This window comes from Sprattus sprattus, assembly GCF_963457725.1.
Source record: "Sprattus sprattus genome assembly, chromosome: 19".
Taxonomy (NCBI): domain Eukaryota; kingdom Metazoa; phylum Chordata; class Actinopteri; order Clupeiformes; family Clupeidae; genus Sprattus; species Sprattus sprattus.
The window spans coordinates 10,967,181-11,035,793 of record NC_137917.1 but is presented as its reverse complement, the minus strand read 5'-3'; the positions used below and the strand labels follow the sequence as shown (position 1 = coordinate 11,035,793).

The following is a 68,613-nucleotide window of genomic DNA, read 5'->3' as shown; positions in this document are numbered from 1 at the left end:
AAGTTTAAAAGCATGCATGTACACACCAAATATACACACACACGTTTTCCTCAATCCCTCTCTGCTCTCTGTCTTACCCACACACACATACACACAAATATAGGCACACAGCCATCCATATACAACCTCCCCAACACACATACACATACAGACCAAGAGAGAGAGAGAAAGAGAGAGAGAGAGAGAGAGAGAGAGAGAGAGAGAGAGAGAGAGAGAGAGAGAGAGAAAGACATACTGTATTTTGTCAGTACCATTCATTTTGACTGTAGTTGTAGTGAGGTCCTTTTCACAGCGTGAACACATCTCATGGTAGACAGGGTGAAATTTCTTGCATGTGTATCCAGCCTTGCAGCGACATCTGACGTTAGACTTGGGACTGCATGCTTCAACCACCTCCATGTTAAACTCTATCATTCACACACACACACACATACACACACACACACACACACACACACACACACACACACACACACACACACACACACACACACACACAGACAGACAGACACACACATATACACACACACACATACCCACATAGTCAACTTTTGCTGTGGCTGACAAAACATAAAAACATCAAAGGACTTTCATTTGACTCATTTCCTGTGGCACATGCTTTAACCTAAGATTCTTAGAATTATTATTCTGCAGAAATGTGGAGCCCAACCTCATGCTAAAGTAGAAAACACTATTTTTCAGATAGAAAGGAATGAATCACTAGTTTTTTTTCAATTCAGCAGAACTAATCCTCTGCTCTATATCCTCATTCTCTTTCCCCCCCATTTGCCTATACTATATCACATCATCATAACACAATAAGGCCAATACTAAAGAACAAATGTTAAGTGTAAGGTACCAGCATTGTAATGAACCATTGTAATGAATCATGTTGCTTATTATATATGTGAGATCGTCAGTGCATTCAGTGAGGTTTGATTGTTTTTTCGCCATGTAATATCAATTTGCACATGTTTAGCAAACATGGAAAGCACTAGTTAATCAGGCCAAATTCTTTCGATTCTCACTATTTCTGGGCAACATGCTGTTAAACAATTGGAAATTGTCATTATGGGAGGTCATGCTACCAGGTCTGCAGTCTCTTGAGCAGGAGTGGCATTGCTCTTCCATGTTTTTTTTCTTGGTGTAACTGTAAGGGGGACATGGGGCACAGATGCTGCAGGATTTCTGGAAAAATCCTGCCACACAGATTAAGAAAGGACAGTGTTAGAGGTGAGACGGACATGCCACAAAGCCTTTTGAATTTGAATTTGAGTTTGAGTAAAGAAAGATATAAGATGAAATTCAATGAGGAACGGTGATCAGAGAAGGATGTTACACTACGCCATTTCCTCATCAAAAAAGATTTTTTCTGTACAAGACTATTTCATTCATGTGCAGCGAGTCATTTTTTTTCCACTGAGGTGGTTTGTATGCTCACGCAGCTTGAGAACGGCTGGTGGAAACACAACTTCACACCTGTGCACAGTTACCTCTGGTGACCACAGCGCACACAAAGTGCTGACTGTATGGGCACGAACGAGAGCAAGAGCAAGAGCAAGAGCAGAGAGAGAGAGAGAGAGAAGGAGAGAAGGAGCGAGCGAGCGAGAGAGAGAGAGAGAGAGAGAAAACAACAGGAAACCTGGGGTCTGAGATAAAGAGAATATGACATACAAGCAGGTAGGTTCATGGAGGATGTGGTTATTCTTCTTGATTAGGGCACGCACTGACTTTTCCATCCAGAGAAAGACAGAAAAAAAATGAGAAAGAGAGCAAGACAGAGATGGTGAGATTGTGAGAGATCGATAGATGCACAGATATATAGATAGACAGATAGATAGACAGACAGATATACAGTGTAAATATATAACTATACTGCCCATATTGCCAACTGAGATTAGAAATCCAGAATCAAATAGCCACCATTCCATGCATGCCATTTATGTTCACATTTTTTTATTTTATATTATTTTTTTAAAACTATATATTATTATTATTTTGCACCAAATCACACCATTTTATGTTATTTGGTGTAAAAAAAAAAAGTACTCAAAATATGTGGCTATTTAATATAGACCTTGTCAATTCTCTGTTGACGATATGTAGAGACAAACAGTGACACGGAAGGAAATGGGGTACAGGTGAAAAGACACCAATAGATTTCCTGCGCACAATTTCTCAGAATCAAAAAGTAAAATGTCCGGTAAAAGGAATGCCCCCTGCACATACGGTATTTTCATGCAGCTGCATGAATATGACATACTTACATGCCTTTGTGCATCTAGAAAAGTAAAGTCTCTGTAAAGCACAGCACACTAGAAGCCAGAACCGCACAGCGTTGCCCACTTAACTTACCTGGATCACAAATCCTGCAATCTGTGTACTGGTAAAAGGAAGTAGAACCACAAGAAAGTCAAAATCTTACGCCAAGAGTCACACCATGAGCATTAACTGATACCTCACACAGAAAGTCTGCTTAGAAACGTGGGAAAAATTGTCTTTACCTCAGAAAGTACGGAAACCCCGCAAGCTATTATCATTAGCTGAATTGTCAAGAGTAGCCTTGCTCCCATGCTGTTAAGATTGACAGGTGATTAATCACTTATATATATTGTCTGTCTAGCACGCACTATGTGATTTTTTTTTTATTAACTAATGCAACGGACACCAGCAACAATGTACACAGCGACGTATCTTTGCAGGGCATGTCTGAACTGTTACTTAATTGCAATCTGAATGCAATAAAACGGAATTACAAAACGAACTTGAGGTGACTTGAGCTGAAGTATAACCATATAAAGACCTTACCTCCTCCACCGTCTGTTGTAGGCTCTGTCGTCAGTTTTTTGCCTGTCTTTTTGAGCGCTCCTAATGTGTCTGCTGTTGTGACCTTCACGGTGTCTCGTTCCTCTCTCTCTCTCTCTCTCCCTTCCTCCCCCTTATCGTTGATCTGTGTTTCTTTTTCATCACCTGTTGTTTATTTTTTCTTCTCTCCGTTTTCTTCTCTTTTTTCTTTTCTCCAATAGCCGCAAGTTCCCTGATGTACCTATTTACACTGATCCTGCTGTCTGCTATCATTATTACAGTGCATGAAATGCCCTGTATTGTTATTCCTAGGCTTCTTCTTCTTCTTCTTCTTATTCTTGTTACCTTTTTCTGCGATTAATTCAGCCCGAACCGCTTAACGTAGAAACTTCATTCAAACTTTGTCGCGTAGGTCTTGTAAACGACACTTATGCTATGTATTTTTCACTTTTCAAAACTTTATACTTTTTAAGATATTAAATAAAAACGAATCGAAATTTTCCCATTGACTTGCATTGGGCCATTATGACGTCATAATAGGGTCTTTAAACTGGCTTGCACCTGTGCTTTACTGACAGCTGCGCCAAATCAAAGGAACCTCTTTGTCCCTCTCAATTTAACTGTAACTACACTGTAAAAAAAGCAACTTGTATTTGTTGGCCTAAAACAGTACTTTATGTTGGTAAAACTTGAAAATATATAGCCCTCTTTGTTGTGACATGCGGGAAAAAGCCAACTGTCCGTTGGCACTTTACAATTGAAGTCTCATTCTGGCTGTGCTGCTGTCTCTTGCTGGAGTCCAAACAGGTACGTTTTAAATCAACCTTTAATTAAATTAAAATGATGCGCGAATTTTATTCTGAGTTGTGTTGTGCAGTAGGCCTATGTTGTACGTCGTTTAATGGAGAAAGCGACCAAGACATTTACCCAAAGCTTTTCAGTCATTAGAGAAAGCTAGCATCAGTCAGGCAACCTATTCAAACAGGACAGGCATGTTATCTTCTGACTGTTGGTATTGTGTTAAAGTAACACAATGCAACAATTATACTTCAGGATTATGGTTAGGATAATCAGTTTAACCTAAAAATAACAGCTTGAAAAAAATTGGGGCGCTACAATGACTTTTAATATAGAGAATTGCATCCGCGCCATTGCTATGCAGGGTCTATAGGCACATAACTTCGTTCTGTAGTTTTGCCGCCCAACTTTCCACTGTCTGCTGAACTAGTAAGCTTATTTGCCATCTTGCTTTGTCTTGTGTTGCACTTGCTTGACTGTGTAAGGACAGTTGTTGAGTAACTAGTTTGTAATAATGTCAAAGTCAGCACATTTCAAGAGATTTCGTCAGTTTTAGCTGATAGCATATAGCTAGCGTATAGCTATTGATCCGTTGTGCTGCTTTAATTCGTGTTTGCCAGCTTGTTACAGATACAAAAAAGACATTAGGGTATTAATGCTAACTCAAAATTGTGGTTGCAACATTAGCTGACATTTGATGCCATCTTTCAGAAGTGTAGTGTTCCTACACAGTGGTAGTCATGCTCCGTCTCTGCTCCAGGTAGCAGGTGAGCAGGCTGGTTTAGTAGGGACAGAGAGAGCGCGGGGCCAGCGACAGGTTGCTGCTCGGTTCTGCAATTAGTGTGCTGCCTGCCCCACCAGTGGCGGCTGCTGATCTTTCAAAGAGGGGGAGCTCATTTTTTGGGTACATCATACAAATATTAGCATTGTCTGCCATCGTGTGTAGTTTGTTACCTGGCTAGTTCACACTTACGACCAGTGGCGATTTCTTTAAAGCTTGGCTTCCCCTAATAGGTGGTGGGCCGAGGTGCGATTTCGTGCATTTTAACGTTCCCTGGATATGGAGAAGCCATGTTTTTGTAAATATGTTCTACGTTTGTATTCACGTTTAGACAAAAATTGTTGCCACTTGCAGTTATTGCTTATTAAGTTGTTATCGATAACTTTATTCCCGAGGCAAATGGAGAGGGCAGCTACACTTTGGGTCCGATAATCGTGACGTTTTGACGTTGTTATCCAATCGCGTTCTTGGAATTGCTCCAGTGAAGTTAATGAGCAGTCCAACAACACTGTTTACATCTTTGTCCATGTAGTGTGAATTGTGGAATATATAGGTCATTTTTAGACGTTTTTGATTCAGTTTTCAAATCGAGGTGATATAGCGGCTTTTTCTTGTTAAACAAAGGGTATTTTAATCTTAAAAACAAAAAGACATTGCTCTGTGGGGAGCCTTTTCATAATGTTGTCAGACACTGATAATGATATGAGCCTGTCAGTGACACAAAAAGCACCTCCAGTGGATATACCTTCACAGTGAGCAATCGTAATCGTAGCAATCATTTTGGATATTGAAAAGGACAGCTGCCTGCATGTTTACTCTACTTCTTATATGTCAATTACATCTTGTAATGTTTCATGCAACTCTTGTTTCAGACATCTGACATCTCTGCACATAGACAAACTGCAGCTTTAAAGGGCCTTCCCTTGTAAAAAAAATGTTTTTGGTTGGTTTTTCTGAAACATGTTACATGGTCTCGATAGTTTGCATTTACTTGCCCCTTTTGGAAGGGATTTGATACAGTATAAATAAAACAAATGTTTTGAATGTATATGTTGCGTCTGTAATTATCTATACATTTGATTAGAAGTTCCTGGTTATAAATTATAAAGTTGAGTTACATTATAAACTATTGCAGTGTGCGATTTTAAATTCCTCTTAAATTATTCTGCTAAACCCATTTAAAGTGAATTCTGTATAAGAACTCATTACAATGTAAAATTATAAATTACTACAATTTACAGGACAGTTAGCTGAAGTGAGGATTTAAAGTTATTACAACGTTAAATAATAAGTTAGTACAATTTAGGGGAGAGTTAGCAGAAGTAAGGATTAAAAGTTATTACAATGTTAAATAATAAGTAAGTACAACTTAGGGGAGAGTTAGCACAAGTAAGGATTAAATGTTATTACAATGTTAAATAATAAGTAAGTACAACTTAGGGGAGAGTTGGCACAAGTAAGGATTAAATGTTATTACAATGTAAAATTATGAGTTAGTAGAACTTACTCTTGAGTTGACCAAAATCAGAATTCAGAGTTGAGCAAACTCAAAAGCAAAACTAAAATATTGAGTTTAATTGCCCAACTTAAAATTTTACTGAAGTTTGTTGCCTTAAAATTTTACTGAAGTTTGTTGCCTTAAAATTTTGAGTTTACCCAACTTTTTTTTTTTTTTTTTTTTTTACAGTGTAGGAACATTAAGACACCTTCCATTCTCTACTTTTTTTCTCTCCATCTCTCCATCTTTCTCTCTATCCCTCTCAGTCTATTTTCTCTCACACTCAATCTCTCTTCTTCACTCCATTTTTATCTCCTTTTTTCAATATTTTCACTCTTTTTCTCTTTCACTCTTCTTTCCTTCTTTCACTTTTCTTTCCTTTCTTCACTCTCCTTTCTTCTTTCCTTCTTTCACTCTTCTTTCCTTTCTTCACTCTTCTTTCTTTTCTTCCACTCCTCTTTCCTTTCTTCACTCTTCTTTCTTTTCTTCTTTCCTTCTTTCACTCTTCTTTCCTTCATCCTCTCTTCTCTCCTTTCTTCACTCTTCTATCCTTTCTTCGTTCCTTCTTTCACTCTTCTTTCTTTTCTTCTTCCTTTCCTAACCTTTGCATTTCATGCACTGGTATTTCCTTCAGGAAATGCATTTTCTAGTTTATTATAAAATGTGGCGTGAAGAAAAGCCGGGTACGTACGTAAGGGTGTGTGTGTGTATGACTGCATTGGTGCATGCATGATATGCAAAAACAGATTTTTTTTTTTTAATGGTCAAATCATATAGAGCTCTGAATGTCAGTGTCAGTCTTTCTTGTTTGCCCGCATTCTGATAGGTCTCAACCCTGTTTAAAAAGTTTTCTGTGAATACCAGAAACAGAAACTTAAAGGGTCGATCCAGATAGCAGTATCTGAACTCGCTGGTGCAATATTATCAGCTACTGTATCGTATGGGCACTTCACACACCTGCCACTGTATGGGCCGAATGAGAACTCAAAACACACAAGACAGCAGCACCCAATGTCATTGCTCAGCGGTGTCTTTATTCTCAGGTATGTTAAATGTCGTTCAGTGCTCTTGCATTTAAAAGCTAGCGAGTCATTTTGCTTCATCTTTGTGTTACTTACACGTTGATTTAAGCCCAGCCCCATGCCAAGTGCACCTGTCCTCACACATAGTCACTTATTCACATCCACCACTGAGCTCCACTCATGCCAGCTTTTTCCTTAAGCCTGAACAGGGGTGGGGTGGGGCATCATTAAGAATGGAGAAGAACACTGGCCAAAGGTAATCACATTCACAGTCCAGCAGAGGTGTGCAGGCCCTAGGTCAGACACCAGTAGAATGCACATACTGTACAGTGAAACTGCACATTACAGGGATCCACTTTGATTTAAATGTTTAATGTGACGCATTAAGCAGTAGGTACTTAAGAACTAGGCACCAAATACACAATTTAGTGATCAGCACCATGTACTTCTTATTCAAACATGTCAATACAATTCAATATCGGCTGGAGTAGTCAAGGTCAGAATGGCTAGGGTTTAGTGTCAGGGTCAGCATTAGCCACACGTAATAATATGAGTTTATGTGAATCTTACTTATTACATTCTTTACTACATTGCAATAATGATACTTCATGAAACAGTGGACTGATATCTCTGGCTGTAGTTGCTGGCTAGTTGAATTATTGGGTTTATTACCTCATTCAGAAAACTGAAATGGAATGCTCTGGAACACTATTCCTGGCTGATCGAGGAGTGCACACCTCTGTTGACAGTGTATGTTTACAACTGATGAATGCTCACTCTACAGGGGACCAATGGCAGTCTTTCACTCATATGCTGTTCAGCTCACACATGCTGAAGGTGTAAAGCCACACAACACCATCTGAAATCCCACACTAGACAGCCAGTGCATTTGACAGAGACGGCAAACTTTCTTGCATAGCCAGCATTTTGATATATCCATAACAATTTCCTTTGAGTATAGTATCATGACAATCATATCGTAACATCATGTGTAAAGCATTCAATTTTCTTCTTGTCTATTTTTTTATGTGATTTCCTATACACACTTTGGTGATTTTTCAAAAGAATTCACTTATTGTTCTGAGATCTTTATGAAGATGTGATATGATGAGTAGTCCTGTCTTAAATTTATTAAGCAGGTTTTTCTAAGCTGGTTTTATCTGCTGTGCGCTTACTGCATGTTTATATCTTTTCTAAGACTTTGTGCAAAGTTGAAAATTTACAGTGACGGATTGAGAAGACATTTGATTCTATGCACTGAGAAGCTTATTTGAGAAGTTCAGCATTCTTCATGTTGCAGTCAAACAATAAGTAAACTCCTTTTACATATTTATATATATAAAAGAAAAATTTCAAGCGCACCAAAATTAACAAACACACACCAACATGCTTACAGTATATGGTCACACAAACACACGCGTCCAGTCACACGCATATTAAATACAGCAAAAAAGAGAAAACCTTCAAACCTTTCTTGAATGTTTTCCTTTGCTATCATAGGAAGGATGTTTTCAAACCCACCAATGCTGTCAGGAGCCACAACCATTTCCTTGGGCTGTAGGAATATTTCATTTATGAAAACCATGGGAATAGTGAAGGTAAACATTTACTACATTTCAATATATGACCCTAGTCTTCTGATTATTATCCAATTATCAATTATTAAATACATTTTGGGACCAGATTAAACCGAACATTAAGAAGCCACAGCTTCTGCTCCACTGAATCAACAGTATTGGGCTCCTGACAGCATTGCTGTTTACATCTCTCAATATTAAGCTGACATCACACATTTCAGCCGCATCTCCCCATAAATAAAAAAATCCTCATTCGCAATATACACACAGGAGGAAATGTAGCTATTTTACAAAAGTAACAGTAACAACATAAGTAAAAATCAACAAAAAAAGCAACAAAGAAAAAAAAACATCAGATGGTTGAATCAGTTTTTTCATAACGTATAAAACAAAAACATTTTACACAACCTCAAATTAAAACCTACACGATATAAACAACCTTGAGGATCTCATCGGCTTTGGCTGTTGAAGAATTGCCCATCATTGTAATAGCTTCACTCTGTGTTCCATTAAAAGCTGCTGTACTCGGTTCATCTTTGCTTTGTTCTCACTGCTGTTTCTGAAGCTCAAAAATAGATAAAGACATAGGAATTGAGCACCAATGAAAGTCTGGCTGTCATAGCAGATAATAGTTTGACATCATTTGTGACCTTCATGACCTCTAGATTTTGGCACGCAAGAAACAATCCATTCCTGTGGGTTGAAGTACGGACATCTCCCAGACATCAGCCATCCATCAAGGTGAGATGAAAATAAAACTTTATTCTTTATCAAACATTTTGATAATTTATTGAATAGTTTTTGTTTAGTTTTTGTCTTTCCTGAGAGATTATTACCCCTCTCTTATATGGCATATATTCCTATTAAGCTTTGTTTTGTCCGGTATCAAGTTGATTAAAGCAACTGTATGTATCAGCTTTCACTGATGGTCACGTAACTGTCCGTAACTGTGCCTGCCAGTGTAGACTAAGATTAAAGGTCAAAGACCACAAAGAGTGAGTGTGGCAGGACTCAACACAATTTGTGTTATCCCTAAACCGAATTGTAAATCAAATAAACTACAACCAGCGCTAAGAGTAACCCTCCAACTTCAAGGTTCCTAAAATAAACGTGGAGCGTGGACCTCTTTCTGTCCCTTTTATTTTGGGGTTTACTCTTTATATAAGTGCACATTCATGTTTTTTTTTTTAGTTTTAATCCCTTGCCATAACTATAATCTCATACCTCCACATAGTGTAAGTACCCCTAAAAGCTCGAAGGTAGGGAAAGAACAAGTGCACAAACTAACCACTAGCTCACACAATTCACAATTCCAGGCCTTACGAGTAAAGTTTCAGGAAGTTACAAGCCCTGGATTTTTTTTTTCTCAACATAAAGTACATCCCTACATATCTGACATGTGGGAGCCGTCCCAATGTCCATCAACAGACTCTCAGAAGTGTGACAATAAGCACATGGCCAATTACCTCAGAGCGCACGGGTATATGCCAAGCCACAGATCAGTCAGAAATAACATCCAACCCCAATGCAGCTAAGACTTTGGTGTCCATGCCCTTATGCACACGTCACTCTCTGTGTCATCTCCAGCCTTTTCATAAAGCATTTGTACATGTTCTATACAGCGTTATAACATACGGTATCATACACAGCGACACAGGGAGTGAGAAAAAGGCCCCAGCACTGACCCAACCAAAGGTCAGCACAGCTTTTACAGGTAGTAGCTGTGTATATTTTGCATTATATATAGCATATACACATCCCTATACACATTATATACATACAAAGGTGTGATCCAGTGACACATGCTGAGATGGTTTATGCACTGGACGCCTTCATGTGATTATTGTATGATGAGGTGCTTGTTAATTGATTCGTAAGTTAATGCAAAAGCTTGTTTTAACTTTTTGTTCGTTGTATCAGATGACTAGGGGGAGTGAGATGTATAATGCCATTGATATTTAATGAAACCTACATGTGCTTTTAGTGAAGTGGGATGCTTTAGTCCTCATGGTTAAGGGCTTGGATTGTTTTCAACTATATAGTCTGTCATAGCTTATAAATGACAAGCTTTGTACAGCATTTCAAAATTCAACCTTTGTGCTGAGGTGGATAATGCATGCTTTTCAACAAGGTCTCCAATCTCTCAGTGATGCATTTTCAAAAAAAATAAGTTATTTGTGGTTTTGACCTATTTCAAAATATGAGCTGTCCACTATTAGAGATACAACATATAACCATTTTGTTTTATGCTGGGCACCACTATTCTGAGCCATTGTAGTCCCTTGTATGTAAGATGTAGGCACCCCGTGACAAAGCCAACCAGCAGGGTCAATCTCCACATGAGATGCCAGGTGAATACCACATAGGCAAACAAGTACAAGTACAGACAATTCCATTGTCACAAAGTGAAAATACGAACTGCATTATTTTCACAGTTGAGATTTTACTGTCCATACTTAAGTTTAAGCACCACAAAAAATAAACAAAGTTACCTTTCCTTCAAAAGCTCAGTGTAAGCAAACCCCTGCTGTGCATATGGGATATATGCTACCCACTGGAAGACAAGTCAGAGTGACATGTGAATGATCCTGAAGAGGGGGCATGAAGAGGGAATGGCTGGAATCTTGTCTCTTTTTCTCTTTTTTTCTTTGCCATGCTGGACGACCTCGTTGACTTTCAGTATTATCTGCCAGAGGGCTCGCCAGGAGGAGCCAGGGCCACACCCCTCTCTGCAGCCTCACTGCTCTCCTCCGCATGGCCTCCAGGGACAGGAGAGGGAGATTTACTGAGACAGCAGAGAAGAAGAGAGAGGGGGGGAGAGAGAGAATGAGGGAGTGAGAGAGGGAGTGAGGGAGTGAGTGAGCAAGTGAGCGAATGAGTGAGTGAGGCAGCGAGTGAGTAAGTGAGTGAGTGAGAGAGCAAGTGAATGAGTGAGCGATTGAGCGAGTGAATGAGTGAGTGAGCGATTGAGCGAGTGAGTGAGTGAATGAGTCAGAGGATGGGGACAGAGAGCAGGAGAGGAGGGAGAGAGAGGGCAAAAGGGAATGAAGGAGAGAGAGAGGAGTGAGGCCAGGAGGGAGGGGGGAAGGGGAGGGGAGGAGAGTGGGGATAGAGGACGAAAGAGGCAGAAAGAAAGGTACAGAGAGGGTTGAGGAGGGAGGTTGGGTGTTGGAGAGAGAAAACAGAGATAGTCAGCACCAGCAGACATTAATCTAAAATATTGTTGGCAGGACACATAATAGAGAAAGACATCAAATTCACTTTGAGAAGTTCCCTGGCCAAAGAACAAAAAAATAGATAGGGTGTGTATGTATGTTAGAGAAGCAAAGACTCAAAGAAATTGAGAGAGTGTTGGATAGCAAAGACAGAGTACAGATTAAATATATTAAAAGAGAACCAGACTAAAATGAGGTAAAGGGCAATGAAACCACAGAAGAAGAATGCTGAGACAGTGACCAAGGGTTAGAGAAAGGGGAGAGCAATAATCACAAGATAAAGTTGCAGAGAAAGTGAGTGAGTGAATGAGCGAGGGAGAGAGGGGATGGGGGGCAGAGGCCGACAGGGAGAAAGAGACAGAGACAAATGGGAGCACAGAGAAACAGAGAGAGAGAGAAACAGAAAACTACTGGGGGACTTAGAGGAGACACCAAAACAAAGAGACAGGGAAACAAAGAGAGAGCCTTAGAGACGAAGAGAGAGGGGGAGAAGAGAGAGAAGGAGAGAGAGAGAGAGAGAGAGGAGAGGTATGCAGACAAATGAGGAGAGAAAGAGAGTGAAACAGCAAGACAAACAGATAGACTGGAAGAGAGAGACAGGAAGACAGAGAAAGACAGTAAGACAGAGAGAGAGCGAGAGAGAGACAGCTAGATACCTGTCTCCGGTCTGGGTGATGAGTCTCCTGCAGGTCTCCATCTGCACGTCCAGGCCTCGCTTCATGCTGCACATCTCCATATACTCGTGCAGGTGTCTGTTCATGTCCGACTTGGCCGTCGCCAACTCCAGCTGGAGAAAGGAGAGGGGGGATCAGACAACTCACACTGAGAACACACCCAAACAGACACACACACACACACACTGTACCAAGGTTACCAAGTAAGCCATGGACAGGGCTGGTGGTCCACTTGGAACAAGTGGGACACATGTGATCATACACTCAAAAGTGTACAAATGAGAGTTTTGGGCACCTAACTCGGTTAACTACAGCAACAAAGGGGACCAGGCATGCCTAATCAAAAAAGTAAACCAAAAGACACACACAGACAGAGCAGTCTCCACTGTGTCTCACCTCAATTTGGTCTATGGTCTCCTGATACTCCTTCTCTCTGGTTTTGAAGAGGCATTCAGTGTCATTAATCACCTTCTCCAAACACTCCTCTGGCTGTGAGAGAAAGAGAGAAGAGTCAAAAACATCTTTATTGCCAGCCACGAGCACACACAAATTCACAACAAACTACCAAAAGGACTGATGTAGACCATCACTCACAAACAGCAGTTCTAGTAGTTAGCTTTGGACTGTATGGAAACGCGTGCGTTCATAGGTGCGTGCGTGTGTGTGCGTGCGTGTGTGAGTGCATGCGTGCGTGTGAGTGCTGGTATAACAGTCGTGTCTCTGCACGGTATCAAATTTACACAGACGGCCTGAGGCCATATAGTACACTGTAGTAATTGATAACCCTAAACCTAACCCAAGATGATACATTTGCATTCGTTTGTGGCTGTGTTGCAGGAGACAAAATATGCCTGTACTTTCCCCCTTGTTAGATTTGAGGGCAGGAATAAAAAATCTCAAACTGTGGGAGACAAGATTACACTTTGTAAACATTACATCTGTCTCAGAATTTTAAACAGGGAGGCATGCAATGTGCTTCTGAATGACCCTTTTATATCAACCCTGATCCTGTTTTTGTCAGTAAGTGTGTGTCAGACCAAGAGCCAACTTATTTTCCTGAGACTCTCAAGGGCATTTGTTAATCTACCATTTAGGCCTGTGTTGTGTATGCTATCAACAGACAATTGAAGAGAGTGTACTCTTCTGCTGAGATGCGAGACCTGCCATGGGTCAGATTAAGCAGAAGATAGTGTGAGATGGAGGGATGCAGAAGAAAGAGAGAGAGAGATAAAGAATAGAGAGAGATCAAGAGAGAGAGAGAGAGATAAAGAATAGAGAGAGATGACGAATAAAAAGATTGTGCGCTGCTGCCGTGAGCACTAGAGAATATAGAGAGGCTTTTGACAGGAATTTGTTTGTCTTTCTGTCAATCACTATCTTAACAACCATTTAATGGCTTTCCTTAATCTCGGCAGGACTTCAGCAAAGCAACATTAAAGCCCAGATCAATCAGGAGGGCCATGAGGCCATGAGACCTGGCTTTCTGCTTTCTGCTGCTCAATAAGTCGGCGATAAAGAGCCAGGGAGAGGGCTGTACATGGTTTCAAACTTGCAATCAACATGCATGCAAAACATTGTTAATGTATTTCAATGGCTGTTTCAAATGACCGATACAATACAACAACAGTATGTGTTGCAATATTACATGGCCTATGAATTTAAAGCTATATTTAACAGCAATGGCAATAAAAACAAGGCCTGACAACACACCATTACTGAGTGATATTATCTCTTAATGCAGTCACATGACCTTCACTTGGTCACATGACCTTCACCCTGCCAACTGTATTGGGGGTGTACCTGTCCGCCCTGTGTGTGTGTTTCGGCTGGCTGGCCCCCTGGGAAATCATCCCACAGCAGCAGGGTCTCTTCTGTCTCCTCCCAGGCCAGGCTGTCACAGTCGTCTTCAAACTCACACTCCCTCCTGGCGAACAAACACCAACACACACTGCTGTCACACTCTGTGGTTCATACACATGCAACCTACAGACCACGACAACCGTGGTCAACATGCTGCAATCCTCAGACAGGAAACCACATCGGCTCATAATTAAAAACAGGGAACTGTATGGTCAATTGCCTGATCAAGCCACTTACAGTTGACACAACATCCTCTGCATTTCCTCATTTATCTGATTGGCTGAAGCACTGCACATGTCATCGTCCTTTGCTCCACCTCCATCGCTATCTGAGGTGCTCATTGGCTCATCTGTCTCACTGCCACTGACTGGCTGAGGGGCTTGTTTCCGAGCACGACAGTTGATGGCAGATTGAGTGCTGGGCACCTGATACATTTTTGGAATCAAGGAAAAAACACACAACTGTTCAAAACAGCCAGCTAGATACAGTATCTGATACGATATTCCAAAAAAATAAACAGCAAAATAAGGGCACACCATGTGAGAAGACACTTGCATCATAATAAACCCCAACCCAGCACAGACAGACAGACAGACAGACCAGCGATGTGTGCAGAGAGCAGACTCAGTACCTGAAACATGCCGGTCATGTCCTCACAGTTCCTCTGCTGGGCCACATCACACAGACGAGCCGTGATATCAATGCGTCGGCAGATGTCCATGTCCACCTTCATCGCTTTTTCCTGGATCTTGCTCTCCAAGTCAGACAGGTTCTAAAACAGAGAATGTTCGCGCTCAAAATAAATCTGGTGTTTGTACACTGATCTGGCTCTGTAAATGAGAGAAAAAATAGGCCCTCTGACCAAGCCATAAACATTTCCAAATACGCTTGCTTCGGGAACATGGAAGGGAAGAGTGTCATTTTATTGGCTTTTGCACTCAAACATAACAATTGTTCGCCAGAATTACGGAATTTAACAGAATTACGGAAATTAACTTTAATTAAAATGCACTATTTGTTTATTCACACAATACAGACTATATAATAACATGAAATGTTTAAATACAGGCCCCAAATCATATCTCAATCCAAAAAGAGAAGAAAAAGCACAATTTGGTGCGCAAGGAGAGAAGGAGAAAGTACAACTTGCCAATTTTAGTTCTCCCACAATTTCACATATAGAAGATTAAATCCAAAAGAATCAAGCCAAAAAGGAGATCAAATATTAATAATACTGTAAACAAACATATTACATCCTCTGAAAAATCACAGAGATAAAACTATAAGTCTATGGGGAGAAATCCCATGTTTGTCCGACTAGTGCCAGTATTTTCAACACAGATTAGAACACTAAGCACAAACAATTCTGGGAATTTCAGCATGACCATTTGGGAAATGAGTTCTACGGACACATAAAATAAAGAGAGAGTGTATCCACCAGGGAGGGAGAAGAAGAGCAAAAGATAAAGGGAGACCAATGTCTGAAAGCTCAACAAAGAACACGCACACACATACACACACATACACACACACACACACACACACACACACACACACACACACACACACACACACACACACACACATTTTCTCAAACATTTATAAGCCATGCGTTTTGATGGAGGTATACGCCTACTGGTTGACAATAATGGCAGCAATCACATGGTAAATTGAAGTTAGATGAGTATTACATTTTTCTATGTTTAAGGGGGAGCTAACCCCGGTCAAATATGTAAGGGATAATGTATTGTCCGGAGGTACAAAAATAATTCCCGAAGGGGGCGAACAACACCCCGACGCGCAGCGGAGGGTGTTGTTTTGTACCGAAGGGAATTATTTTTGTAGAATGACCGACGGACAATACATTATCCCGCTTATTATACGGGTACTTGCCAAAAACGATAGAAGACATTCCTCCAACATATCTCTTTTTAATGATTTAGGTGCCGTTTCATGTGTCCCGTTTAGAAATAAATAGTTCTTCAAGCAAATAGAACTTTGAAGTTTCAGGTGTTGCATAGCAACCCATTACTTGCTTACTTCAAATTACTCTCTACTGTTGCGTTAAAATGACTGGACTTCTGGCGGAATGATATGAAAGATGTGAATTAGAAGTACAAAACCCGTTGCCAATGACAGCGGTGATTATCTTTCGCAGAGGTCTGTTAGCAGGAATTAATGTATGGGTATGACGTAGGGATGGCCCATTCAAATCAACGGTACTTTTTGGAACATTCTGAAGAGCCGTATAATAATCTGCATTAAACCGCACGATTCCACAGGCAGTCCTATGTAAACGGCTTGAGTTGCAGTAGCATGAGGGTGACAGCTGATAATGTTTTCTCCTTGTTAGACAGTGTACTGTCATGATAACTACATATGTGGCTGTTTGGATCAATCTGCACCTATATTTATATGTAAGTCAACACTCACGCCACAGACAGAACAAATTACGCTATCAGCAAACAAATGTAGTGGTAATGTTGGCCTACTCATTCAACCACAAACATTAAAACAGGCAGATGCACATATTGTCCCACAGAGGGAAACCTCCTGGATGCAATGAAAGACTCACGTTGCTCATGAGGCCCTTGAAGAGGACGAGCTCGGCCTTAAGCTGCTGGACCCTGAGGGACAGTTCATCCTGGCACACCTCGCTCTCCTGCAGGTCCTGTAGTCAGGAGAAAAGACTGGGATCAGCATGATGGAACATTGCAGAAAGTATGTGGTGCCATGATATACAGATAACCAAAAACGTTTCGAGAATTGTGACGAATGGTGTTATTCAGAGGGCATGACAAGAAAGACAGTTCCCTTGCAAATTTCCTGTGCATTGTTTGTCTTTTAAAGGATTTTTTAATCGATTAAAGTTGCGATATAACATAAACAAATCCATAAAAACATTGAGGCAAAGAATAAGAATGTAGGAATTAAAGGAACATAGGACATTTTTGTATGGTGCTACAATCGTGAGTGGCGTGCATCTTAGATCTAGTAGGGAAAACTCATGTATGTATGATAACAGATGATGTAAACAGTTCTGTTTCCACAGGCTGATAGCATTTGACTCATCTGTGCTACATTAGAGGCACAGGCGCCGGCTCCACCGCCCTCTCTCATCTGAGTAGCTGTTTAGATTCTCAGTGTATTGGTCATAGGTTTAAATTTAAGAACGTATGTCAACGTAAACAAAAATGGAAAGTATTCTCAAAGTTAGAGAAGGGCATTGATCCATTTTTTTCTGGGAAAATGACTGGTATACAGAGTTTCACTCAAAACAACCACATTCCCAGTTACAACAGTAACACTTCCTGCTTCCTTCCATCAAACCATTCATTTTGCATTACCTCCAGTACTTAACTAAATCCTCATATCTTTTCCATAAACAGTTTCCTAACGTTCAAACTGATTCCAAAGCTAACCTGAGCAAGGGTTGTTGTCACCTAAGCATGTTCATGACAACAGACTAATTCGGGATCAAGGTATCTTATCCCCTTCGACTGAAGTTCCAAACCAGAGTCTAGAAAAGCCTCCCCCACCTTCTGATTCTGTGGTGTTACATTAGGAGTGACCGTTCCTAAGCTGTTAACACATGGGGGCATTGGAGTTAATTCGATTCTAAGAAGGCATGGCAGAGGAAACTGTGCCAAGACTTTTAGTAAGGACACTGCAGAGTATCTAACAGGGTGAAGGCCACTGCACCAAACATCTTAATTACAGATGAATTAAAAAAAAGTGTCTTATGTGTGTGTGCATGTGTGTGTGTGTGTGTGTGCGTGTGTGTGCGCGTTTGTGTGGTGTATCTGAGCTTGTTTGAGAGAGAATCGCTTTTTACCTCTTCCAGATCACCCATTTTTTGTTGGAGGTCCACCCTCACAGTGTATTCTTCTTCCCATCTAAACACAAAAACAAAACATTCCTGACCCTCATAATAACAACTGATGAACAGAGTATTTTCAGATGCATTGTATATGTCAGGTAAACAGGCTGTCATGGTGAATGTACAATGTACAGTCAGAATAATGGAGCCATCATGGTTTAGTCAACCCATCAAGAAAAAGTGTGTATGTACTGCATTTGTTTGTGTCTGGGAGAGAGGGCAAGTGAAAGGGAGGAAGAGATAGAGAGAGAGAGAGAGAGAGAGAGAGAGAGAGAGAGAGAGAGAGAGAGAGAGAGAGCTTGACCGTGGCACATATTAACAGAGCCAGCCAGCTAAAACCATTCTGTCCTGCTGAACACGACTTTCGAATGCTCTCCAATCTCGAGTACAGTAGCTGCATTCAGAGCTGAGCCTACAGAAACAGCACCATCTCTTCACAGCACAGTGCACTCTTACGTAAGGCCTGTTTAACATTCAGGCCGCTGCAGCATTTCCTAAGCTCATTAGAAAAGAGTTCACTGGACAGAGGGAGGTCAAGGCAATGCATTAACAACACAGCTGAGATGCCAACTCACAAGTTCAGTGAAAGAGATGAATGAGTAAGGTGAAGAAAAAAACACAAAACAGAAATGGCAGAACAACAGGAATGAGGGGAGGGTGGAAGGGAAAAAAGAGAAAGACAGAGAGAGAGGGAGAGAGAGCGAGAGACAGACAGAGAGAAAGGGAGTGGGCTGGAGCCACCCAGCAGGTAGAGAGGGCCAGTGAATGTGCTGCAATGCAGATACAGTGTGGTGGCGACACGCTGATGCGCACAGAAGAGGGCAGCACAGGGAGAGATGGTCAGCAGAGAGGGGAGGGGGGAGGGGGGAGGAACAAACACAGGACTGGTGGAATAGGAGGGGTAGGTAAGCTGCACGTGAAGACGGAAAAAAAGGCAGGCTATAAGAATCAAAGGGTCGACCATTGACAGGAAAATAACAGTGTGATATGCAACACAGGGAAATCAGAGAGAGAGGGCACAGAAAAGAGCTCAGAAAGAAAACAGACAGACAGAGAAGAGAACAGAGAGAGCGAAGGAAACAGACTGGCAGAGAGGAACACACAGAGAGAGATTGAGACACTGTGAAGACCTAAACATAAAGAACAAATTTCATTTAGAAAAGAGCAGGTCCACACAGCACTGTTGTTCTGGCTCACAAGTAACCTGCTAACCTCAGCAGGAATGCGGCTATAAATAAAGCACCTATAGATGTGTCCTGCGGGCAAACTATCTGGTTAAACTCTTATTGTAAGGCAGGCCTAGACTCATCACACAGAGATGCTGTCTATTCAACCAACATCTAAAGCTCATCAATCATTTCTGAGGTATTTCAAAGTGGTTCCACCTACTTTCAAGCAGAAACTCCGATTCCTCTCTTTCCCCTCATGTGCTTCATCTCTCTCTTCACCTACTGTACACTATAGCTTTTACAATGTATTCAACTGACTGGACTCCTGATTTGAATTACAATAGAGCTTTAAAAAAAGTGGTTTCGTTTGTATTTGATTGAGGCCGACGATAGCCTATATGAACTGTCTTATAAAATGTCTTTCCCCTCGGTGTTCAGTCATAAAGAAGAAGAATCTATAAGAGTGATGGCATTACAAAGCCTATTCTCAATTCATTCACACGTCTAGAATAGTTTAAGGGTTAAAAAAACGCTTACACATGCAGTACGTGACACAGATCAGAAGCACTGCTGGCCATTTGTGATGCAACTGTGTGCAAGAGTAGGTTTCACAGAGCAGCTGTTGATTTCTAATGATAGCATAGAAATGTCAGCTGCCTGCATCCTTGTGCCTCCCTAACATTATCACCACCTTATGGTGTGAGGTACTGTAACCATGGCAACTTTATAGTTGTGATAAAGAGAGACATTTTTTCAGAAATTTGACTAGGCAATCACACAGAATCTAAAAACTGAAAGATAACTTTTGCGCAACAATCTGCCTGTCCAGCAACTTTTTCGTTAGTTTACCGATCCCAACAGTGCAGTTCAGAGTGTGACCAGAAAATGCGAGATGCTTTATCTGGTCAATTCAAAACCCTATATTTAGCTCGGCCTAGCTTGCCTCGTGCTCTCCAAATCAAACCCTAACTAACCACAAGACCCATTGGGTCTATAAATGAGAGCAGATAAACGTTAGCTAATTCGAGTGTCTGGAACAGCCTGTCTTAACTTTATGGAGCTGCTTCATTCCAGCACTGCGAGAGCGGACAGCGCTCTGGAGCTCGCGGTGAGAGCTGGCTTTGCTGCTGGTGCGGTGACGGAGACAGATGGGTAAAGTTTCTGCTGACTTAGCTGCCGCAGCGCTTTGACTGGTCTGCAAATACAAGGTGTTCACAGCAAGACCTAGCCTATCGATCATTTGATAGGGCCTGCACAACTGCATGTTTCTGACAGATCAATGAAATTCTTGACTGGTAGGCTACTGTAACCGAGTTTTAATAAATACATAACACATTTACCTGCGTTTGTACTCATCTCTCTCACGCTTCACCTTGCCCAGAACATTGTAGAGTGCCCTTATCTCTGGTGTAATTGTGTCTATCTGGACACCGACCCCATCAGGATGGGTCCAAGACACACCAGGACTGGTCACCCTGGTTTCCACACCCGATCCAAGTTTGCGGGTATGGTTATATGACCAAATGGTGCCTGGTAGAAATCTTGGTGGAGGATTTGGCGATGTCCCTGTGCTGGTACTGATGCTGCTGAAATGTGGCCCGTTATTAGAGTTGTTGGTGTTGGCGGAGGCCTCCGTCGGAGTTGACAGACTGATAGTGATGGTCGGATTCGCGTTCGAATTGGTATATCCCGTGTTTGGACTTGATGCTTCATCGTCATATTTATTAGTTTCCAGTTTAAGCATGGACGTGAGAGGCGGTGTAAACAAACTGGTCGGGCGTTTGACAGGGTTGTTTGTGTTTAGAAAAGGGAGGGACCCGGGTCTGACCGGGATAGTCCCAACAAACCCGGTCTGTACACCAACCTCCCTGGTATGTCCCCTTCTATCGTCGCCGCATCCGCTCTCACAGCTGTTATTTTCAAGTGCTTGTTGTAATTGCTTCTCCAAAGTCTTGTTTCGCCTCTCTAGTTCATGAACCTTAGCTAGAAAGCACCGGAAGCGCAAATTGAGGGTCTTCAGGACACTGATGTTGGATCCCAGGTCGTTTCTTAAGGCCATAGCTGCAGGAGGTTGCGCTGAGCGGTAAAGAGAACTACCGAGATGCAGGTATGGCAAACCAGACGGAGAGGATGGAGAGGATGGTCCGGAAAATGAGATGTTCTCTAGACCCAGGAAGGACTGATCTGGCCCACCCAGATAAGCTTCGGGCAAAAGGCCCGATGGTGAATCCGGATGACTGGGCCCCTCTTGATAATGTTGCTGTTGTTGAAGAAGCCCGTTCGCTCCCAACAGAGGATTCATGCTATTGTACAACGTAAAGCGCTGCAGATCTGGCATGAACACTGGCTATGAGGAACACACGACTAAATAAATAAATATGCAATAACAATGTACCTAACGTGATACCGTCCAGATACAACACACCGCTAACGAGTTCGTTTTCTTTTACATTTAAGTACTTACATAAGCAGCCTTAGTAATAGCCTTACTGGTTTGTCGTGTGAAGGAGTCCGTAACCGTTCGGTAGCCTTATCGCTTACCGTGGCTTTATTAATAACAGAACGCAAAAACTGTCCTTCACACTGAAAGAATGAACAAGAAACATAAATCCAGGCAGTGGTTTCGCAAAGCGTTCAAGCACAGCTGATGAGGGGAGTCAAACCGCACTATTCTTGAGCATCGACTTAATGAAATTAAAATAGATTGCTTTGCTGTGCGCCTGCCTTGTCTGAAACGAAGGAAGAGCTGTGCACACGCGAATGCAGCATGAGCGGATTTCCCGTAAAGACCAAAGTAGAAGGCGCATGTTTATTTTTATTAGAGAATTTTAGTTAGTTTTCTCTCTTATGTGTATACGACAAATGTCTTAATTTCCATACAATGATCAAAAAATGGGAGGATAAAAGAGTGGATAGAAATAGTAGAAATAGCCGACAATGACATGCGTGGTAACTAATGTTTTAAAACTTACGGTAGCCCAAGTGTGATGGTTACGTCATAGTCCTCAAAAGTCTTGAAGCCATCCACAAATCCAGACATTCTGAGGTGACCACCAACTTTACCCGATTCTCATATGAATTTGCACAATACACTGAAACACTGGACAGCATAGCCACTACCAAAAGTAATAGAACTATCAAAATGTACAGACAAATCTTCAATGGCGAATAATGTCATCCTTTTTCCTTGTTGTTTGTGTTCATTGATCAAGAGAATATTGCATGTACTACTCACCTAAATTGTCGCCATGAGTTTTGTATACTGTTTGCAATAAATGTGAATACAAAAATGTATTAAAAAAACTGAAGTGTTCATCGTCAGTGATTAACATGTGTGTGTTCTCTTTTTATTTGTTTCTTCAGAGAGATGCCATTCTATTTGTAGACCAAGGTTTCAATTGTTGGTTAGGTCTCTTAACATTATGAACAAAATCGCTGGTCTTTTCTTTTGTTGAACCATTTATTGTTTTTGATCAACTTTTCCGCTGCTGGTAAATATTGTATGTTGTCAAATACATTTGCTTACTGAACACTGCATTAGGAACAATATTTAAAAACAGCACTATGATTGCACTGACACATTCACTGACTTTTAACAAGAAGACACAAAGGATCACATTTAAAATGACTGCCTATTCTAAATCAGGGGTGTTGACACCATTCTATAAATCAAACCATGGAAGTTGGCAACAACAGGGCCTACAATGAGATGTCCAATTCTAACGTTAACACAAAACAACATGCTTTTGTCATTTGTCACCAACAGGGGATTTCCAGGAGGTCCAGATTGGGTTACTTTGTGACGATTCAGAGCTGTCATGGTCTGTGTTCAAATGAAATACAGTACATCATTCACCTAAATAGCCATCGAGTCAAATGTGAATGTGTACATTACAAAGATAGCTATTAATCTATTGCCTATTTTAAGAAGTCTTATGGGGACAGTGTTAAGGACATGCATTCTAAATCAATGACATACAAACACGATTCATAAAATATACACTTTTTCATAAAGCTCTTCATATAAGAATAAATATACTTAACAGCCATTTTTTCCACCACCACCACAATCATCCCCTCAGTCTTCACAAGTCAACAGACTGCTGGAGGTGGACCCGCCCTGCTCCTTCTCCTTTCCTCTGTCCCCCTCACTACCCTTCCCTCTTTCCATGTTGATCTGGGTGTCCAACATTGCTGCATCCAGGGAGGCCCAGTCGCTGCATCCACTGCCTTGCCAGGAGCAACGGGGTCCCTTCTCGCTCCCCGAACGCTGTTGCTGCTTCTTCTTCCCGGTGTTTCCATGACTGAGGATGTGTGAGCCGCTCTTCCTCTTCCAGCTGTGGCAGTAAGATAAGCTGATGCTGCTTTGATTGCCTGCAAAGAGACATGACACAAAAACACAAGACAGATGTGGGTGGGTGTTAAGCAGTCATGAGATTTGTGTTTGTCTATTTCTATTGCAGTTGTGTATCGGAGGTCTCTGTATGTTTGCATTTGTAAACAAGAGCAATCCGAGTTTTTTGACCTCCAGCAAGGGTTGACGTTGATAGTAAAGCAAGATCTAAAACGTTCATCTGAACAATAGGCCAAAGTCTACATTCATTGTAAATTTCATAAAAATCGGGTCATTGGTTTTTTGAGAAATGTCACTTTAGGTGTGAAAACAAAGATCCAGATCCGGATCATCCTGAAATTGTAATGGGGATGTCCCAGGACCAAGATCCACCTCTTGTGAAAATTTCAGAAAGATCCGCCCAGTAGTTTCTGAGAAATCTTGTCCACAGACAGACAAACAGACGGACAAATAAATAAATTAACGGACCCGATCGCATAACCTCCTTGCTGGAGGTAACAAGTGTGAAAATGAAGCTCCTTATTCTGTATGCTGATATTATATTGATGAATGCTTTCTCCAAAAAGGAGAGAGATGTGCAGAGGCTGATGGCACTTAACATTTCAAATAAATTGTTGTAGGAGGACTAAAAAATGAAAAGGGAGGTAGAATTATCGCGTGGAGAATATTTTGAGGAGCCCCTATAATTAATGCATATTCTGACACCTTAGTATTTCAGTGTTAACACACAAAATGAATATGCATTTGCACCAATAGATATGGATATCAGAAAACTGCAGAGGGATGTTTATGTCTAAAGGCCCCGTCACACCATAACGTTCTGGTCAAACTTCTCTGAATGTTCTAATCGTTCAATTTCGAGCGTTCTAGGGCGAGTTGGACACATCTGGCGTGTGACTAACGCATGACTTACGTGGGACTGACGCATGACTAGCGTGGGACTGACGCATGAGGAGCGTGTAACAGCGACCAAGTGAAGTGCCACTGGCGCGCAACAAACGATAAGTCAGACGAGCGTGTTGATCGTGTGAATAACGACAGAATAGCGTTTTGCTGGCGTGTGGATTTAATGGGAAAACGGGTATGAAACGCTGGAAAATCATAGCGGATTCAGTTGATCTAAACAGTGAACATCATGCCGCCAAGACGATGAAAAGGTGTGAGGGGGGCTTCTGCTACTAGCGCTGCTGCAACTAAAGATGATAAATGCTGCTCCATGTAAGAGGAATACAAAGCCTATTTCACTATGTCTTTGGACGAAATTTACTGTTAATATTACTGTGATTTATGAAATAACAGGTGTTATTTCTGGGGTTTTATGTTATTACAATAAATGATTTAAATTTGACACTGAATTTGTGTTTCTTAGTGTTCATTATTAGAAAACATCAACACATCCACACACATGGTCCTTGTCACAAGAGTCTTCATATTATATCCATCTGCCATGGAACAGCACCAGCTATAACAGTGCTCAGCTATGTTCAAGTTAAGTACATGTACTTCATGCTTGGCTCAAACAAGCATATATACCCTCCTTGGTCTTTCTGGATCCTCCATAGTGGGGGTTCCCTACGGTAGCCCAAAATCAACTGAATCCTGCTAAAAAATCATTGGTTTATATAGGGTAGACTGAGTACAGTTAAGGTGCCCATTTATTTCTAAAACATTGATGGTGACTGACCAAGGATTGAAAATACAGGCTATATCACAATCAAGCATTGTGTCTCAACAGTACCCTGCTGACCACCTCACACTTTTCGCTAGATTATGCAATGACCTTGCATGACATGATAGCATGGAATATGTAGATTTATAGTGCACAGAATAACGTTTGCAATGATGTTAGTTGAGTTTGTTGAGCACATATGATAATAACATATTAATTGTAGAAGGGACATGATAAAATCAAGATCTTCCCTTGATGAAAAAACTTTTGGCTAAATATCTTCGTACGAGAGATGGGTAAGGTGCTCAAATGCAAAGTGCTTCCACGAACGTTCTCCAGCATTTAAATTAAACGTTGAAGAACGCTGGTCTCCATGTAATGAGAACTTTTGTGCATGTTCAAAACTTTTTTTTAACCAGCGTTCTCCGACGATTACCGACGATTAGAAGCGTCATCAGCGTCCACAAAACGCTCTTCTGCCACTATACCAGTGACCATGGATGATACTGGCGACCATGGACGAACCAACGTTTCCTCTAAATTCATAGAACGTTGACCAGAACGTTATGGTGTGACTGGGCCTTAACACTCCTGCTGAGATAAAAAGACTTTAAAGATTCAGCAATGAAAAGTCTGGGCCTCGTTTCCCGATAACAACGTATCTTAACGCTCTACGTGGATTTTGGCGACATAGTAGACTCAGTAACACTTTCTATTTACGAGCGTTTCCCGAACATCATCTTAAAGTCAGGTGCACGAGCGCCACGTGCACGAGTTCTTAAGTATCTCTTAGGGTGGAGGTGTAAAAGGAATTAAGTGTTAAAGGAATTAATCATTAATAACCCTGTCTGTTTATAAGCTTAAAGCTTTGTATTAAACATTAGACACTCATGTGAAGAAACACTGAGTGGAAAACTACTGATACATGGGAATAGAAAAGTGCTGTGAATGTTTTCGTCCACGACCTTGGCGTTATCAGAGTGGCTTCATTCCATTGCTAACATGTGAGCAATAAAACGACTAAGCCAGCCAAGGGAGATCAGAGCTCTTCTAGGGACTTCCCCAAACAAGACCTCTCCTTTGACTGTCAAGGTTCATTTAAACGTTTGTTCTGCCTCACAGTGTGGTTTGTAATCTAAACTTAAATGTCTAGAAGAGGGATTTTTCCCTGACATAACTTGGTCCTTCGAGCCGGATCCCAACATATCGACGAACCGGGAGCGGGAATTCCAACGCATCGAAGACTGTGCACAGCCTCCTCACTAGGTGGTGGAGAAAAACCTGTAGAGTGAATTCTCTGCAGGTCGGTGTGGGGACGCCCGCCTCCCGGGACGAAGATTGACGGGATCCGACAAAAGAGAGCAACACACTGAGGGGTGAGTATAAGAAAGTAGTGTGCAGATAGGCTGCCGTAGGGGATCATTACAAGAGAATGCTAGCAAAGTACAAATAGTAAATATGGCCAGTTTCCTGTAGAGAAAGTCTAAGGAAAAGAGGCTTCGACTCCCCACTATTTGTGACTAAGAATTGTGTGTGTGTGTGTGTGTAGTAAAACAGTACAAATAGTAAATATGGCCAGTTTCCTGTAGAGAAAGTCTAAGGAAAAGAGGGTTCGACTCCCCACTATTTGTGACTAAGAATTGTGTGTGTGTGTGTGTGTGTGTGAAGAGGTTGACTGTGAGTTAAAACAAATGAAAAGCCTGTGAGGCCGGACCTCGGTCTAGAAGCTCGCTTCCCAGGCTCTTATTTGCCCTAAGAGGACGTCACAGTACAACCCCTTATTTGCAACAAAAGTAAAATGGGCAATTCGTGCACTAAACAGACTCCTATTTTGGAGCACGTAGGCGATGTAAAATGGATGAAAGGACATCACCCAAACCACTGTAAGTGGTTAGAGCGATGGGCAAAGAAACATGGGTTTACAGGAAAATTAACCATGGCGGATTGTGATAATAAAAACAATACTGCTTAAATAAAATAATACAAGTGCATAACGATTTGAGGATGAGGAGTTTGGCCTGATCAACCAAAAGTCTCTATCCAATGATTGAAATTGCCTAATAAAGCCGCAGGGGAGAGGTTGCAGGGATAAAAATGTATGTTTTCCAACACTGGATGCATACAGAAACTGTGATGATAACGGGAGTTCGTTACATGCACTGGGGAATTTCGTTTTTAAATGTAAAGTTGTTATAAAAAAATCGTGTGATTACACTAAAATACATGCTACGCAACAAAAAGAAGACGAAGACGTGTGGGAGTTTAGAGACCGTTTTGAGAAAACTTTCAAAGCTTACAGCGGACTGAAAGACAGCACACCAGATGAAAAAGCGATCTATGACCAACAACTAAAACAGGATTTACTGCAAAGTTTTAGACCAGAGATAAAGGGTTGGATCGAAAAACATTTCGTGACGTTTAGAAGTTCTGCAATGCCTGAATTCATGGAACAGGCTAAACACGCTGAGAAAACGGCTAAAAACAAAAAGCAAGACAAAGAAAAGAAAGATTCCAAACAATTAGTGGAAGCGTTTGTACACGCAGTAAGCGCCCCTGGTCGTGGTCGAGGCAGAGGCCGAGGCCGTGGCAGAGGAAGGGGCAGAGGAGGGAGTAGAGGACGCGGGCGAGCAGGCAGCAGTGGAGGAAAAGCGCATGACCAAAGTTACCACTCTAACAAAGAGGAGAACGATCGCAACAAATGTTACAAGTGTCAAGGCTACGGCCATTGGGCTAGAGATTGCCCAACCAAAGACGATACAAGTGGGCATTACGCAGACGACGAGTACACAGAGGAATGACCTCAAATAGGCCCTGGGGAAATGAGCGACGAGAATGAGGGTCTAGATGTGTGTGAGGAATTTTTAGACTTGGCTGAAATTTGTTTAAGCGAAAAACCAGAAAAAATGGTGTTCATAAATGGAGCACCGGTGCTGTTTTTATGCGACACAGGAGCGTGTAGAACAGTAATGAAAGATGTGGAAGGCTTAACAAAGTCAACTCAAGCTATTTTTGTAAAATCTGCAAATGGCCAAACTCAAAGACAGTATTTCAGCGAACCTGTTACCGTGTCACTCGACGAAACAGGGGACACAGTGCATGCACAAGTAATCATAGCTCCAAAATGTCCGTACAACTTATTAGGCAGAGACCTAATGACCAAGCTAAAAGTGGCTATTTTCCCGAACCTACAGGGAGGTATGGAAGCTCGACAATGCGACGAAGCTGACATACATCTCCTGGAAGGGCATAACACTCCAATTTACTCCTGGGTCCTAAAACCGTCGTGTCAGGACCCTGGAAAAACGTTAGAAACAATTCTAAGAAAAACCACAGACAGAATAAAACCTCTAGCAAAAGTTTTTGACAAAAACGAGTTGAAAATAACTCTGAGAACGAACTTAGGGCCCGATCACAAGTATGACGAATATGTACAGAAATTAGGGCCCACCAGAGTGACAGTAACTTATCTGTGCTGGAAAGATAAAAACTCGCATTGTCAAGTAACATTGCCGCCCCAAGTACAGAAACTGACAGCTTGGGAGCCTCCTCCGTACATGCAGCTGTCCGCCATACCAAACGAAAAGAGGAACAACTTAGACAAAGAAGCAAAGCGAGTGAAACAAATACGAGACTGGAATCCTGAAAAGGAAGGCGTGGAGAAAAGCACCACCACAGGGTGGAGACGAGTCAATCTAAATTACGTAATAACATGCACGCCAACCGTAAATGTTTAGAAATTTTACAAACAAGACAACAACAAGCATCACAAGCAGAAAAGAAACTATGGAAAAAACACGGCTATACAATGCAAGACAGAATCTATGTTAGTATGGAGGGAAAACCAATTCTACCAAAGTCTATGTATAAATGGGCTGCAATATTGAGCCATGGGTTGACACATGTCTCAACAGGAGGGATGTGTGGCCTGGTGCACCAATATTATACCACATATGGCTTTCACTCATACTCAAAAAAATTTGTTTGCAATGTGAAACATGCATACGGCATAACCCGAAGGGTGGGGCACGCCCTGACAAGGGACAGTTCCCCACCCCGCCTCATCCGTTTCATACTATCCACATGGATTTTATACAACTAACAAAACAACAGGGGCTAGAAAACGTTTTAGTCATAATTGATGCTTTCTCAAAGTGGGTTGAACTATTGCCTTGTTCAAGCCCAGATTCAGCAACCGTTGCGAAAGCACTTTGTAGGCGAATAATACCGACGTTTGGCATACCCCGAGTAATACGAAGTGATAATGGATCGCATTTTGTAAACCAAACAATTGACAAAATAGCTCAACACCTACACAATGACCTAAAACACCACACTGCGTACCACCCCCAGTCAGCAGGGCTGGTGGAAAGGCATAATGGTACAGTGAAACTCAAACTAGTCAAAGCAATGAAAGAGACAGGATTAATGTGGCCTGAGTGCTTAGACATAGTCCAATTGAGCATGAGAATAACCCCAGTGGGACCACACAGGTTAACACCGTTTGAAGTACTGTATGGAAGGCCATATACACTGCCTGACTTTGATCAAAGCAAACATTCACCTGACGATGAGTCTTCTTTAGTGGATTACTTAAAGAAGGTGCTGCAAAGAAAAGAAGTGTTGGCTGCAAGTACTGTTCCTTCTCTCTCTGTGTCCCCACAGGCAAAGCCAGTCAGTCCAGGAGACTGGGTGTTCATAAAGGCTGTGAAACGAAAGTGCTGGAGATCCCCCCGTTGGGGAGGCCCCCACCAAGTACTCCTCACCACACCCACAGCCGTTAAAGTAAAAGGACGCTCCACGTGGGTCCATCTCTCTCACTGCAAACTACGTCCGACGCTGCAGGAGCCACTTGTGGAAACAGAGTAAGCCCGGTTACAAAGGGAGGTCACTGTTTTAGAGGTGGCTTGTCTCAACCCGGTGAAGAAAACCAACCCTGTTTTCACAACTAGGGCACCTGTGACCATGGCCAACGCAAGACTCAACAGAACCCGAGTGGGGCTTTTTAGCCTAGGAATCGTATGTATATGTGTTCTAACCTATCTCAGAATGTGCGCTCCACAACAGGAGCACCGGGACAGACGATGGATAGCGCTGACCTCGCTGAATGGCACAACAGGCACAGTCTACCATCTCAACTCCTGGTACCGTTATGTTCATGGTCTAGCAAAAGGATTGAATAGGTCTGACTGTTATGTGTGCACAAGAATGCCTGTGTCCTCCCATTACCCTAGACTCACGATAATACCGTTGTCTAAAAGACAGAGTGAGTGTGTGGCTGTTGTCTCGTCTGATGAACCCCTCTATGCAAACCTTTCTGAGGTACTAATGGCCCGAGGTAACGATACTAACAGCACTGTAGTTGCCCCTTGTGCAGACACCCACCCACTGACGGCTGTTCCCGTAGATGGGGTGATATCACCTTACGCTGAAGTCACCCCAGGGACAGTGTTTCCTCTTTGCTTCAAAGGAAGTGGAAACTATTCGATTGGCGCTGTTCCTCCTCACATGTGTAACTACACAGCCTATTGTGCAAATGATACTACCTGTTACAAATCAGTGCACGGGCTAAAGTGTTGGGGATGGACCGGGGGTCTGCCAAGTCAAAATGGCACAGTTCACCTCTTAACTGGTGGAGGGGAAGACATATTTTGGTTATGTGGTCACCAGCTATATGATGGCCTGCCTCTCCATTGGGAAGGAGTGTGTGCACCGGTGTTGGTTAGTGACCATACCGTAGTGATATCTCATAGGCAGGGACGGACTGGCCATCGGGCATACCGGGCGTTTGCCCGCTGGGCCGGGGTGCAATATGGGCCGATGGTCCCGAATTTTAATTTTTTAATTTTTTTCCCCATATAATGGTCTGACCGGCTGGCCCACGAAATTAGTTCATCAGCGGCCCTACTGACACTGGGCTGGCCCAATCACATCCCCTGGGCTGACCCAACACAAACCCCTTTCGATTTGGACCTGCCTACATAATGCATTAGGACGGTAAACAGCGTGGCCCATGGCCTTGACATGCTTGACACGCGCACGCTAGTCTGCGGCCCATTGGCCGTCTTCTTGAGTGACTAGGGTCTCGTCCAATCATATCAGCAAACACCTTCTACCTTTAGCTAAACTTTGCCATCAGCTCCCGTGGATGACAGTGCTGGTGGCTACAGCCAGGGAGATACGATACAACGACCTACGGTAAGCTTACTGATCATGAATTAAAACGTCTCTAAAATATGTTTGACTTAGAACCTATGTTCTATGGCCAAGTTCGTTTGCATAGCTAAATACAAGACAAGTCTGTAGCTGTTGCTAGCCCTCAGCCTACTGTACTCTGAAACAGCCAGCCGTTAGCCTACACTCTATGTTGTGTGTTTGAGTGGTGCGCGGTGCCATGTCAATTGTTCCGAAAGCCCAGTATTCCCAAACCCTGGTATTCCGAAAATATGCCAATTTGTCCAGATACCGAATTATGATAGCCCGTTATACGCTCCAGTTTTCCCGTCCCCCCCGAAGTTCAGGGGCGTAGTTCAAACGTTAATGCCACCTCATCAAGCGCGTTTCCTACAGGAGGAAATAGACTCCCTTCTAGAAAAGGAGACGAGAACAGGGGGTTCTTCAGTCGCTATTTTCATGGAAAATATCGACCGATCTTATACCTCCGTATTCTGAACAAAGCTTTAAAGTGTATGATGTGTATTGCATTTAGATTAATTAAGACCACCACCTTAACACACAAACTCTTGTTGAACTCATACAGTAGTAGGTTCAGTGACGTGCGGTGAGACAGCTGTCTTCTGGAGCTTCTGCGAGCCCGTGAATCAATGTTTCGTTGGAATCATGATGTAACGTTGTTGTAGCGGGAATACAGCAATGCTATTTGTATTTTCTAATTGGCAGGTCATATGTATGATTCTAGACTTCGCTAAGCACTGAAGCGACTGAAACGGTGAATTTTGATCACATTCAGCGAAGTTAACAGGTAAAACGGGAGAAAAATAGGGCGTCTTTAGGCCGTCCTGCCTAAAAGTAGGGCGTCCCGTTTCTTCTTATTTTTTAGTAGACTATAGGGCAGACGCCCTGCTAGCTATAAGCCTGGTTGGTGTAGACATTCGAGATTAAAAAGGTGTGTTATCGAATTTAGTGGGCCGGTCTGGTTCAAAATGCCCAGGCCGCCATTTGTCCCAGTCCGCCCCTGCTCATAGGCCAAGGACAGGTGGGCGTAAGAGACGAGACATTAGGCCACATGACTCAATCTGGGGCACTGACGTGCCCGATGCTTACAAGTTGTGGGGGGATGGCACCAAAGTTACTCTGTCACTGTTTCCCTGGGCGGGGGTAGGAAAGCTCATGTTACGTATGGAAACACTCAATTACACGTTTGGAACCTTTGTCAATGCCTCCATCATGGAAAATGAAGCCCAGAACAGAGAAATTGAGAGCCTTCGCTTTATGGTTTTGCAGGATCGATTTGTTCTTGATCTGGTCACTGCTCCCGCAGGAGGGGTTTGTGCCCTTATAAATGAAACTTGTTGTACATACATACCAGATGAGATTAATGCACATGCTATAACCGATGCGCTTGCTAAAATGAAACAAGTTAGTGCAGCAGAGACCCAGGACTTCGTAACCAAGCAAAGCTCAGGCTCATGGGATTGGCTGAACTGGTTCCGTTCTGGTAGCTGGCTAATCATAGTACTTAAAGCATGTACACCTTTTGTGGTGCTGTTAATTCTACTGTGTGCCTGCCTTGGTTGTTTGAAAGTCTGTGTACAGGCTCTGGTGAAACGGACCATGACTGCCATCTTCTTGGAGGAAGAAGTAGCGGCCCTCTTGGGTGACAACGACGAGGACGATGCTATTTGACGAGACAAAGGAAAATCTTCACTGAAAACTTTGTATTCTGATGTTTTGCATCTGTATGGTTATTAGTATGATTAACAGGAGGGAAATGTAAAAGGAATTAAGTGTTAAAGGAATTAATCATTAATAACCCTGTCTGTTTATAAGCTTAAAGCTTTGTATTAAACATAAGACACTCATGTGAAGAAACACTGAGTGGAAAACTACTGATACATGGGAATAGAAAAGTGCTGTGAATGTTTTCGTCCACGACCTTGGCGTTATCAGAGTGGCTTCATTCCATTGCTAACATGTGAGCAATAAAACGACTAAGCCAGCCAAGGGAGATCAGAGCTCTTCTAGGGACTTCCCCAAACAAGACCTCTCCTTTGACTGTCAAGGTTCATTTAAACGTTTGTTCTGCCTCACAGTGTGGTTTGTAATCTAAACTTAAATGTCTAGAAGAGGGATTTTTCCCTGACAGGAGGTCGCCTGTTCATCGATGTCAGTGGCTACGGCCGAACACCACCCGTGGGATTATCCCTTACCCACTAGTGCTATATTGCTTAAGTATCTTACTGGGTTACTGGGTCTCACTATGTGTGGGTATCACTGTATATCAATCACTGTGTACCTTACCTCCAGAATCACTCCTCTCTCTTCCTCTTCTGCTAGTCCTCTCTCTTTCCAAGCCTCTCCCACAGAACATGTAGTACACATCCGCCCTGAACTCACGGTTCATGATCTGGTAGATGAAGGGATTGACCATGCAGTGAGATTTGGCGAATAAAGCCGGGATCAGCGTCATCTCCGGACGCAGGCTGGAAACGGCCCGTACGCTTTGGGCTCCCAGGGCAGCACCAGAGCCCAACACTGAATTGGAACCCGGCCTGAAGTTGGAATTCACGGTACTGTTGCTCCACATGTCCAGTGAGTCTGATGGTGAGATGGTGCTGTAATTTTCCAAGGAGGTCCAGTTGATAAGCGAGGGGAAGGCGAGGAAGTCCCCCAGCTTGGGGGTTACGTGTCCAGTCATTCCAGCTCCAGCTCTCAGGATCCCTGGATCTTCTCCCGGTTCTTCCTTGGCTGTTAGTGCAGAGTAGAGAGAAACGATAGCGTACGGCATCCAGGCTAGGAGAAAAGATGAACAGACCACTGCAGCAATCTGTAATGGAAGATGATTTTGTATTTGTTTGTGTTCATCGATCAAGAGAATATTGTATGTAGTCACTACTCACTCAAATTGTGGCCATAGAGGACAACAAATATTATACTTGGGTTGGCTATTAGCTATTGACCTTTCACAAAGTCCAGCCACCCTTGGTTACTGTTACTACGCCTGTCAAGCTTTTCAGAGCACAGTGGGGCATGATTTACCGAGGTTTCAATTGAAACAGCTTTTACTGTTTTCAGTTCCATGTCGAATTTTATACCCTGGGGGATCTAATGTTCCGGCCAAGATAAGATTCATCATAAGACAAAAGATGTTTTGTTCTGTCTCTTAGGTTGGGGATTTTCTCTGTTTTCTGCATACAAATGATAATTGATAATTTGATTTCAGTGGTTTCTTGGTCAGAAAATGAGTATGAGGGCAACAGGATTGTCTTACTCCCACTCGTGACTTGTATCAGGGCATTAATGCCTTATAAACACCCCAAAACCATGGTCTTTAAATATAATACACTAAATATATTGTAGTGTATTGTATTGTAATACAACAAAACATTACATTATACTACACCACATTACAACACAACACACTACAAGCTTGAATACACTACACTACACTACACTACACTACACTACACTACACTACACTACACTACACTACACTACACTACACTACACTACAACACAACACAACACAACACAACACAACACAACACAACACAACACAACACACTACACACTACACTACAACACAACACACTACAACCTTCAATACACCACATAACATTCCAGCACAGCACAATACAACACAGTTCACTAAACTACACTACAACTCTACACTACACAACACTACACTACACTACACTACAGACCAATACAATACAATGCAGTGAAGTACAATACAATATAGATCCAAGCACAAAGTGAGAGACATGAACATGTGAAAAATGTCACCTTTGTGAGCCTTAAGTCCTTGCTGCTGTGTGTGACTGTTGATGAGGGAATGGATGCCAGAGTGCGGTTTGAACGATACACCTAAACAAGATGCACATCAGCATGTTACTGCATTCCTGAGATGACACATCACATAAAATCACATAAATGATGTACCATCTTTCAAATTTACCTGCTAGTTTTTAACCAAGTTTACCTGCTAGTTATTAGCCAAGTTTACCTAGCTATTTTTGCAGTATCAGCATATACTGTACGTAGGTATATACAGTATATATAAGTCTAGCCAGAAGTGGTCTTCATTGAAGAGTTGCAGCCAAAAAGCTTTACCCCGAAATGGAAACAAGGCCAAGTGACTCGACTAAGCACAAAAACAAAAACTGGCAGCAGGTGCTCTGGACTGATGAGTCAAAACATTTTAATATCTGGCTGTAGAAGAAGGCAGTTTGTTCGCAAAAGGGCTGGAGAGCGATACAATAATGAGTTTCAGCAGGCAACAGTCAAGCATGGTGGAGGTTCCTGCAAGTTTAGGGCTGCATTTCTGCAAGTGGGGTTGGAGATTTGGTCAGGATTAATGGTGTCCTGAATGCTGAGAAATACAGGCAGATACTTATCCATCATGCAATACCATCAGGGAGGCGTATGATTGGCACCAAATGTATTCTGCAGCAGGACAACAACCCCAAACATACAGCCAATGTCATAACTATCTTCAGCATAAAGAAGAACAGAAAGTCCTGGAAGTGATGGTATGGCCCCCACAGAGCCCTGATCTCAACATCATCGAGTCTGTCTGGGATAACATGAAGAGACAGAAGGATTTGAGGAAGCCTACATCCACAGAAGATCTGTGGTTAGTTCACCAAGATGTTTGGAACAACTTACCAGCCGAGTTTCTTCAAAAACTGTGTGCAAGTGTATCTGGAAGAATTTGTGCTATTTTGAAGGCAAAGGGTGGTCACACCAAATATGAATTAAATTTACATTTCTCCTCTGTTCATTCACTGCATTTTGTTAATTGATGAAGAATTGATACAAATAAACTGTAAACACTTATGTGTATGTACACACACAGATAAATGGTTCCCCCCACCCCATTCCATTCATTCTCATTTGATCCACCACCAGGCTCCCTTCGCCAAACTGAGCTCTCTTTCTTGTTATGATACATTGTTTGCCACATGGTAGTTTCAGAATACATTTTTTGCATCGCAAAACATTGTCCCTTACCGTCACCATGATGGCAATGTAGGAGGTGATGATGATGAAGGTAGGTACTCCGAAACAGAGAAACAGGATGAGAAAGATGTAGATCCTGTCATTGAGAGAGGACTTCATCCTCCACCTGTTGGGATATATGGGTGTTTGGACAAGCACCAAAGTTAGTTGGTGGTACAGCTGTTAAGACATCTATTATAATCCAACTGACTACAGAATAGGTAGTGATCTACTACAGATTCCAATATGTTTCATTTCCTACATTGTATGAGGTCAGACCACCATTCCTGCCCAGCCCATTGGTCAGGAAACAGCACTGTGTGCAGTTTTCACTTAAAGGGAAACTTTAGGTTAAACTCCTATTTTTAAAATGTGTGGGTCCAAACATGTTTCTACAGTTTCTGTAGTTTTTCAGTTTTTCTCTGTTCCTAAAACAATTTTTTTCAAAGCATGCCTCGGTTTCTCTTAGCTCTAAACACAAATCCCAAAACCACTCACACAAAATGCAAAACCCTTTATATCTCCTGCAAAATGCCACTTTGGTTTCAAAACACTATTATGTCACCTCAAAGTGAGTAGACATTCTAAGCATTGATTGAACACTGATGTGCTCAATGGAAAACACTACTATGAAATGGGAAAACACTAGTATGAAGGCCTTATCAGAAGTATTATGCCTTTTCATCTCCAGTGCTACTGTACGCTTTCTCCTGTTGTAAAATATTGTAACTGTATAATGTTTTAACTCAAATATAAAACAACTCACAAACAGTAACGACTTACAGTAAAGATTTCTTTTTTTTTCAAAAGTGCTGTAGCCTTTACATCAGAGCAAACACAACCGAATGTGCAGATGTTTTACAGTTTTTCTCCGTTGCTAAAACTCAATTTTTCAAAGCATGCCTCGGTTTCTCTGAACACTAAACCCAAGTGCCAACTCCCTAAACCAATTCTGCTAAACTATAAGCACAATTCTCTGCTTTAGACACAGATTTCAATTGTCAGCCGCACTTTCTTCAAAACACAACACACAATTCTCTGCTTTAGACACAGATTTCATTTGTTAACCACACTTTCTACAAAATACTAAACACCATTCTCTCTACTTTGCACAGTTTATCAATGCCAACACCTCCTTGATTTCAGACAGAACACACTGCTATTCAAATGACAAAACTTCCATTTCCAAAGCTGTTGTGCAATTTGAAATCAAAACTTTAGCTCCTAGTTTGGAGAACAATTTATGGCAACATTGAAGTGAGAGGTGATCAGAGAGGCAGAGGAGTGAGAGTAAGACGAGGAGGAGGAGAAAAATGATGAAGAGGAAGAGCAAGACGGAGAGCCATTACTGTATCTCTGATGAGATTCAGGCCAATGTGTTCAACCATGTGGTCAACATGGGTTTGACCATGCAGGAGGCTGGCAAGGCTGGCCAGAGGGTTCAACCAAACATAAGCCGCTTCTCAGTTGCACCGATTCTCCGGACATTCAGAATAGAGAATGGGTAAGAACACTACTATGACAGTAAAACACTAGTTTGAATGCCTTATCAGGAGCATAGTATCCTTGTATTTAGAATATTTTACATTGTACTGTATTTGTAAAAATACAGTATAAACAAATACAAAGTGCAACCATTGATGACCAAGACATATTCCTCAATACAGTGAGCCTAGCCACAGTGGACCATGTTCTAAGGCAGAACGCCTTGAGAATGAAGCAGGTGTACAGGGTGCCTTTTGACAGAAACTCTGATAGAGTCAAACAATTACAGTATGATATGACTATGTGCAAGTAAGTCATATACGTTTCCACAACTGATTACGTCCTATCAGCACAGAAACATTACTGTACTGTATTGTAATCCAATCAAATGTTCAAATCAAACTGTATTTTCAGATGTTTCACAACACAACAAATGTCGATATTGTCTTGAGCAAGAACAGGATGCAGTCTAGTTTTTTTGTCCTTTTATTATTTTACATTTTTCTTTCATTTTTGAGTTAAAACATTATACAGTTACAATATTTTACAACAGGAGAAAGCATACAGTAACACTGGAGATGAAAAGCCATAATACTCATGATAAGGCCTTCATACTAGTGTTTTCCCATTTCATAGTAGTGTTTTCCATTGAGCACATCACTGTTCAATCAATGCTTAGAATGTCTACTCAAATAATGGTCTGTGTTTGTTGTTTGAAAACAAAATGCCCTTTTGAGGTGATATAATAGTGTTTTGAAACCAAAGTGTCATTTTGCAAGAGATATAAAGGGTTTTGCATTTTGTGTGAGTGGTTTTGGGATTTGTGTTTAGAGCTAAGAGAAACCGAGGCATGCTTTGAAAAAATGTGTTTTAGGAACAGAGAAAAACTGTAAAGAGAACAAACAATAGGATATTGATTCAGTCAACAAAAAAAAGAAAGAAAAATGTAAAATAAAAAAGGACAAAAAAACTAGACTGCATCCTGTTCTTGCTCAAGACAATATCGACAATTGTTGTGTTGTGAAACATCTGAAAATACAGTAACATTTGATTGGATTACAATACAGTACAGTAATGTTTCAGTGCTGATTGGACGTAATCAGTTGTGGAAACGTATATGACTTACTTGCACATAGTCATATCATACTGTAATTGTTTGACTCTATCAGAGTTTCTGTCAAAAGGCACCCTGTACACCTGCTTCATTCTCGAGGTGTTCTGCCTTAGAACATGGTCCACTGTGGCTAGGATCACTGTATTGATGTTTAGGAATATGTCTTGGTCATCAATGGTTGCACTTTGTATTTGTTTACGTATCATTTTACAAATACAGTACAATGTAAAATACTCTAAATACAAGAATACGATGCTCCTGATAAGGCATTCAAACTAGTGTTTTACTGTCATAGTAGTGTTTCTTACCCATTCTCTCTTCTGAATGTCCGGAGAATCGGTGCAACTGAGAAGCGGCTTAGGTTTGGTTGAACCCTCTGTTGACCACATGGTTGAACACATTGGCCTGAATCTCATCAGAGATACAGTAACGGCTCTCCGTCTTGCTCTTCCTCTTCATAATTTTCCTCCTCCTCCTCCTCTTACTCTCACTCCTCTGCCTCTCTGATCACCTCTCACTTCAATGTTGCCATAAATTGTTCTCCAAACTAGGAGCTAAAGTTTTGACAGCTCTGGAAATGGAAGTTTTGTCATTTGAATAGCAGTGTGTTCTGTCTGAAAGGTTTTGGCATTGATAAACTGTGCAAAATAGAGAGGATGGTGTTTAGTATTTTGTAGAAAGTGTGGTTAACAAATTAAATCTGTGTCTAAAGCAGAGAATTGTGCTCATAGTTTAGCAGAATTGGTTTAGGGAGTTGGCAGTTGGGTTTAGTGTTCAGAGAAACCGAGGCATGCTTTGAAAAATTGAGTTTTAGCAACGGAGAAAAACTGTAAGTTTCAGTAACAGTAATTTAGTAGTTTCAGTAGTTTCTTTACAGTAACTGAGGTAAACAGACATTGGCGTGTACGTATTTGTGGAGATCCTTTCCTTGTTGTCAGACATTTATAATTACTTTCTGAGCACTTGCGGGAAAATTGTTAAGCCATTTTGAAGTTGCAGGTAATTGTGTTCTAACTCAATAATGGACCGATTAATTGTCCTTCGTAAAAGTTTGGACCCAAGAAGATCTAAAAATAGTTTGAAAGTTTTCCTTTCAGACATTTGCTCTTTTCCCATTGGCATGTGATATGTCAGAATGAGAGGGAAATTAGGGGAACGGAATGTGTGCTTGGAGCTATTCAAAAGCTTTCAGAGAACTAAGAGAAAGATCTGTGTGGTATTGAATGCCTATTGTACCAGTTAATTGTGCAGGCTGTTGCATATGGTTCTGGCCCATAGCTTCCAAACCCCAAGACAGGAAGTAATCCCCAGAATAAGGTATAGATCCACACAAGCGCGATGGCATAAGATGCATGTCTCCTTTCAATCCATTGGCCTGAGACAGAGGAAGAGAGATAAGTAGCATCACCAACCCAGCCAAATCACATCCGTCTTAGTGTTTCCTACTGTGACATTACCATCATATAAAGATAAGTATTTATGCAGACTTTTAATTCAAAATTGATAGGGACAGGTCATCATTGAATTCAATTATTCAAATGACCAACGTGTCAACATACAATAATACAGACTTTGCTCAAAGGTACATACATGACTTTTCAATCATAATTAATTCACTGCTTCCCACACTGAAACTCTGTGAAGCACACTATTAACATCAGACCTGGCATTGACTTGGTACATTCATTATCTGTCACAGGGTTAATGATAGTGTCAGCTCAGGTAATTAAGAGTTTATCTTATTGCTCCATACTACGCACAGGTGACAAGATAATGAAATCAGTGCATTTCATTGTGATATAATAACCAGGGCAACAAAGGTAATCTCTATCCCTATGGTGATGTTAGAAAATACACGCAATACATGATGGGAGATAGAAACCAAGGTAACAAAGGAAGATGGGGGGAAGCATTTTATGCTTAAGAAAGCGGAAAGATCAGATGAATTGCAAAGGATATTTGACCATTAATGTGAAAATTGGAGAGAAACCTGTTGATGATTCAACCCAAAAAATATGAACAAACCATTGAAATCATCATTGTTTGAAGAGCGCAAAAGCTACTCAAACTTCCTTTATTTAAAATGATATAAATTATTTCTGTCCAAACTGAAAGATTTGAGAAGAGATCTCAGAAAAATTATATGGAACCTTTGCCATATAATTAACCTTTTTTAGGAAGTATAAAAAAATGTGTCTGTGAGACAAAAGGGCCGCTGATGATTCATTCACATTTAAGCCTCTTACCATACTGGATGCTGCAGATCTTGAAAGCGCGGTCTAGAGAGATAAGGCAGGTGGTGATCATAGATCCAATGCCAAACACAAAGCCTTGCACCCCGTAGAACAGACACCCAGCCTCACCGAACACCCAGGCATGCGACAGGCTATCACAGAGACCAAAGAGAACTGGATGATTCACACATCATAATGAATAAAGCAAATTTAACCACTTTAAAATCATTATTACTATTTAATTGTTCACTACTACTCTTCTGGTAGTGGTACTATTACAATGACTACTAATGAGACAGATGCACATCCTTATACATTTAAAAACACTATATGAGTAATGGACAGCAAGTGATACGTATTCTTTAGTAATACATTAAAATTGGTAAACTAGGTAAAATCGCTGTACTACAAGGAGAATATATATAAATGCGTTCTTGCAGTATTTCTATATGCAGGATGACGCAGAACTTGATTTGCAGTTCCACTCCACAATGCAGAACCACTTAAGGTCAGCTTTTCTCCTGAGTCTGTGCTGCCCTGCAGTAAGGCCCCCCAGTTCTCTTTGATTTGGCCACTCAGCCGTGAAAAGGAACCCTGCTGGGCGTCTGATTACGGGAACCGGTTTGATTTGAAACAACGTACTAATGTTGCTAGTGCTGCTGAAAGCATCCCCCTATGGGTGATCTTCACACAGTGCCAATATACAGTATGTCATGATATCAATTTAAGCAAGAAAGATTATATATTCCGTGTAAGTGTTCCATTTGGAATTCTAGCTACAATTATAGAAACAAAATCAAATTTGAGATCAAATCTGAGAAATTTCAGACTAAAACATTTGTTTAAAAGTTATGTTTGGCATGGTTGACAGAAGTATTGCTAGAGCATTATATCATAGTAGACTTTTTCGTTCATTCTGATACATATGTTTCTTTACAAATTCTTGCACATATACACATGTTGTGAGAGAGACAAATCTTCTCACCCACCTGGAAGTTATAAAGAAGGGTGCACCAAAAAGACTGTAGCCAAAATCACACACCGCCAGGTTTATGGTCATCAGCTCGTGAGGCTTGAGTTTCTTTCTCTTTCGCCCATAAACCAGCAAAACCACTCCATTACCCATCACTGACACCACGCCTAGGAGAGACAGAGGTATGGGGGTTTATTATACATGATTCAATTCAATTTGATCTATAAAGCGCCAGTAACAAATACAATTGTCCCCAGGTGCTTTACAGAGCCCCAAGCCTGAACTCCCTAGCCTAGAGCAAGCACAAAGGCAAGTATACATGGTTATACAAGGGGATTAGTTAGTATTAGTTATTAACACATTACCTTAAGTCTGTTTAGAGTGCAAACTTTTTGAATGCATCAAAAACCAGCAAGTCTCTTGTGTAGAGCATACACGTATATGCAGAGTGGCAACTGGCAGTGTGCAAATGAGTGACAAATGGTTGAAGAAGCTTCCCACTGCAAAGTAGGAAGGTGTGGCTGGCCACAAGCCACTCTCACTGTGATGAAAGGAGGCAAGTTTTTTAACTGTGGCCGAAGCAAACTCACTGAAGTACATCTCCTGCTAGTTTAATTCCAAAATGGTTATTTTATTGCACCAAGCTGACCCAAGAGGTGACCTAACAAGCCAAGTCCAAAGAGGGATGCTGCTGCTGTGGGGAGCAGGTCAAACATCACACACCATTGCCTAGCTCCAAAGCCCAGTCCCCCAGCTCCAGCCTAGCCAGCTCCATGACTACGACGTGGAAGGCATCCTTGCAGGGCCATAGTGGACACAGGGTCCGTCATCTCCCTGGTCCTCCCCAGAACGCTGCCTGGGACAACTTAGCCGAGACGGTGGGGCCAAGAGTCTACCACGCTCTGCATCGCCACGGTCATGGGAAAGTGGCCGCAAACGTGTTTAAGGGGTAATACGTCTGTATGCTGAGAGCCAGCTCGAGAGAGAGTCAGGTGTTCACTGATCCTTTTTATCCTCCACACCTCCCCAGGTATGGGTAATCAGTCAATCAAGCAATCGTCCGTCCCCACTGTTGCATGCAGGCCATTACATCATCTGAAGGGGTGCCGGGGGTCGTAACACTGGTAGAGTGGTCAACCGCCAGTTCTGTCTGGCAGACATCCAAGATCCATGCCTCATTGGGCTGGACCTGCCAGGTGGGAGGCTGCAGTTGATTTGCCCGGAGTCAGGAGACTATGCAAAGAGAGTGCTTGACTGAAAAAAAAAGATGGTGGACCAAACTCCATAGATGGTCATGAAAGCTTCCGAGAAATAGACATACAATCTTAAACCCCGTTACTGTAACCAACAATTACTTCTCAGGTGATTTGCAAGGTGTCTGAGTCAACTATATAACGTTGGCACATTAGCAAGGTAACTGCCCCCGAATTAGTCAGCAAAGTTACACAACTCTCAGTCATTCATAGTGGCGTGACTGGTTGTTGACCTCTGGTTGTTGACCTGTCAATCTCGCTGTAAACTTCTGTGTTATCACCACACCCCCAAATGTCAGGCAAGCCCACCATCAAGCGCTGACACAACACATACAGGTAAATGGGCTATTGGGTCCTCATTCATGGAGTCTGCCATGTTTCTACAGCAGCCCAAAATGGCACTAGCCTTCCTTACTTTTATGGCACCTGATGCTTGGAAAGGGAGAAGTGTTCAGTAAGGTTGCAATCTGCAGCCTCACTGCTAAATGCCACTAATTCCTGCATACTGTACCTTTTTTGGATTCAGTCAATTGAATGTTTATATGTTTATGTATAGAGTGCCAACCATTGCTTGGAAATTATTTGCACAGATGCAAGGGATAGGGTTATTTCATAGCATTATGATGATCTATTTTTATAGATTTGTATCCATAATGTATTTTTTATTTTTTATTTTAAGCTCTGTGGGTTGAAATTACTTAATAATTGTGTGTTATCAAGGGAAGGATGTCAATGCACTGTATGACTATGTTGTGATCACTTGACATTCTATCTGTAAGTATTTTTGTCTATATCCGTGACCTTTGCTTACATCTGTGGTACTGGGTGGGTCAATCCAAGTTCTACCCAGTCCGTAGCACTCTGACTGGGGTGCTTTACAGTATTGAACAGTATAACTGAATATTGTATCTTCCTTTTTGTCTTTTGCAGCTTAGCTTCATCATAGAATCATGTAAGATCTTAATAAAACAAGGTAGGCTACAGCTACACCTACACCTGCTAAGTTTGTATTCTTTGTTCCGTGGTTGTGTTTCAATATTCCAGCCCAGCTAGGGTTCGATTACTGGTGTTCTCATGCTAATAGAAATTGTTGAAAAAGAAGATTGGCTCATTTTGTTGGCACAATCTTTTTTATAGTCCTGTGCATGATTAGGAACAGGATTTAATAACACCATCTCCGTGCATGACAGTTATCCCTTTTCTTTTAATATCATGTTCCAAAACTATTAACAATGTCACAACTGAATACAAGGCAAGAATATGTCGTCGCGTAAAGCGAATGTCTAATACCAAGCAAACTTCACCTCGGCAGTCAATCCATCACACACTGGCCAAACGATTGGGACATTAAGCAGTGGCAGTGGTAGAGATAGACTGTGCATAACCATATAGGCTACCTACCATCATAAGGAAGCTCGAGGAAACGGAAACAAGATGCAATTTATCATCACGCTTATTTATGCAATTTTTCTGCACGTATGTAGTAGCTAAATATGAAAAAATGCAGCGTCTCGGGAAAAAAAAGCGGTAAATTGCTGATTTAGCGTTGAATTCGCAAATCTCAGAATCGCTACAAACTGGATGGACTGATTGAGCAGCCTCATGACAACTTCTCCACCATTTAGCAAGCCATAGAATGCAAACATGTTATAAATCTTGATAATGCTTCGAGACACAAGAAGTCACAAGGCTCTATCTAACACAAAGCTTCCACTTGTTTTTACAAGAGAGAGAAAGAGAACACGAAGAGAGAATGTGAGGGATCTATCCCATGCTTAGAGCAGAGGAAAAAAAGGATTGCCTGGGGGGCAGAGATGACTGAGAATGAACAGCACAGATGCACAGACCTCTGGCTGATTCCTGAAATCCTGGTTCATCTCGGTGGGTGGACACAGTGGTGCAAATCGGCTTTCATTGATTGTTTTTGGGTCCGAACCCCATCATCATCATGTCGATCAATACATATTACATAATCTTTACATAAACCCGCACATTGTGATTCCAATGCAAATCCACCACTGAAATGAAACATTATTAGACACGGAGAAGCGTGACAGTAGAAATGACAGGACACATTTTACTTTTCAGTCACCAAATCATATATTGAAACTTTTCACACCAGTGGCCAGGATAGGGTAATCCTTTCATAAGCTCTGTTTCATTTTCTTTGTATTTGTAAAGGTTCACGGTTGCAGTGAGCGATTACACTACACTGGCATGCGGTGAAATGTAGTGTCCAATGAAGTGTGTCTCAGAATGAGGTACCGTAGTTCTACCTGTTGGACTCACCTGTGGTGATGAGAAATATGGCCACAGCAAGGTCTGCAGAGTGGGACAGCTGTGAGTGAAAGAAAGGAGGAATTGAAGAGGGTACGGAGACAGTCCCTCTCCATGTACCATTCTCTCCCACTGACATTAACTAAGAGAGAAAAAGAATGAGAGAGAGAAAGAGGGAAAGTGAAAAAGAAAACAGAGAAAGCATGGTCTGTATGACCAGGTTAAATGCTGAGAGAAAGTGAAAAATAAATTCATGCAAACTTACCTTGAGAGGCAAGAATAAAGTCCTGATCAAGCAAGAGGCTCCTTCATCGGAGCTGAGTAAGCACTGTGGCAGCTGTTCTTACCTTAGTTCATTTAAAGTCCCAGGGAGAATGCAGGCATCGAAGACCAGCCAGGTTCCCCAAAGACAGCCAAGAGCAGTTTATCTCACTGTTCTTGCCTTTGCTCTGTCTTTTTCTCCTCTTCTTTGGCGAGGCTGTCCTTATCTGCTAGTGTCAGGACAGAAGTGTTTTGCTCTTATTTCTTTCCCTTTTTTCTTCTTTTTTATATATTAACTTAAGCTGCTGTAGAAATGTTTTCCCCTGTCACGAGTAAATCAACTTCCCTGACAATCTGGTAAGGAGATGACCAGTGAGAGAGCCGGCACGCACGAAAGGGAGAATTATTGGACTGAGCTTTGTCAACCTTTTTGACCTCCCGCCTCCCTGATTGTACTCCCCCTCCTTCTCTCTCTCTCTCTCTCTCTCTCTCTCTCTCTCTCTCTTTTTGTCTAAGAGACACCTCCTCTATCCTCCCATCCACTCTTTTGCTTTTCGTCTGTGAACAATTGCGTGCTCCACCCCTGCCATCACATTATGATGTACATATGGTGGGTGGATGATGTCACGAAGGAGGGAGGGAGAGACAGAATAGTAATAAGAGCAATGACATCCTAGCGACACACATCTTGTTGGCCAACAGATTAAGATTAATGTAGGTCCGAGTTCAGGGACTTAATCTCCATAGTGCACCATTTACAGTGAAGAGGTCAGAAAGGCTCAGAGAGAGAGAGGAAGGGAAAAGAGAGAGAGAGAGGAGTAGGATGAGAGAGAAATACATAGACAACTGACTGACAGAGAAACAGACAGATAGAAAGATGGATAGAAAGAGAGAGAGGGAGAGGGAGAGAGAAAGAAATCATAATTTTTAAATATATATATAAAAAACAGCTCAACTAATCCTCAATCCCCACTCTTATTAAAGGAATTGAGGAGAGAAGCTTAAAACACTACTAACACACTCACTCAATCACTCAAACACACACACACACACAGTCACTCACTCACTCTAATATACATACACACACACACACATAGATAAGACAGACCATTTATCTGAGTTGAGGGATTGTTTGCGCGATGTGTTAATGTGTATCTGAACACCAGACCAAGTTCATTGATATTCACAATCTGATTCATTTCTATGGGCTGACCAGCCTTTTGCAGTTCCAGATAAACTGTATTCTGAAAATTCTAAAGAGGACTTCACGCGAAAGGCTTAATGTAACACTAATGCCACAACTTTTATAACACTGCGACAAGGTGAATTTTCTCCCCTTTTCACAATGACTTGCTGGAGAGGAGTTGGGCGCTAATGTGGGGTGGACTCCCCCATCACAATGGTTAGGTCTGGGCTCCCCGGGGTCAATGGTTGGTCCTAATTGATAGACCAATGGGCTGCCCTATTTAAAGGGAGTCTCATTCCATGAGGAGAGGGTGGAGAGACAGGCATGAGAGGCCAGACAGGCAGGCATGAGAGGCAGGCATGAGAGGCATGAGAGGCAGGCATGAGAGGCAGGCATGAGAGGCCAGAGAGACAGGCATGAGAGGCTGGAGAGACAGGTATGAGAGGCCGGAAAAGGGAGTAAGAGCAAAAAACACTTCCCTGCTGTGAGGTTAAGTTTGATGTGTCTAGATGTGTGAATACAGTTTTGTGCTTAATTTCTGTGCATAGATTCTGTGCCTAGCTTCGGTGCATACATGTGTATAATTTCAGTGTACAACACAACTAGACACATCCCCCACAACTACACAACTTGACACATGCCTTACAGCTACACAACTGGACACATCCCTTATAGCTACACAACTGGACACATCCCTTACAGCTACACAACTGGACACATCCCTTACAGCTACACAATTGGACACATCCCTTACAGCTGCACAACTGGACACATCCCTTACAGCTACACAACTGTTAAACTGTATAAGATTGAGTATATTCCAATTATAATTTTTACTATGAAGATCACATTGTTTGTACAGCAGTATGGTAAACATTAAAAAGTTAGACGTCATAAACACCGTATGACAGAGGATTTGCTTTTTCTATCAGAGTCTGACCTACATACAGTTCACCAGCACCACTACCATCATTATCTGAATATGCATCAGTGCTAATATGATAAAGCCAACAGACTATACACACAGGTCCTGCATGCCATGTCAATAACATTGACTGGCATATTTCATAAAGGTTCATATGGTAATAGCCCTGCCATTGTCAGGTTGAGTTATTCATGCAGCATTGCCTAATGGATGCAGTATCGAACTGAACCGTCCAGTGGGCGCTAAGGGAATCTTTCAGATTGTGTAAGAGGACAGGAGAAAAAAAGAAAACAAAAAAAGTTTGTTGTCACATAGACATTGCTCGACTGAAGAAAGTTGAAGAAAGTTGAGAGAGAGTGGGTCGTACAGAAGAAAAAAGAATCCAACAAAAGTATAGAAGAGAAAATCAACACAGAACAGGAGAGAGAAGTGCGTTTTAACACTGTAAAATCCAGCCCTCCTTCAGTCTTTCTCTTGAAACTGAAGGGGAGTGATAGGGAGCATGGAATTTAGCATGACTGATTTCAAATGCTGTTTAATTTAAACAAAAAATACACGTTATTCTTTATCTCAATGATTTATCCATTGTTTTTGAATGCCTGTCTTCATTTGTCTGGGAATTCCCCGCCCCTTCACTGCATTTCATTTGCTCAGCTGCCCCCTTCAGAGGCTAAATCAAATTGGCCGGAGAAGAGGGGCGGGACTTCCCAGACTATGTCTTCATGGGTTAAAGTAAAGAATCTTTGAATAAAAGAGAAGTAGACTTACTCAATTTAAATGAATGCTGATGCAATAAAGATGCCAGCAAGAGGATAATACTGCAAAACATGTCATATCTTTGCTCAAAAGCCAATGGTATTGAATTTGCTCTTTTTTTTAAATGTTTTTGTAAATTCTGAAATCTCTTTGTTATCTGAGATTTGTACACACACAAGAAAATGTATTTCAGCCGGGACCAATTTTTCAAAATGTTAAACCCAGCCAGTGTGTCTCGTCACTGAATGGAAAAACAGTCTGAACGATATGGCATCTTTATTGAAGGTTCTTACAGTCTCCTCAGCTGCAGAGACACTGAGGAGGAATGTTAATTGTTTAGGTAAGGAAGAGTGTAAAACCCATGCTGGGCTGCCATCACTATTTGCATTTTCAAGCCACCACTCAGCTCACTTATTACACTGTAGTAAAGGAATGTTGCAAATGTTTACAAGTATGTGTTAGAATGTAATGAGCCAAACTTGAAGAACAGCCTGGAACACATATTCAGGATTCAGGAGTATTAACATTCACACATATTCAGGAGTTTATTTCAGTGTGGAGACACCCTCTAGTCATGTTGTAAGACAGTAAGAAGGTGTTGGCATTTACACTATTCAGTCAGGTAGAGAATATGGGGTAGTGGTGATAAGACCACACCCTATAGGGTTCACGGTAGGAAGGAGGTTACCTTGGGGGAAGGAATTAAAATGTTAAAGGAGAACCTGAATCCCCACATTAGCCATTTGAATGCTAATGAGTCAGGTTTTACTAAGACAAAGACAAAGACAGGGTGACTACAAGGGCATGGGTTACAGAGTAAATGATGCAAAAAATAATGTAAGCACTCAGTTCATGTCTGACACAACAAGAAAACAACAATATCTATGCATGTCCTCACTGGTCCCATGGTACTAAGCTTCACAGCCTAAGAGAAAAGGGTATTTGTCTGTCACTCTGGTTGCTTATTGGGTCATTTATACCAAGTAGCCACAGGCCTGGGCTGTTATCGGTGGATGGCCTTCACAAAGAATCTAGGTTAAAAAACAGCTTGTGTGTTAAATGGACTTTTACCAGTTCTTTATGTAAGTGTGCATCTGTAAGTGTGCAGCCCCAGCTTTCCTACAAGACAAGCTAACACAGCTGAGTGTGCCTGAGCCCACCTGCAGTTGGATCTCTGACTTCCTGTCAGACAGGAAGTAGCGCGCGAGGCTGGGCAAGCTTGTTTCGGAGCCCCGGACCATCAGCACTGGAGCCCCACAAGGCTGTGTGCTCTCCCCTCTACTCTTCTCCCTCTATACTCTATGCTAATTCCAATTATCTGCATTTTAGCCTCGCATGTGCCCAAAATATTTGTTATTCTATTTTGTAAAACATTTATCTTTTCTTTTTCTTGCTATTTATTTTATCTTGCTATTTTGTTAATATGTTTTATGTTCTATGCACCAACCACACCAAGTTAATTTCCTGTATGTGTAAATATACTATTCTGTGTGACTTCATTTGTATTTATTCTCTTTCCCTCATTCTGGACAGTTGTAACTCCTGATTGCTTTCATATGTAAAGGATGGCTGACATCATATGGTCTCCTAATTAACTGGATTCTAACGAGTACATATGCATGAATCACATAACAGCTCCATGACAACACAAATGTACGTACTGTGCATCCGTTTGGTTTAGTTGTACCGACAAAGGCAGGATCTAGCTGTTCTCAAAAACTAGTACTTATATAACATGAAAAAGCACAGTGGCGATGTTTTTCAATTCAGTTGTATTTATTTATGTGGCGTCATTGTCTTGTGTACTTACGGGAACAAATGCCTGAACCAAACTGAACTTACATGTAATTGAGCTCAACTGAATTACACAAAATTGAATTGAACTGCAACCAGTGTGTCCAAAGATAATGTAGAAGAAAAGGAAAGCTATAGAAATCATACATTTCTACCTTGCATCATGTACAATAACGTAGTATGTTGTACTACCATTTGCTTGCATCATAGCCTGTCTCCCTCTTGCTCCACCTGTCTATGTCCTCAGAGGTTCATCCCAAGCCCATTCTGAGCCCCTGTAATTCAGAAGAAAAAAGATTTGAAATTTCCACTCAGACTCTCACGCCATCAGCTGTAGCACAGCATACAACCTGCAGAGACTCATGGATGAGTTTCCACTGAAGTCTTCAGTTGAGAGTCTCATTTTGAGTGCGCCAGAATGGAGGACAGCATCTTTAATAGGAAACACCTTTTACAGAAGACATACTTAAATCATTACTTATCACTACATTACTAGAACTTTAACAGTGTGCCTATTTTTATTAAATTGCATCAGGTGAGACTGCCCAAACTGAAGTGACAATTCAATATATGTAATAACCTATTCAGAGAGTAACATATGCAAAATATGTTTTTTTCTCTTTTTTCATTATTGTCTTATCCTCTGTTCTCTGTTTCCCCAGCAGTTTCAGAAGCTATAGCCTGTGACTGGACCACGACAGCTAGGAGGCATTGTGAGACTGACCTGTGCCACTGACACCAATCCACCTGCAGAGATTTCACGGTACAGCCTTGAAGGTCCTGTCACGTTAGTGAAACAAGGGCGATTTTCACATTCCAGGTGTCAAACAAGCAGCGTAACTGAACGTTACATTTAAGTTTAAACAAAAGTGGCAGAAGGAGACCAGAGTGTCTTGTGGTCTCTTTGATTCAGTGGAAACGGGCAGCTTTGAGAAGTAAACTTGTAGTAGTGATACAAACCAGCCAGATGATCCCTGTGGAATCCAGCAACCACTCAGTAATAACATACAATGATGTTTGTAGTCCAGGTTTACACACTACCCACCTTAATCTGCTTAAATATGAGGGAATGTTTTTGGGGAAATAGTTCACATGTTTTAAACGTGTAGAATGTAGTTGCCTTACTGATACACACAAACCATCAAAACAACAACTGAAACTGAAAACCAAAAAAACTGTAGTCTTGCACAATGTTTATGTGCATACCTGGGTTTGGTCAGTGCCTGTGTATATATATTTTTTCAGGACTTTTTCAAACGTAATTTTTTGTTATAAAATGCCTTCAACACTAAATGCACTGGAACATAGGGACATACTTTTGATCTGAATTAATGTAAGAGATACCTCATTAGTGAACATTTATTAATATAATATGAGACGTGAAAGAGCATTGTATTTTACAATGGAGGATACCTATATAGTGAGAGAACATATGAACTGAACTTATGAAACAGAGGGTTGTGGCCTCAAAAACATTCAGTTGATAGGATATTGACACAAGGTTCAGTGTAGCAAATTGTGCTATAAACTAATAATCCGCTTGCAATTCTTTGCAGGAGTTTAATTAATTGCAGGTCCATATGTAGTCTGTGGAGCTGTTAGTGCACTCTTCATCTTAGTGGTTTCCATAAGCATGTACAAACACAGCGGGTAGGAAGGTTAAGTTTGTTTTGTGTGTGTCTTTTAAGACTGCATCTTGACAGAATCCATTACAAACTAAAACCCGTATTGACTTTAAATATCTCCCTTTTGTTCTTAATAGGCTATTTAAAGAGAATGACATATATACAACAGTTTGCTCCTCTTTTTTATTTCCTGGTTGGATAGATGGCTCGTACTGACACAGTGTACTGCTTTGCTTTTAATTGTTCAGTCCTCATAGTTCCCAGACACCATCGACAGAATTTGTGCCACACTGAGGTTATGGCATGACCCTAGGCTACGAAATGATGCCAGTGAGTGGAGATACTTAAAATTTATTTTTTGTTTTAGTCAATATGGATTTCATTCGCATTACAATTATGTGGCGAGAGATAGTTAAACTGGTTTCAGAGCATGTTAAAGATGTAATTATCATACCAGGGACTAGGCAGCCAATCTTAAAGCCCACATCACTTCCTCATGCGCGTCTGGAACAGGAATGGTCCATTCCTATGACGTAGGAGAAGACTCCTGCGTTTGTTGGTTTTGATTTGTTTGCAACTGCCTCCCTCTTCCACCCACCCGGCAGTTGGAGTGGTGACCGTGTGGTCCGAAGCTTGCCTCGGCTCACATCTTATTATAAAAAAAAATATAAAAAAATCATTTAAAAATAGTCAAAATACAAAAAATAAGAAAATATCTCATACCAGAACCGGTGAAGCAAGACCGCCACACAACGCTAACTACGTGGACAAGAAGGTAAACTGGGTATCCACGGGGAATTTAAAAAATAATCATCAACCGGTGTTTAGAGAAAGCTAATCAGTCGTCTGAAAACGCTAGCTAGCTAGCCCGCTTGTGGGAGACTCAGAAGAATCAGCCCCTCGCTACCACGGTCACCCTTCGACTTCTTATTCAAACGTGGTTAATTTTCACTTAGCATTAGCTAGCCTGCTAGCTAGGATTAGCTTAACTTTCAGGAACAAACCATTCGACGCTGAAGAACCGTACCGTTAACGTAGTCGCCTGTAATCCCGGATAAATTAGAAAATTGAATTAGCGAGGCAGTCACCTGATTTTCTTTAACTAGTAAACGTTAGATTGACGATACTGTTGAGCAAATAACATTAGTCTGTCGACGTAAGTACGCAAGGTAGCTAGCATAGGTATCTAACGTTATAGCTAATGTGAGATATATGGAAGTGGTGACCGTGAATTGCGAGCTAGCTAGCCACGTTAGATAGCTAACGCAGCTAGTGTATGACTTGTAGACAGACCCTCTCTAATGATTCAGGTCATTAAGACGACATCCACGACGTGCTGTTGGTAACAGAGCATCTCTTTTTCACCAGTCAACACCGCTGTCGGAATCCTTGTGTAAACAGACGCCAAGATGAACCACAGTGCTGCTGCTCCCAGTTACCCCATGGCCTCGTTGTACGTCGGGGACCTCCATTCGGATGTGACCGAGGCAATGCTCTATGAGAAATTCAGTCCTGCAGGCCCCATACTTTCGATTCGGGTTTGCAGAGATATGATAACACGTCGCTCCCTCGGATATGCCTACGTGAACTTTCAGCAACCGGCAGACGGTAAGTGATGATGGAGTTTTTACTCTAACCCTAATGTCAAACAAGAGCTTAGACCATGCCACCATTGCTTAACTCTTAAATTGAAGTGCATGTTTTGAATGTACAGTCACATAACCACTATTGTAAGGACTGCCCTAGGCAAGATTTTCCGAAGTTCAAGAATTATTTAGGACTTACTTCATACCTTCAAATAAATAGCCCTCTTACATAATGTCACTGATACATAATGAAATGTTCGTAAATTTTACCAAATCCAAATATCCCCTCATCTCTCAGCTGAGCGTGCCCTGGACACTATGAACTTCGATGTCATCAAAGGCAGGCCTGTGCGCATTATGTGGTCCCAGCGTGACCCTTCCCTAAGAAAGAGCGGCGTTGGAAACATATTCATCAAAAACCTGGACAAGTCCATAGACAACAAGGCCCTCTATGACACCTTTTCAGCTTTTGGCAACATCCTCTCTTGCAAGGTAATGGACTGGGGTGCTGCCTCATGCTTGTGTGTGTGGGTGAGGAATGTAAAGCTTGTGTTTTTGATTTTTTTTCTGACCTATAGCTTGAAATCTGCACAATTTAGCCATCAGGTAGTCACTGTACTGTCAAGTCGAATTGTGCTGATTCAAAGACTCACTGTTTTAAAGGATCTGGCTTTTAAGTGTTTCACAAGTCTCCTTTTTTCAAGGTGGTTTGTGATGAGAATGGCTCGAAGGGCTATGGCTTTGTGCACTTTGAGACCCACGAGGCGGCGGAGAGAGCCATTGAGAAAATGAACGGCATGCTGCTTAACGATCGCAAAGTGTGAGTTGCATTTGAAATGTTGTTTTTGTTGTTGTTTTTTTTAAAGTGGGTCAGTTAAAAAGAATTCTGATTCTGTTTGTTGAACTAAATCACAGATTGAGAGAAGCTTCCTGCAGCTTAATTTACCTTAACACAGATTTAGGCAAGGCAGTGCTTTTGTGATATCATACATTTCTAAAAGTAGCCGTTTGCATGGCCTTGTCACATTCAGCATGTCCACCCCAGAATGATATTAGCCTAGCTAACAGCCTTGCATAAACTAGGGGATGACATGACACACAGAAATCCAAAGGCCCGTTCCCAGCCCACACTAGTGTGATTCTGGAAGAAAAATACAGAAACACTATCCTGAACTAAAAGTGTTTTTTCTAAAGTGTGCCCTGTATATTCATGTTATGCTTGAGATGCATTCAGCACCAGTTTTTCATTGTAATGCCTAGCACAAGGGAAGGGTGGACAAGCTAAGAGTATATGTTCTCCATTTTAAATAGGCGCCAATCAGTTCTCTAATCTTCAGAGATGGTGCCATACCAGCAGTAAATGAACATAGAATTAAGATTGAATCTTACTTTTTGAAAAATGATAATACCTCATAAGCTACAGATATGTTGCATCAAAGATGATAAACTTGGTTTCTATCCAACTTTTTTATGTACATTTTGACGATGTGAATAAGACATTTTTAGTGGACACAAATTCACATACAATCTTCTAAATCTTATAAGAAATTAATTTACCAGTGGGGGGTGTACTATCTCCTGATTCACATAGGGTAAAATGCGACTGAGGTCGATGAAAACGGGTTAATTCACATATAATCCGATTTGTTGACATAATTTAGTTTTCTGTTAAAGTGTGCATAACAACCTCAAGTTTTGAACCAAGAGCTTTGCATAGAGTAAATGGCCTGCATAACACATTGGCTGGAAATTTGTATAAATGCACACAAATATGCAAATTAGTTGGATTGAAATTGACATACTGTCTTGCAGTGTTTGATACGATACCATCTTTATGGACAAAGTATTGTGGAAGTGTGGTATCGCTGCCTAATTTGTAACGCCCTCAACTAGAATCTGCGTGGAGCCCCCCTACTGTGGATTTCCCCACTGATTTTTTCCTATTGATCCTTGACAGGTTTGTGGGGCGCTTCAAGTCTCGCAAAGAGCGAGAGGCTGAGCTCGGTGCCCGTGCCAAGGAGTTCACCAATGTCTACATCAAGAACTTCGGCGAGGACATGAATGACGAGAAGCTGCGTGAGATCTTTGCGCACTATGGTGCGTATCTGGGAGCAGGGTGCCCACGGTCATGGAAAAAGACACATCACTTTAAAGTCCCATTTACCACACCCAGAAATGTCATTCAGTAAATTAATTTAAAGTTTTGGAAAAGTCATGGAATTCAATATTTTTTTTTTTCTATCAACACTTTTGTTGTAGGATAAAATTAGCTCCGGTCAAGTGCTATGGGTATGAGTTGACAGGGTATAACTTGGCGGAGGTAAAATGGCCTTCACAGGGTATGACATGGTAATGGAGTTATGGTAAAGTGGAGTTGTAGCCTTCCTGGTTAAAGATTTATTTTGCTTTGTTAAAATTACATAATATTCCAGCACCAAAGCCGTTCTTCAGTCTTATAAACATAATTGCAAGGTTTTCTAATGATGAATTAGCCTTTAAATTATGACAATTTAGGATTAGCTAACACAATGTACTATTGAAGCACCAGTAATGGTGGCATAAAATAGTACTTTTATTTCCAGCTGCAATAGTCGTTTACAACATCATCAAAGTCTGCACTATATTTATGATGAACTGTAGGTTATTTTAATATGAAAAGTGTGTTTTCCTTTAAAGAACAAGGTAACACTGTTACCAAACTTTTGACTGGTAGTGCAGCTCTTGTGTAGTGAATTATCTTTCTGTACTCCGTTGTTTTGTCGTGGGAATTTCTGCAAGGTGATGCAGTATCCATCTAAATTGACATCGCTTAGAAAGCCTGTTAGAGAAGGAATGAAAAGGCTGGTAATTTATCATTCCATAATTTGACCCAACCTGTGGAGTTACTTGTTTTGTGTACTTGTAGTTTGTGAAAGGTCATGGAAATTTAATTAAGTGTGCTTGAAATGTTGTCAGTGAAAATCGGTGGGAGCCCTGTGGTAGATTGTTGAGTTGGCATATTATCTGACCTGGTGGTCCTGTCTCTCTCCTCTCAGGACCGGCACTGAGCATCAGGGTGATGATGGACGACGTCAACAGGTCCAAAGGATTCGGCTTTGTCAGCTTTGAGAGACACGAGGACGCACAGAGGGTGAGCAGGGCGAGGAGCCTGGTTGTGTTGTGTCATATGTCTGACTGATGTGTTAAAGTGTAATGGCTTAATGTGTGTGTGTGTGTTTGTTCTCAGGCCGTGGATGAAATGAATGGGAAGGAGATGAACGGTAAGCTGGTGTACGTTGGCCGTGCCCAGAAGAAGATGGAACGGCAGACGGAGCTCAAGCGCAAGTTTGAGCAGATGAAGCAGGACCGCATGACCCGCTACCAGGTCTGTGCCATCTCTCTGACAATGCATGCTAGTCTGTCATCATGTGCCCAGTAAGCCCCTGATGAGAGCCCATGGCCATAAGGTGAAAAAAGAAAGAACCAAAACCAACTTGCAATTTTGCGATGGGTGCAGATGGAAAACACTTTAAATGGGTGGGTGGTACATTTTACCACACGTTGAAAAACTGCAGAAATACAGTGTTAAACCTCTTGCCTTTTCTCAAGAAGTGTTTCGCAGTTGCATAGTTATCCACATAGGGGTAGTGGTCAAGCTGATGTTCTGTATATTTGTTCCCTATTCTGTGATTGTCCTTTGCAAGCAGTTTACCTGGGTTCGATTCCCGATCGCAAAAGTCGAGTATGTCGCTTTGGATAGAAGCATCTGATGAATACCGGGCCTTTACCTTTTACCTTTACAACACGATAGTCCTGTAGTCTAAGGTTTGGCGTGATGTGTAAATGTAAAATGTCTGAAAGCCTGTTTGTCTTCTTCCAGGGTGTGAATCTCTATGTGAAGAATCTGGATGATGGGCTAGATGACGAGCGCTTGCGTAAGGAGTTCTCTCCATTTGGGACAATTACCAGTGCCAAGGTACCAGTCTCTGCTGCCTGTTATTCACTACTCTGGATTTCTCCCTTTAGTAGCAGCTGATACTTATTGTCCATACTGATAGGGCTTGGATTCATTTCAAAGCTGTTGCTCGTATGTGATTTTGAAGGAAGTTGACCAGATTGAAAAACAAACCAGCTGAAAACTCACCCCAAGATTCACCATTACACCTCTGAGACACCAATCCCCTTCCTACTCTCTCTGTTCACTCTTACTGCACGTTGCACTCTCCTAACAAATTCAATTGGCAGCCATGTAGACAGCATGCAGATACTATGCTTCGTGCACACCTGATTGAAATCAAGGCAATTATAATGCATAGATGATTATCAGCTAGTCAGGTCAGTCAGCTGTTTTATTGATTATAATTGCACAGCAAACAGTCACACACACATTTTCTCAAATTCTCTCTTTCTCTCTCCTCTCTCCCTGCTCTGTGTAGGTCATGATGGAGGGCGGCCGCAGCAAAGGTTTCGGCTTTGTGTGCTTCTCCTCACCGGAGGAGGCCACCAAGGCAGTGACTGAGATGAACGGGCGCATCGTGGCCACCAAGCCTCTGTATGTGGCACTGGCACAGCGCAAGGAGGAGCGCCAGGCTCACCTCACCAACCAGTACATGCAGAGGATGGCAACCGTCCGGGCCGTCCCCAACCCAGTCATCAACCCCTACCAGCCCGCTCCTCCCTCCGGTTACTTCATGGCCGCCATCCCCCAGGTCAGGACCCTACACCCCACACCACACTGGTCTGCCACAGATTTGCATTGTACTGCAAAACTGTGATTTCATTATAATTGCATCATTGCACAGCAAGGACACAGACCATGAAGTACCTGAATAGTCTCAGGCTGAAAAGTAGCTAATGCAGATATATCTACCGGCAGGAACAAAGGAGTTTTGAGTCCTGACACTCATGGATGCAGATGATAAATGACTAGAGCAGAGAAACTGAGCAGCTTCGCCGTGTGTGGATGTGTGTGTCTAACATGAGTGTGTGTGTTCAGCAGGCCCAGAACCGTGCTGCCTACTACCCTACCAGCCAGCTGGCCCAGCTCAGACCCAGCCCCCGCTGGGCCACCCAGGGCGTGCGCCCACAGCGTAAGTGCCCCCACAAGCCTCTCCAACGCAGCAGAGCTCCATGCACCTAGCATTACTTATGTACTTGGACAAAGAACGCTTGTGTTCTGTGGATAGCACAATGTTGTGGACTAAATTATGTTGCCCTCCAAGCTATAGTTTGCTTGTATAGTATGCTCTTTTCAGTAGGATGTTTTGATGTATTACTTTTACTGGTTAACTGACTGCATAGATCTGCCAGTCCTTTCAAGTTCTCTCTCTCATAGAAACCCACACACTTTCTCAAACTCCCTCTTGCCACTGCAGATTTCCAGGGCATGCCAGCGAACGCCATGCGGCAGTCCGCGCCTCGTCCGCAGACCTTTAGCACCGTGAGACCTGCCTCCGCCCACGTGCCACGCATGGTGACATCTCAGCGCATGAGTAAGTGTCCTCCAGTGCCCCCTTACTAAAGCATGCAGGCTGTCCTTGCATCCTTGTTACTACAGCTGTGTTATAATGAAAGCATATAACCTGCCCACACTCTGATATATACAACAATAGTCAAATGAAATACAATGGTATTTCCATTGCATTCCTCTCCAAATATCCAGAGTAATATAACAACTATGGTCATGATCTTATATGGTTTGCTATGAAAAATTCTGATACACTTTATATTTATATGAAACATGCCTTATGTAGGGATCAGGTGTACACCATACTTTTGACAGTAAACCTGAGTACTGTTTACTGTAATGAGCTCTTCCTTCTCCTCCCCTCTCCTCCTGCAGCCTCTCAGGGTCTTGGCCCACGGCCAGCCAGTGCTGCAGCTCCCACTGGTGCTCCCCCGGTGCGCGGCGTCCCCCAGTACAAGTATGCCGCGGGAGTGAGGAACCCACAGATGGGCTCACAGCCTCATTCAGCTATGCAGCAGGTACACACACACACACACTTCACACTCACTTTTGTGTGAGCCCGGCTCTTAAGTAGTACTCAACGGACACTGTCCATGTAAACAATGCTGAAATATCACCTAATTTGGTGATATTAGGTGATGTCACAGCTGCCTCTTGAACTGAATAGTACCTACATGCTAATTGTCTGCATATCTAAATTAAGAATAAACCACCTCAGGGTAGGCCTATGACACAGTCACCCGAACACACAAGGAATGCTAATGATAAAAAATATTATAATATTGGATAGTATACAGATTTGTTTGTTGTATGACATGTCAACATATTGGGCCAACTTTAGGTCGAGGAAGATAGTGAGCATATAAGTCAATAAATATAGGGAACCCGGTCCTGACTTGGTGCGTTATTGTGTCGCCCTGTCCAGTGACTGTGCGGTGTTTTCCCCGTCTGTGTGTAACATGCCTTTGTTTGATGGCTGTGTTTGTCCCTCCCTGCAGCCTGCTCTCCATGTCCAAGGCCAGGAGCCCCTGACTTCCTCCATGCTGGCAGCAGCCCCCCCACAGGAGCAGAAGCAGATGTTGGGTCAGTACCAGTCTATCCTCTCTCTCAGGAGAACTACCACATTTAAGTATATATGTGTGTGTGTGTGTTTGCACATAGTGGCATTAGATGCTACTTTCTTCCTCTTTCCTCTCTGGAGATGAGATCTGGAATGTTCCCTCTCACGTCTGATTGTCCCCCCCCACCCCTTCAGGAGAGCGCCTGTTCCCAATGATCCAGAACATGCACCCTAACCTAGCGGGGAAGATCACAGGCATGCTGCTGGAGATCGACAACTCCGAGCTCCTCCACATGCTCGAGTCTCCAGAGTCCCTGCGCTCCAAGGTCAGTCAGCTTCTGTGTGTGTGTGTGTGTGTGTGTGTGCATGCATACAGACACACGCAAATACACACTTAAACACACCTACACGCACACACACACACTTTATATATACACATGTGAACTCTCTGTATCCTGCAGTGGAGTACATTTGTTTAAACAAAGTTCGTCAAAGTTCTGGAGTAGAAACATGCAGTTCTTTTGTGTTGCAGGTGGATGAGGCTGTGGCTGTGCTGCAGGCTCACCAGGCTAAAGAGGCCGCACAGAAGCCTGGTCCTAGCCCAGCTGTGCCAGCCGTTTAACGACAAGGTACTTACTGCTGCTGCACAACACCCCTACCTCCCCTACCTTAAGTTTCTTTCACATATTAAAGCCGTAACATTGTCAAATTAATTACGATCCTTAACCGATGACAAACTGCCATTCGCACTAAGCCGTCAATCACAGCAGAGATCTGTGTGTCATTCCCACAGCATGTTATGGAATAGTGAGCTATTGCAAGATGAGACAAGTCAGCACTACCAGTAAAGATTTATAGTATAGTGCCAAAATATAGAGCAATAATTGATGCCACAGTCATAGTTCTCAGAGGTCTCATGCCAGTTAATCCTTACTATACTAGCTATCTAACTTAATGTTAGGTAGCTGTCTTAACCGTTGGCAGGGTGTGCTAATATGAACTAATTAGCTGCTAAATTAAATCTATGTACTTAGGAGACTGTAACATCAAAGTATGTTTTATTATCAAACACAAAGTAGGAAGTGATTTTAGACTGAGTTGCAAACTCAAATGATTCAATAGTTGAAATGCATCAATAATCGTTTTATCGGTTTCGAATTGATAATCGATAATCAATTGATAATTGCATTACAACATAAAATGGATGTGTAAAAAAAAATCAATTCTTAACCGATAAAACGATTATCAATCCATTTCGACTTTTAAAACATTCGAGTTTGCTACTCAGAGTCTTTGCTACACTTCCTACTTTGTGTTTGATAATTAAAGAAAATCAACAGATGAATTGCCTTCTCTATTTTTTATTAGAGAAAAAGATTTTCCTTGTCACAATTTTGACTTTCTATGAACAATCCAATAATCGATGCAGCTTGCGTTTCAACATAATATTTTTTTTTATTACAAAATCGATTATGAACTTTTCTGAATCGAGAGAGAATTGTTTAAGAGAGAATCGAGAAAAATCGAATAATCGATTTTTTTCCCCCACCCCTAGTCCCTACCTAGCTAGCTAATTAGCTTGTAAAGCAACCCAGACAACAGCCTGAAACCAGGTTTTTAAATTATAAATGAGCTCACGAATGAATTCAAAATGATCACAACCTCTAGCAGATGATGGTAAATGGTTTCACACGGACATTAAACAATCCTGAGAGAAATAAAAGGACATAAATAGGTCAAGGACCTTGAACAGGACCATGACATACACCTAGGGATTTTATTTCTTGCCAAAATGATGAGCTAAGGTCCGGGACGCGATCTGGCACTCCGCGAGTGGGCGAGACTCGCCACTTTGTGAATGAGGCGCGCTTCACCTACGCGATCTGGCACTCCGTGCCGCATTGCATAGAGACGGGTGCACATGAGACTCTTATTAAAGATCTTAGCCTACTATATACGTTGTTGAGACTCTTATTAAAGATCTTACTCATTCTCACAAAGACAAAACAAATGCCTACACATAGCCTATAAACGTTGTTGAGACTCTTATTAAAGATCTTACTCATTCTCGTGGTTGAAAGTTGACAAAGAGAGACGAATAGCTACACGGTCAAGCAATGTCCTTTATTTCTTTAAAGTATTTAAAGTTCACCTAGGACGTGCGCCTCATCTAGGACGCATTGCATTGAATATGCTATTCGCTAGCGCTGTCTCTATGGATTTTGGAACGTATTTTCTATCACAGTTGCTCATAAACAAAAAACATTAACGTGAATTAAACTTTACTCCACCTATGGTTCTGGACGTGAATTGCTTTGCAACACGGGCAACCTTTTAGGGAGCATGAATTGCTTTGAGTACATTTACACAACAATGTGACACCGTTGCAGAAGCAAGTGCCGGCCTGTTTACACAACAATGTGACACCGTTGCAGAAGCAAGCACCGACCGTGTAGCTATTTGTCTCTGTTTTTGTTACTGACCACGAGAATGAGTAAGATCTTTAATAAGAGTCTCAACAACGTATGTCTCATGTGCGCCCGTCTCTATGCAATGCGCTCGCCCACTACGTGAAGCTATTTGTTTTGTCTTTGTGAGAATGAGTAAGATCTTTAATAAGAGTCTCAACAACGCAGTGTTGTTTTCGTCAGGCAAGACGAAAACGAAAATGACGTCGTCAGACCCCTTTTTTCCATGACGAAAATGAGACTAAGACGAACGTCACCAAAGCCATATAAAGACTAAAATGTGACGAAAAATGTAGACATTTTCGTCAGACGAGAACTAGACGAGACTAAATTGTTAGTGAGTGGACTAACAAAGTTTCAAAACATGTGCCGGGTGCGGGTGGTCGTAAAAAGAGTGTTCTGACTTGATATTTGTTAATATGTTTGTTAACATAATTTGTTGTCCGAGAAGGACACCTACTGGTGCATTCCGGTATTGCACCTTGAGTGCATTTGTTACGTCTCCCCCGCGAGAATTCAGTTATAGTCAGTTATTTTAACGTGTTCAAAGAGCTGCATGGAAGCTGTCAAATCGTCCGACCTTTGGAGTGGAACGTCCGTAAGTTGAAATGTAATGTTTGTGGGATGTGTTATGTGCGGTGTGCAGTAATTAATAAGAGGGTTAATTTAATTAAATCAATTCATAATTAGCGTAGTTTGCCTTTGGTTGGGAGGGATAGCTATTTTCAACTGTTAAGCTAACTAACGTGTCTGGTGACTAGCTTCTTATTCACGAAACATGTTGAACGGGATAAATTGGACATATGGTAATTTGCTGTGTTTGTGTTTGTTTTATAGTTTTACAATAAATACATTGGGAATGAGAGCATCAGAAAGTAAAGACCTGAACATCATACACCCTCTGGATTGTTGTCTATCTGTCTACGCCTTACATGCACGTAATTGCTAGGGCAGAATAATTACTGTTCCCCAACCCCTCATATTTTAGTAGAATTGCACTAGGAGCCACATTGTGTTCCCCTCCTTTTGAAAGTTAGATCAGTATCAGTGTGCTTTATTATGATAAATGTATTGGCCTATTAAATAAATACACGCATCTTATGTATATTTGATTTTTGATTAAAACCTTTTGAGTTTTCGTCGGACTAAAACTAGACTAAAACTTTCAAAGATAGAAATGACTAAAATGGGACTAAAACTAAGAAGCATTTCGTCAAAAAGACTAAGACTAAAACTAAATCTAAAATGCCTGCCAAAAACAACACTGCAACAACGTATATGTCTCATGTGCGCCCATCTCTATGCAATGCGAAGTCTCGCCCACTCGCGGAGTGCCAGACCGCGTCCTAGGTCTTACCTGAAATGATAAATATATTCCTAAAAAAAACCATTAAAAGTGATTATGTTGCCATTTCATTGCAGTAGTTCTTCACACAAATAACACTTTAAAGTAGCAATGAATTACTTGCTGACTTCAAGCTACAATGATTTGAAATGTAAACTCCGTAATGAAAAATAACTACTTGAAAAATTAAGAAATATCAGACCTCTAAATGTTGGGATGGCCCATTTAATTCAATGAAACTTTTTGAAACATTCTGAGACTATAATCTTCTGATGGCACAGACAATACACACCATAATTCAAGGGCGAGAGAGAATCCGTGCGTGTATGACCGTAGCACAAACTCGGTGTATGCAGCAGCTGGGCTTATGGAGTGACGCAGACAACAGTATTTTAATATCTCAGAAAAGATGTATCACTGTCAGGTCAGCAAAGATTTGTGTATGTATAGAAACTTAGTATTGTGTCTTTGATGAAGTTGCACCTTGGATTTACTGACGGTGGTTCATCTTTTCTGAAGCAAGTCTCCATTCATGGCTCTGTCATGCAAAATAGGCTTAAAACACAAGTTCCAGTGTCCTTATGATTCTTAAGATCTGCCTTCAAGTAATCCCCTATCGATTTTTCAAAATTAAATACAAATACATGTAATTTTTCTCCCCCATTTGAAAATAAAAGTGCTACTCTGACCCACTTTCCATGTTTCTAGTTCTAAATATGTTAATGGTGTCTGGAAGACTTGAGCCTGGCGGCTGTATGAAACAATAACATGTAGAATGTAGGCTATTTTAGAGGTAAACGGACAGCGATTTATGTAGGCTAAGGGCGTGTAGGCTACACACTCCTTTTTTTGTGTAAAACAATTCCGTGATTTGTTTGTTGCAAGCGTAAATTATGTACATGTTAATTTGCGTACAGAGCAGGGAAGTGAGATGCGCTACCTTTCCCTGGTGTTCATATAGTGTTTCTTTAATCATGTTGCCCAGGGTGTTTACAGACTTACACTTTGTGCCATCCACATAACCAAGTTTCCATCCATCAGACTGTATTCAGTGTGCTGCAGTGTGTTCTCAATGAGGTGTCATTTATTTCAATGTTTTGTGTGTTCCAGGAATGGGAATGCTGCAGCTTGCTTCACAGATTAAAAGAAGTTTAAAGAAAGAAAGAAAAATATTAAACATTGAAAAACCTAAAATACAGAAAACATTGCAAAAAGAAGAAAAAAATGGCTAAAAAATGGACTGAAATTTAAGAATTGTGTTACCAGGTCTGGGAAGAAAATGTCTAGACTTTGATTATTTACATAGAAAAAACTAAAATTAAAAAAGGAAGAAAAAAATGAAAAATGATGTTTGATGTTTGAGAAATTATTTTAAATTGAAAGCTTCGTCTTATTTTCCCAATACTATACGGATGCACAGAATATCATGTGGAAGAACAATCCTATGTGATAGCTGGGATCTTGAGAGATGTATGTGGATGGATTGAGAACTGCTTGCTTTAATAAAATCTCAAACACTGAATGTAAACTGTGTCATCGTCTATATTATTGCTATGCAGTGTACTATTTGACACTTTGGTTACACTTTATACTTTATTATACTTTTTCAAGGATTTTTGACAGGAAAGGGAGGTTGGATATATGCCTATAGCACTTACTTCCTTTCTACATAAAAACAATATTCAAGAAGATCTCCAACCTTGCTTTAGAGCCAATAACAGCACTGAAACGAAAAGTCCTGAATAATTGCATCTGATCATGAGTGAATTTCAACACGGGTTCTTCCAGACCGTAGTGCTGCTTTCGACCATATAGATCATCATATTCTGCTTCAGAGACTTGAACATCATGTTGGCACCAAAGGCTGTGCCCTATCGGGGTTTGTCCTTGCTCTTCATATGCATGCTACCCCTAGGTGCTTTCATCTGCTATGATGCTGATGACACCCGAATGTGCCTATCCATAAAACCTGATGAAATCGAAAAGCTACCCTAGATAGAAGCTGAAGATGTAAAAGCATGGATGACTATCAACTTCCTGATTCTTAACACCGATAAAAAGTTATGCTCGTGGGCCCTCCTGATTGGATGTAGCAACAACTCAATAAAGGGCCTCCAACTTATACAGAACGCTGCTGCTTGCACACTGACTAGAACTAAACAATATGAACATATCTGTACACACCTCTCAAAAATAGAGTTGATTTTAAAGTACTCCTAACATACAAAGCCCTAAACAGCTTAGTTCCAAATTTCCTCAAGGAATTTATTGTCCCCTTCTGCCCACTAAGACCACTCGTCCCCAGACTCCTAGTAATTCCAAGAATATCAAAAAGCACAATAGGAGGCAGAGCCTGATATCGAGCCCCCACTCCTGTGGAATAATCTTAAGGCATCGGCATGGTTATCCAATTCACCTCGTACGACTTCACGAGAGACACGCCCTTTCTAATCTGATGATCGTACGACTCACCTCTACCTGCATGGTTCTACGAGGGGCTGTGGAGATTACCAACGGTTTATTATGATGTTACAAGGCCATTACATCATCAACAACAAACTATAAAATAAGAAATCGTTTGTTTTTATCCCGTGTATTTTCAGTTAATGATCAGAGGCTGTTGTTGTGAAATGAATTACTAACGACAATGACCAAGCTCGCGGTTATTGCCGAATATTTTCTATTATTATACCACACAAACAGTTCTGCTTTTTTACGTCTACAATTCAGGTTATTTTACAATGTAATCATTAACACTGCATGCTCTGCTAACTCAAACACAAAGAGGCTGTTCGAAAACCAAGAAATGTTTTTATTATTGCTGTAATTAGACAACGTCTCCCTATGCTTTATATGCGGCGAGAGCCACGATAGAGCAAGGAAGAAGGGAGATGTCGGTTTTCCTCCTGCATCGCCGCTGGTGCCCTTCATAGTTTTTTTTCATTTTTACAAACTTGTCCCTGATCTTCCTCCAACTCCTAATATACTCCTGGACCTCCAGCCACCAGGTTCCCAGCGATCTCTCAGCGATTTCTCAGCGATTTTTTAAAAACGGCACTGCTGTCATATAGGGAACGAAACAGGAAACGTGATTTTAGCCAGGGGTGTCGGACAGCTCGGATCGGATAGTCGGATCGGATAGTGAGAAAATTCAAGCGGTGCTCCAGAGGCCATCCGAGACCCTCGGATGGCTCTCCGAGGTGCTCAAAGGTGTGGTCCCACTTCAAGGAGGGCGTTTAAGGGCGTGCCTCGTCGGATCGGAGAGCACGATCGGACAACCATGTGGGGGCCTTTACTCCTTCCATCCAAAAAGCAGACACCCTTCCCCCTTTAAATCCCTTTAAATCATTCTCTAAAGACATTCCTCCTGCATCCCATAATCATGAATAATGCATCAAAAACCCATCACCTGTCGCAACATTCTTATTTTTTTCTGACAGTGCATGAGGTACTATGAAGGAGAGCCTTTATGGGTCACGGGTCCAGAATGTGGTGCGTGTTGCGGCTGTTACCAGCGTGTTGTGCACAGTCGTGTATTCTGCCACCCTTGCTATCCTAAACTTCGCATGCACCATGTCAGCCAACCACAACGAAACAAAACAAAACCGTAGCAAATTTCCAATACACCTTGCCGGACAGGCTCTCCCTCTACTTCTATATCATGCTATGCTATAACTGATTCTGGTAAAGTGGCCGTATTACCTATTGTTAATGGTTTACCTTCATTTATCTCTTTATCTGTTCATCTAATTGATGTTTACTAACCAAATTCAGTTCAACTACGCACATTGGTAGCCAAACACAACCCTCTCACTTTGTATCTTTCTACCCCTCCTAGTCAAGGCCATCTTAACTGTGGAATACCACTGTGGTCTCTCCAACTGACCTACTTGCAGAAACCCTGGGCCTACACCTACCCTCCCTCACCACATAGCCATGCACTTATTGTACCCCGTACTCTGTGCTAGTTTTACCTGCAATAACCTGTAAATAATTGCCACCATCAACATAGTTTTCGGTTCCATTACTCTACTTACCCTTGTAATAGTGGCCTACTAGCACACTATATACCCACTAAGCTGTTCTACAATACTTGTATGCTCTCTCCCCACCTTATCGACTATCAATTTTGTATGCATCATTTATATACCATGTTATGTTTCTATGTATTGTGTACATTTAACAAATGTATGCTAGCATGCTCCTCCTGATACGTGTATGAAGTCATGTTTCTGATTGTCTTTCCTCCTCTCTCCCATTCTGCCATAAAAAGATGGAGGGAAAACATTAAGGCCACAGATTTTGACAAAAGAACATCAAACTTGAAGAAAGGATTTTTTTTATG

The 68,613-nt window shown here is 41.7% G+C and overlaps 4 protein-coding genes across 5 annotated transcripts in view; 1 reads left to right on the top strand and 3 right to left on the bottom strand.

The window, feature by feature from the left end:
• The window catches only part of LOC308380129 (tumor necrosis factor receptor superfamily member 14), a gene marked incomplete at both ends in the record, with an annotated part of 3,407 nt that extends 834 nt beyond the window's left edge, over nt 1-2,573 (bottom strand). The window contains 4 exons of the mRNA XM_080857399.1: nt 252-407; nt 1,089-1,199; nt 2,356-2,383; nt 2,505-2,573. Of these exons, the coding sequence (XP_080713525.1) occupies nt 252-407; nt 1,089-1,199; nt 2,356-2,383; nt 2,505-2,573 (364 nt within the window). The remainder of the gene's footprint in view (nt 1-251; nt 408-1,088; nt 1,200-2,355; nt 2,384-2,504) is intronic.
• Nucleotides 2,574-9,599: 7,026 nt separating this feature from the next.
• iffo1b (intermediate filament family orphan 1b) lies at nt 9,600-21,617 on the bottom strand (the record flags this gene model as incomplete). Its single annotated transcript, XM_080857606.1, has 9 exons — nt 9,600-11,266; nt 12,353-12,483; nt 12,767-12,859; nt 14,171-14,294; nt 14,468-14,655; nt 14,862-15,002; nt 16,806-16,901; nt 18,066-18,126; nt 20,620-21,617. 9 exons carry the CDS (start codon nt 21,615-21,617, stop codon nt 11,164-11,166), a joined length of 1,935 nt encoding a protein of 644 aa, XP_080713732.1. The 3' UTR covers nt 9,600-11,163.
• A 1,740-nt stretch (nt 21,618-23,357) lies between these two features.
• opn9 (opsin 9) lies at nt 23,358-45,955 on the bottom strand (the record flags this gene model as incomplete). The annotated part of the gene is made up of 9 exons (XM_080857398.1): nt 23,358-23,653; nt 33,074-33,157; nt 33,781-34,306; nt 35,266-35,346; nt 36,493-36,607; nt 40,316-40,454; nt 41,326-41,465; nt 42,303-42,453; nt 45,829-45,955. 9 exons carry the CDS (start codon nt 45,953-45,955, stop codon nt 23,358-23,360), a joined length of 1,659 nt encoding a protein of 552 aa, XP_080713524.1.
• A 7,012-nt stretch (nt 45,956-52,967) lies between these two features.
• On the top strand, nt 52,968-65,796 carry LOC308381114 (polyadenylate-binding protein 1A). 2 transcript variants are annotated; one of them, XM_080858630.1, is made up of 16 exons: nt 52,968-53,138; nt 53,732-53,971; nt 54,248-54,441; nt 54,654-54,769; nt 55,907-56,046; nt 56,985-57,079; nt 57,176-57,313; nt 57,809-57,904; nt 58,365-58,637; nt 58,928-59,018; nt 59,304-59,420; nt 59,771-59,913; nt 60,394-60,478; nt 60,651-60,781; nt 60,988-61,084; nt 65,379-65,796. In XM_080858630.1, the coding sequence occupies exons 2-15, from the start codon at nt 53,773-53,775 to the stop codon at nt 61,075-61,077; spliced, it is 1,908 nt and encodes a 635-aa protein (XP_080714756.1). In that variant the 5' UTR covers nt 52,968-53,138; nt 53,732-53,772; the 3' UTR covers nt 61,078-61,084; nt 65,379-65,796. The 2 variants fall into 2 exon arrangements, with proteins under 2 accessions (XP_080714756.1, XP_080714755.1); XM_080858629.1 differs by having other exon boundaries at nt 58,925-59,018.
• Nucleotides 65,797-68,613: the final 2,817 nt, after the last annotated feature.

Coding starts and splice junctions, on each gene's coding strand:
- LOC308381114 (XM_080858629.1), top strand. CDS start 53,773: ATGAACCACAGTGCTGCTGCTCCCAGTTACCCCATGGCCTCGTTGTAC. Junction 56,047..56,984: donor TGAGATCTTTGCGCACTATG/GTGCGTATCTGG, acceptor CTCTCCTCTCAG/GACCGGCACTGAGCATCAGG. Junction 58,638..58,924: donor TCATGGCCGCCATCCCCCAG/GTCAGGACCCTA, acceptor GTGTGTGTTCAG/CAGGCCCAGAACCGTGCTGC.